The sequence below is a fragment of the Quercus robur genome, chromosome 8 (genome assembly GCF_932294415.1).
Source record: "Quercus robur chromosome 8, dhQueRobu3.1, whole genome shotgun sequence".
Taxonomy (NCBI): domain Eukaryota; kingdom Viridiplantae; phylum Streptophyta; class Magnoliopsida; order Fagales; family Fagaceae; genus Quercus; species Quercus robur.
This window is the reverse complement of record NC_065541.1, coordinates 43,846,268-43,918,356: the sequence shown is the minus strand read 5'-3', so window position 1 is coordinate 43,918,356 and position 72,089 is coordinate 43,846,268. Positions and strand designations below refer to the sequence as shown.

Genomic DNA, 72,089 nt, shown 5'->3' with positions numbered 1-72,089 from the left:
GGTAGCTCGCGACTAAGCATCCCACGAAATGATGCTTGTGCCTTGTACATGACTGGAATACGAAGAGTCAGGACAGATGGAGACAATTGTGTTTCATGTGTATCTCGTGAGTAAGCCTTCCCGCGAGACACTCGCGAAACATTCTGTTTTGTCAAATTGTGTTATCTGATACACACTTTCTGTATCCACACTATATATACCCACATTACCCACAGAAATTGAAGAGTGCTTCAAAGATAAAACCCTACCTACAAACCTTAAGAGTTAGAGATTGTTATACCCACATTTCTCTACATAATTGCTTGTGGATTTTTCTTAACTCCTACCTCTCTATTTCCATACCATTGAGAGGTTGATAGTCCAAACACTTACTACACCCTTTCAGAGTGTTAAGTGAGGTTTTGGTGTTGTTGGGAAGCATTGGAAAAAACTAAGGATGGCAGACGCAATATGGAGCTTGTTGCGGGATCTGGAGAGCTAGACAAGACACGGTTCCGAGAAACTTTGTTGGAGTAGGAGCTTGGAGGGCTTAGATACATTGGGTAGATTAGGCTTGGAGGGTCTTTTGCTAACTCATGTATCCCAACTGATTGTCTAGTGGATCGATTATTATTTGGAGGGCGGCAGAGAGGTTTTTTGCCGAGTTCTTTGGTTTCCTCTTCGATAACACATCGGTGTGTTATCTTGTGTTTGCATTCTTCTTCCATATTCTTTTACCTTCCATTTTACTGCTGTGTTATAATGTTTATGAGTTAGAGTAACTTGTTTATTTATCCATTGCATTTACTCTATTCTGCACTTAATATTAAGTTAGAGTAAAATCAATCAAGCCGTAACTTTAATTTGGGGGTCTAAAAAGCTCTTGTGTTTTTACACATTTTCAAGCATTCAAATTCCATTAGTTTCTACGGTTAAAAACTAAAAGTCCTCAAATCAAGGCTTGGAGTGGGAGAGAGCCATACTGGGAGACAGAGAGAGGGAGGCCCTAATATTATTAAAAGAAGGTTGAAAAACTACCCAATTCCATTAGATATTAAAATTTATATTTGTAATTTTATCTTTTGAAGTTTTAGTTACCAAAGAAATTGACCATTTGAAAATTTTAACTTTTGAGTTTTCTCAAATTAGACATTTCTTCTACCATAACAATGGTTTCTTCTAATGCAATTGATATACAGCCTAAAACACATATATAATGTGACACTAAAATAAAGGAGTAAGAGACATGAATATTAAATGAAAGAGAGCTGAAATCAATTACGGAAGTCTCTAATGACTTGCTTAAAGTCTTTAACCAGACTTCAAGGTTTGTCCCATTATTAGTAGAATAGAGTTCTCATTCTATATAGAAGTCCTCCTTAGAAAACTAACATTCTTAATGTGACCAAAATTTAGTAGACATGTTTTTTTTTTTTTTTTAGAAGACAGTAGACATGTAATAACTTGTTGGGGGAGATAAGCACCTAGGGGAGTTTTTTTGAGTAATTAATATAACATATAGAGATTTACTTTAATCCAAAAAGGCCTAAGCCCAATGGGTATGTACTTAATTATGTTATATTAACTACTCATTCTTCTCATTATTATTCAACGTGAGACTTTACTTACATGTGTACACCTAACATAAGATAAGAGCTAACTAAAAAAAATCAAAAGATCAACCAAGGTTGATAATTCACATTTACCCAAACAATTAATATGGCCTTTTACACCCAACTTTAAATTTAGAATGATAAGGCCTTTTAGTGGGTTTTATTTTTTTGGAAATTTATTTATCAACTTTTGGAATCTCTCTTTCTCCCATGAGCTCTATTGCCCTCAATTGATGAAGTCAAAATCACTTAAAATTCTACACAGGCTATCAACATTTTTTTTTTCCTTTCTTTTTGACAATCGATAGTATAACCCCACCCCTCCCCACCCTAGGACCATTCGAACTTGGGTCTATGAATCCCTCAAGCCTTTAAAGCTCAGGGAAGTACCAACTCGCCTAACATGGGCGGTGGTCATAGGCTATCAACATTCAAACCTTATAAAAAGTTGGAATCCATGTTATTGCTTGTCGAAAGATAGAATCAAATTGAAAATCATAAACCATGTAAGGTTGTCCCACATAAGAAACTATAACTTAACAAAATTGGTTGAACTTGAAAAATTAAGGCGAAACTACATTATTGGTCCCTCAAGTTAACCCTGTGTGCATAATTGGTTATTCTAGTTTCAACTGAGCACAATTGGTCTCTTAAGTTTTTATAATGAGCGACTTAAGTCATTCTTTTAACTTTCGTTAGTGGTGTTGCTTACATGGCTAATGGAATAATGACTTAGTTTTTATTTATTTTTTATTTAATGATATGGCATTTTTTTTGGTTAAAAATTACAAAATTAAATTCACACATAAGAACCCTCATGAATCGAACTAGTAACCCGAATCAACTAAATCAAATCTCTCGAGTCCACAATCTGAAACGGGTAGGAGAGAGAGGAGAAGCTACCCTCCTTTCTCCTCTCTGGCCAGCCACTACCCTCCACCTCCCTTCTCCTCTTCGGCCAACCCATCTTAGGTATTGCCATTTTCCTCTCTTCGTGGCTGTGCAACCCATCTTATAAATTTTAAGAAGTAATCAAATAAAACTTGAGAGAGCAATTTGGAGAGGAGAAGCTGGTCATCAACGACATCGTCTTGGACGAGGCAATCAGTATTGCAGGTTTCTTTGATTTTCCTCTCTTCAACAAGTCTTTGGATTGCAATTTTAACAAGTTCTAGCTCCACCTTTTGATTCGACTCCCATCATCGATGACTGAGAGATGCAACTTTGATGAGAAGAGAAACTAATTAAAAACTGAGTAAGAGTTCAAGAATGAAGTCAAACTTTTGATTGTGTTTAGTTGGTCTTGCATCTAAATGAAATATCAAATTTTTATTTTAAAATTATGAACGTGTCAGAATTAGTTAGGCAGCATACAAATATACAATCTAATCTTTTGCCTCTTCGTTTGGGTGATCTTGGATGGCCTTTGTTTATACTAATTATTGTCATTTTTTAATTAAAAATGTCACGTTATTAAAAATAAAGGCTAGGTTATTGTTCCGTTAGCCACGTAAGTAACACCATTAATGGCAGTTAGTATACGGATTAACACAACTCATTTTTTAAACTTCAGAGACCAATTGTGCCAACTTGAAACTTGAGGAACCAATTGTGCTCACAGGATAAACTTGAGGAACTAACATTGTAGTTTCACCAAAAATTAACATGATAAAAATGGTTTCATAAAGAAGTTTTTCTCAAGAATAATGCATTAAAGAATTTAAATAAGGAAAAGTAAATCTTTTAAATAAATTGCTTTTATATAGAACTAATAAGTTGCTTTTAGCTGTGCGTGTTTGTGTCATGTGGTTGAGTCTAAATTTTCTATCTCACTTTTCCTGCTCCACTCTATACTCCACCAATAAAAACTTCCCACGTATTTGCCTAATTAATTAAATACTATCACTATTGACTTATTAATTCTACAGTTATTAATTAATAGTAGTATTTAATTAATTAGGTGAATACGTAGTAAGTTTTTATTGGTGGAGTATACAATGAAGCAGGAAAAGTGAGTGTGTGTTGAACTTTTAGTTAAACACTTAAACAAATGCTTAAAAAAAAAAAAAAAAAAAAAGGACTTTCCAATTGGAAATGAAAGAGACAGGGAGCATCGAATCTTATTGTTGCCATGCTTCAGCTTCACAATGAATGGTATTCAATTATAAATGGACTCTCTGCACAACGGAGGCAAGTAGTAGTGCCTCTCTCAAGCCTCAAAGGTAACGATTTAACTCATCAATAGTCCAACTAATAATTTGTTTATACATTATATTCATACATGTTCATTGTCTTTTGTTTTGGTTATTCTCATTTTATGTTTTCTTGTGTTAAATTAACTGATAGACACCTCAAGATCATATTTCAGGTTTTCTTCACTTATGCTATGAGTTATGTTTTTCTTGCTTGTTAGCTTGTGAACTTTGCATTGTACTGCAAAGTTTGATTATACAAACTTGGTTGTAGCCAATGACTACAACTCTCCTTAATATCATTTTATTAGATGTGAATTTTGACAAATCCACTATTGGATAACATTTTCTTATTACATCCTCCATACTTGCAAAGTTTTCATATAAGATCAAATATCAATAGCTATGTAATCCATAAAATATTTAAATTTCAAGTTTCTATTGTCTAAAATTATACATAAAAAATTAGTTTATAGATCGAATAGTAAATAATATTTGATTAACATGAAATTTGACATGCGTGTTAAGAATATACAATCCACAATTCAATTATCAAAATATATAAATGTGTTATTTTTTTTAATGGGTGTTGTATCCAAACTGCTTCCTTTAAAAGAAATAGAGATGTTTTATACTTCATATATATGTGGTTTTTGTTTATAATTTACCATCTCTTCTAAACATTATTGACATTATGGTTGGGTTCCAAATTTTTTGGTGTATTTTTTTGAAAATAGAGCAGACATTTTTGTGTTCCACAACATTGTTCCTTTTGTGATATGTTTACTCTATGTTTAATAGTTTCTTTACTACATCTTAATTTTAGTTAATATCTATAAGTTTCTAGGTTTTGAATTTCAACTTATCAGTTCTGTGGTTTTGGTATAATTCTTAGGAAAAAGTTTAATTACAAAATTGATTGTAGTCTAAGGTTACAATTTTACTCATCTCTTTTCATTAGAGGTGAATTTTGACAAATCCACCGTTGGATTGTATTTTTTTTTCTTATATCCTCAATATTTGCAAAATTTCTATAAAATTAAAGATCAATAACTATGTTATCAATAAATAGTTTAAATTGCAAGTTTTTGTAGTTTAAAATTATGCATAAAATGTAAGCTTATAGATCATATAATAAATAATATCAAATTAGCACAAAATTTGATATGTGTATTAAGAACATAAAGAATATACAATTCAACAGTTAGATTTTCAAAATATGTAGTTGTAGGGTCGCGATTCGCAACGAAACACAACAGTGTTGGGTTCGCACGTAAAAAGGCCCATACAATATCATTTGTAGAGAGTGGGTTTGAAAGGCTAGGCCTTGGTTATCTAGCGGTGGGTTTTTTTGTGGTGTTCGTATGTGTTTAAGGTGTTTTCACCTCTGGAGTCTTTCTCCTGGAGGTGGACTGGGAGGCCCCCCCCTCCCTTTTTGGCCATTTTTTTTTCAGCCCCCCTCTCCAGATTACTTACTTTTTCTTTTATACTAGCCTGCGTTCGCTTTCCTTCGTCCACGTGTAGGGTCGACCTTTCCAAGACTGATACTTGTCCCGTCCGTCCAAAACCAAAGTCGTTGGGAGTGGTTGATAAAGCTGAAAAATACGGCTCTGTTAGGTGCAGAGCCGTGTATGGGAAGGGTAGTAAGGGCAGCCTTTCCTAGATATTTTAGATTTTCTTTCAAGTTTGTCCCTATACCGTTTTTGCCCCTCTTCTTGGTGGAGCTTTGGGTCAGCCGAGGACTGGACTGTCCTCGGCTGCTTCTCCGGGCCATTTTGTGCTTTACATTATTGAGTTTGGACTATAGCCTTCTTCGGCTTGGGCCTTAGGACTCCCCATGAATAAGTAGGCCTGGCCCATAAATTATTGGGCCCCACAGTAGTAATGCGAATGATATTGAGTAAGGTTGTAGCCTTAAGTTATAACCAATTTTGTAACTAAATTTTGTCCTAATTTTTACTTCATATAACAAAAATTTGGAGTTTCTCTTGCTTGACAAAAATTGAAACTTAGAGGACTGAAATGATAAAATTGAAAGTTAAAGGACTAAAATGATAAAAGTTAAAAGTTAGAAGGTCAGTTTTGAATTTTTTCCCCCAAAAAAAGAGAATGTTGGAAATGGGTGGATGATGTGGCCGATGATGTGACTGTTGATGTGGCTCAACGAGAGCATAATAACAATAAATACTACGCTTCAGCTTTTAGATATAATATAGATATAAATGATATGGCCTTTTAGTGGATTTGAAATATATATATATATATATTTTTTTTTTTTTCATCTTTTAGAATCTCTCTTTCTCCCTCAAGCTCTCTTGCCCTCTATCAGAATAGCAGTGAAAATGATCACAAAGAAGCAAGAGCAGAGGATGACACAGCAGAGCTTAACTTGAGTGAAGGACAAAGTTCTGCATAAACGACATCAGAACCATGAAGAAACGGCAAGTAGTTTAGTATCTGTATTAATACCCACATGTGGGAAAGTTAGTTATTTGCTGTATAAAGACACGTGTAGAAGTTAGTTAGTAGAGTTTGTTAGTCTCTGTTTTCTGTTAGATCAGTTCCGTTACTTGAGTTAGTCTATATATAGTTCTGTACATTCATTTTTGTAATCAATGAAAAGGATTCATTTTTCTGATATGGTATCAGAGCAAATTCCCAATTTTTAGGGTTTCTTTTTCTCTCAAATTTCTTTTCAACTTTCTCGGGAAAACACTCTGTTCTTGAGAAATTTTTTTTTCTTTATCATCAATGGCTTCCGCTGCCACAAACACAAATACAACTGGTTCAACTAATGGTCCTGTACCTGAAAATCCATCCCCTTCTTCACAAGATTCACCAATGGATGATCCCCTGTTCTTGCATCATGCTGAGAATCCAAGCTTAGTGTTAGTTACGCAGCCTTTAATTGGTGGAGAAAACTACTCAGCTTGGGCTCGAGCTGTGAGAAAGGCATTGCTCACCAAGAACAAATTGGGATTTATTGATGGGACTCTGACTCTCTCATCTCCATTGATCTCTACTCCTTCATCTGTGCAAGCATGGATTCGATGTGATAACATGGTTGGGACCTGGTTGACCAATTCAGTTTCTTCAAAGCTTCAAGCAAGCATTATATATGAAGATACTGCTCTGGAAATATGGACTGATTTGAAGAATCGTTTTGCACAGACCAATGGACCAAGGGTATTCAATCTCCAAAAGGAAATTTCAGAATTACATCAAGGTGAGATGAGCATTACTGATTTCTTTACTCAGTTGAAAGTTTTTTGGGATCAGTTACAAAACCTTAGTCCATTCCCTTCTTGCTCTTGTGGAAAGTGTATGTGCAATATCAACAAAAGACTCAATGATTTACAAGGTAGAGAGTCTGTGATGAAGTTCTTAATGGGAGTAAATGAGTCTTTTTCTCAAGTTAGGTCTCAAGTGTTACTCATGGATCCTATTTCATCACTGAGTAAGGTTTATTCCTTGATGATACAAGAAGAGACTCAAAGGTCAATTCCTAATGCACCTGTTGTTAAAGTAGATTCCACTGCTTTGGCTGCTAAAGTGTCCACTGATCAAGCCAATTATGTTGTTAATTCTGTTGGAAAAGGAAAAGATAGGCCCGTTTGTACCCACTGTGGCAAGACTGGTCACACTGTAGACAAGTGCTACAGATTGCATGGGTTTCCTCCAGGTTTTAAATTCAAGAATAAGACTACTATGGCACATCAAGTCTCCTCAGGATCAAGCTCAGAATTTGTATCACCAATGCATCAATTTTCTGCCTTCAGTCCTGAGCAGTGCCAACAGCTTTTAGCCTTGTTTAGTGCATCCAATCTTTCTTCTGCAGCACCATCTCAGATATCAGATGCCTCAATGGTCACAGCAACTCCTTCTTCCACTTCTGCTAATGTGGCAATGACAGGTATTAACTTCTCTCATAGTGTTTTTGCTGCTCAAGTGGTAAATAGAAAGGCTTATGGTTGTCATACTTGGATCTTGGACACTGGTGCAACTGATCATTTTGTATGCTCAGTGGATTTGCTAACTTCAATCACAGCTATTAAGCAGTCTTTGGTTCAATTACCTAATGGGGAATCAGCTCAAGTAACTCACATTGGGACTGTTACTCTTTCTTCTTCCCTTGTTCTTAAGAATGTCCTTTGTGTTCCATCCTTTTCTTTTAATCTCTTGTCTATTAGTTCTTTAACTCATTCAGAATCATATTGTTGTGTTTTTCTGTCTACTTATTGCTTCATTCAGGACCTTATTTCCTGGAAAACGATTGGGGTAGGCAAAGCACTTGATGGATTGTACCTGTTGCAGTCAAACAGTTTTCACCAATCCTCCAGCTCTTCCTTTGCTACCTTTCTGTCAGCTCACAACCTCACTGATGTTTTTGGCCATTTCACTGCTACTTCTACATCAGTCTCTTCTCAACCTTCATCTATTTGGCATGACAGGTTGGGGCACCCATCTGATGTTAAACTCAATAGTTTGTGTCATGTAATTCCTTCTTTAAAACCTTCATGTAACAAAGGTTGTCAAATCTGTCCTATGGCAAAACTTAAGCGATTGCCTTTTCCTTTTCATAATAATATCAGTTCTTGTGCTTTTGACTTGATACATATGGATGTATGGGGTCCTTACTCAACTCCAACTTTAGATGGCTTCAAATACTTTTTAACTATTGTGGATGATGCTACAAGAGCCACTTGGTTATTTTTAATGAAGTCTAAATCTGAAGTTAGGGAGTTATTTTCTTCTTTCTATACTATGATTCATACTCAGTTTAGCCTTAAAATCAAAGCTGTTAGAACTGATAATGCCAAGGAGTTTAACATGTCTGCCTTCTTCAATTCCCATGGAATTATTCATCAAACCAGCTGTGTCTACACTCCACAACAGAATTCTGTTGTGGAAAGAAAACATCAGCATCTTCTTTGCATAGCTAGAGCTTTACAAATTCAATCCCAACTTCCTATTCAGTTTTGGGGTGATTGTGTGTTACATGCTGCTTATCTTATCAATCGGCTTCCATCCCCTTTGCTACATGATAAAACTCCTTTTGAACTTCTTTTCCACAAAATACCAGACTATTCTAATCTCAAAACTTTTGGTTGCCTATGTTTTGCATCCACCATTTCTCACACCAGATCCAAGTTCTCTCCAAGGGCAAGGAAGTGTGTCTTTCTTGGCTTTCCTTTCAATACTAAAGGTTTCAAAGTTTTTGATCTTGTCTCTCATAGTGTTTTTGTTTCTAGAGATGTCACATTTCATGAAAATGTGTTTCCTTATGTTTCCAACTCAATTACTTCTGTCCAGCAGCCTTGTTTCATTCCTGTGTCTAATGTTCCAGCCATTAATCCTCTCTTTGATCCTATAATTCAATCTAAGTCTACATCTGCTCCTGTTGTACCTCTTGATCCCATCACTCATATTCATCATTCTATTGATGATGACCTTCTTGATGAGGTTCCAGTTGAGCCCCCTGATCCTATTGTTGATCCTATCCCTCTTAGAAAGTCTTCTAGAGTTATCAAACAACCCTCCTACCTACAAGCTTATCACTGCAACCAGGTATCTTCTGTCATTGCTGCACCTACTTCCCAGTCAGGTACTTCTCATCCACTTTCCTCACATCTCTCTTATCAACATCTCTCTTCATCTTACAAATCCTTTTGTTGTTCCATTTCTTCTCTTGTTGAGCCTACCTATTATTATCAAGCTGCTTCTAATTCCAAATGGCAAGAGGCCATGACTGCTGAAATAGCTGCCCTTGAAGCAAATCACACATGGACTTTAACCCCCCTACCTGCTGGTAAGAAGCCTATAGGGTGTAAATGGGTGTATAAAATCAAGTTCAAGGCTGATGGTTCAATTGAAAGGTACAAGGCAAGGCTAGTTGCTAAAGGTTTTACACAGAAAGAGGGTGTGGACTATTTTGAGACTTTTTCCCCAGTGGCCAAAATGGTTTCTGTCAAAGTACTTCTTGCTGTGGCTGCCATACAGGGCTGGTTCCTTAGTCAATTGGATGTGAACAATGCTTTTTTGCATGGTGATTTGGATGAGGAGGTTTATATGGCTCTTCCACAAGGGTTTCATAGCCAGGGGGAGGTAGTTTGTAAGCTGAATAAGTCTTTATATGGGCTAAAACAAGCATCTAGGCAATGGTTTGCCAAATTTTCTGGCACTTTATTGCAGCTTGGTTTTACTCAGTCCAAAGCTGACTATTCATTGTTTACTAGGAGGCAAGGTGATGTTTTCATGATGCTTTTGGTGTATGTGGATGATGTCTTAATAGCTTGTAATAATAAGGCTGAGATAGACAGATTCAAGGTTTTGTTGGATGACAAGTTCAAGCTCAAAGACTTAGGTGATTTAAAGTACTTTCTTGGATTGGAGGTTGCTAGATCAGCCAAGGGAATTTCCCTTTGTCAGAGGAAATATACTCTTGAGGTGCTTAATGATGCTGGTATGTTAGGCTGTAAACCAGCTAAGACCCCTATGGAACAAAGTCTCAAGTTAAGTCAATTGGAAGGAGAAGAGCTCAAAGATCCCAGCACCTACAGAAGACTAATTGGGAGACTATTATACCTGACCATCACAAGACCAGACATTACTTTTGCTGTTCATAAGCTTAGCCAATACATGTCCAAACCAAGAAAACCACATCTAGATGCAGCCTATAGAATCTTACAGTACTTGAAGAATGAACCCGGGAAGGGTCTCTTATTTTCTTCCAAGACAGATTTACATTTGAAAGGTTTTGCAGATGCTGATTGGGCTTCATGTTGTGATACAAGGAAGTCAATAACAGGTTATAGCATTTTTATTGGAGATTCTTTGGTGTCTTGGAAATCAAAGAAGCAGTCCACAGTCTCCAGATCCTCAGCAGAAGCAGAATATAGAGCTATGGCAGTTGCAACATGTGAACTTGTGTGGATTTTGTACTTTCTAAAGGATATTGGAGTTAAACATGACAAAGAAGCATTGTTGTTCTGTGATAGTCAGGCAGCATTGCACATTGGTTCCAATCCTGTTTTTCATGAGAGAACCAAGCACATTGAAATAGACTGTCATGTAGTCAGGGATAAAGTTTTGGAAGGTGTCATCAAGCTTAATCATGTGAGGTCACATTGTCAATTAGCAGATATGCTTACCAAAGCATTGGGGTACAATCAATTTTCCAATCTTGTTGACAAGATCGGGATGATGAATATCCATACACCAGCTGCTCTTGAGGGGGAGTATCAGAATAGCAGTGAAAATGATCACAAAGAAGCAAGAGCAGAGGATGACACAGCAGAGCTTAACTTGAGTGAAGGACAAAGTTCTGCATAAACGACATCAGAACCATGAAGAAACGGCAAGTAGTTTAGTATCTGTATTAATACCCACACGTGGGAAAGTTAGTTATTTGCTGTATAAAGACACGTGTAGAAGTTAGTTAGTAGAGTTTGTTAGTCTCTGTTTTCTGTTAGATCAGTTCCGTTACTTGAGTTAGTCTATATATAGTTCTGTACATTCATTTTTGTAATCAATGAAAAGGATTCATTTTTCTGATACCCTCAATTGATGAAGTCAAAATAACTTAAAATTCTACATAGGCTAGCAGCTATCAACATTCAAACCTTCAAAAAATTTGGAATCCATGCTTTTGCCTGACGAAAGATAGAATCAAATTCAAAATCGTAAACCATGTAAGGTTGTCCCACATAAGAAACTATAACTTAACAAATTGGTGTAACTTGAACAATTAAAATGATAAAACTGGTTTAATAAAGAAGTTTTTCTCAAGAATGCATTAACGAACTTAAATAAGGAAAAATAAAGCTTTCAAAAAATTGTTTTTATACATATAGAATTGTCGCTAGCAATTAGAACAAATACCTTGATAATATTTTATCTAATTATTTTTAAAGAAAAGTTATCCGTAGTTATTTTATGTGAAAATTTCTCTCCATCATTATTTATTGTCATGCAAAGTGTCCTTGATATTCAGAATTCAAATTCTTCCACCTGTTCTGACTATTGTATTATAAAAAATAAATAAAAATCCAATTTCTCTCTCCATCATTATTTATTGTCATGCAAAGTGTCCTTGATATTCATAATTCAAATTCTTCCACCCGTTGTGACTATTGTATTATAAAAAATAAATAAAAATCCATTCATAATGGATAAGAAGCAAATGGGAGAGGACATTATTAAAAAGAAGAAGGTATTCCTATCATAAATATTAAGTTATTACAAGTCTACATGACAACAATAATTCATCTATAAAAGCTCTAGTTCAACGACAAAGGACCAAAAAAAATCAAATAACCTGTCATGAAAAACACGAGAGACAACCTTATAATCAAATACTAACTAAAATTTTCCTATTAAAAAAAAAAAACTAAAATTTATTTTTTGAGCCTTTAGGACAAGCTGATTAGAAAACTGGCCTAGGAATGACAAACCAAGGCAAGTATTGACACTTTTATAGTTGTACTGTAGTTATATAATGTATTATAAACCTAGTTTAAAACACTTATTATTATTTTCGTGTATATTCTAATAAGTATTACTTTTTACTCAAAAAAAATAAGGATGTTTATTCTACATTAGTTGTGTGTGTCTAGTGTTTGCTGTTTATAACTCCAATCTACAACTACAAAAGTTAAGCTGTTTTGTAGTTATACTCTGATTATATAATGTATTATAAACTTGGTTTAAAACACTTATTATTATTATTTTTGTGTATGTTCTAATAAGTATTACTTTTTACTCAAAAAAAAAAAAAAAAAAAGAAAAGAAAAGAAAAGAGGCAAGTATTAACATACTGCTCTAGAGGGGGATGGAAAAGATTAACTTTTTCTGGAAAGGAACTTACTGGAAATGCAAAATCATACTATATGTTTTTTGCAGAAGAAGAATATTATAATTGTTGTTTTTGTTATTAATAGCTTCAGTTAGACAATGGTTTGAGAACTGTGATCTAACAACCAAAATGAAAAAGGGATGAACAGGGAGTTAGGCAGTTGGTTTGAGATCTGTGATCTAACCACCAAAATGAAAAGGGGATGACCAGGGAATTGTCATAAAATAATATGATTCTTTGGTGAATAAACAAACAAGTTTGGGTCTTTGTGAACTCTAAACCTTCCTGTTAACCCACTTTTCCATTTCCAACTCCCACACCACACGTAAGTGACATGATTTTACAATTTCAATTGAAATCATGTTTTCAAAATATGATTTGTTATTCATTTACAATTTTAATTGAAATCTTTTTCTCAAAATATGATTTCAGCTCACGTGGCTGTATGTATACTGTAAATCTGCATCTAGCAAGTTTGTGACCATTGTCCTATTAATAATATTATTGTTGTTCTTTTTTGCTGAATCTTAACTTACCGTTACGTAGTATTCCCTTGACTTCTGACTCATTACTTCTCCTACCATATGCTAATTATTTTTCTCTACAGTTTTGTTTTTGTTGTTGCTAGTTATTTTAGCTTCAGCTCCTGCAGCTCGGATTAATTGACTCAGAGAATTAGAAAGACATGGGTGCTACATCATTGCACTTGTTAATGTACCCCTGGTTTGCTCTTGGTCACCTTACCTCGTATCTCCACCTTTCAAACAAACTAGCCCAGAAAGGCCATAGAATCTCCTTCCTGATTCCCACCAAAACACAATCAAAATTACAGACTCTCAACCTCTACCCGGATCTCATCACCTTTGTCCCCATAATTGTTCCCCATGTAGATGGTCTCCCTCTTGGTGCTGAGACCACTTCCGATGTGCCTGTCCATTTGCAACCACTCATTATGACTGCCATGGATCGATCTGAGAGTCATATTGAGCTTCTTCTTCGTGAACTTAAACCGGACATTGTCTTCTTTGATTTTGCCCATTGGATACCAAAATTGGTCCGCAGCCTAGGTATCAGGTCAATTCTCTACGCCATTGTCTCTCCACTTACAGTATATTGTTCCAGTACTGCACATGTTGACAATATGCAGCAGCCTGGGTCTAGTTTTCCAGTATTGTCTTCATCATCCATCAAACTCCATGTCCATGAAGAACGAGCCTTGGCTGCATTAAAGACTCTGAACTTCGGTAGCGATGTCCTTTTAGCTGATCGCCTGTTCGCAAGCGTAAGTCAATGTGACGCACTAGGATTCAGGACATGTAGAGAAATTGAGGGACCTTATATTGACAATCTTGAAAGCCATTTTGGGAAGCCTGTATTTCTTGCAGGACCAGTCATACCGAAGTCAGCTACTTCTACTAGTTTAGAAGAAAAATGGATTGAGTGGCTAGGAAGATTTGAGGCCGGATCAGTAATATACTGTGCATTTGGAAGTGAGTGCTTCTTAAACAAAGATCAATTCCAGGAATTGGTGTTGGGGTTGGAACTTTCGGGCTGGCCATTTCTCGCAGCACTTAAACTGCCACGCGGGGCTGAGTCTATTGAAGAAGCACTTCCAGAAGGGTTTGAAGATAGGGTTCAAGGAAGAGGGATAGTACATGGTGGATGGGTTCAACAACTACAGATTTTAGAGCACCCATCAATAGGGTGTTTCATCACACACTGTGGGTTAGGTTCTTTATTCGAAGCTTTGATGAACAAGTGTCAGCTGGTATTGTTACCCCATATATGTGATCAGTTTTTCAATGCAAGGATGATGAGCAACATTTTGAAGGTTGGAGTGGAAGTTGAGAAAGGTGAAGAAGATGGTTTGTTCACAAAAGAAAGCGTCTGTAAGGCAGTGAAGATTGTGATGGAGGTTGACAGTGAGGTAGGGAGGGAGGTCAGAGCCAATCATGCCAAACTCCAAGAGCTCTTGAGCAGTGAAGATTTAGAGTCATCTTATATTGATGATTTCTCTCAGAATCTTAAAGATTTGGTTGGATAAGTTATGAGTTTCTAGCCAAGTATGGCTATTCTTGTCGTAAAAGTTTGTTAACTCTAAAATAACATGGTTCTTTATCAAGACGTTGGATCATGAATAACGTGTTGCGTGGTATTTGGAGGGTTCATATATGTTTTCAAAACTCGATTTCGCAATTTTAATTCCAATTTTATTTTACAAATACAATTTCATAATTTTAGTTGACATAGCATCGTGTGTTCCATACATATAGTGTGTAACTATTACCATTATTAGGGAAATAAGAGAAAAGCTAGATAATTTTTCGATCACATATGGAAACCTACTCTCAAGTTCTAGCTAACTATTGAATTATACCAATGGGTTTTCCCAGGAAAATAGAGGTGGTTTTGGAATGAGTATATCATGTTTTGGGTGTATATCTAACATCTCACAACTCATGGGACTTATAAATGTGTGAGTCTCATGTGTTGTGAGAGGTTGAGATATAGACTTAAAACAAAATATAATTTTATGGGAAATTCAGTGTGGTGTGATAGAAATTATTATGTGTTTTTTTGGACTTCAGTTGAAAAAAGCTTATCAAATATATGAGAGAGAGAGAGAGAGAGAGAGAGAGAGTCGATTTGAGGACTTTTCCAAATTAGAATTTTTTACACAAAAGCCTTGGGTGTATTGAGTCGTTCACGGCCATTGCCTCTCTCTCTCTCAAGCTAAGGGTGACCCTTGGGCAAGACCACTTATGCTGGTAAAAAATTTCAAATTAATCATTATTTTTTAAAAAACCAAAAAACCAAAAAACAAAAGATGAGCTCCCTCCTCTCAAGGATGTCCCAAAAATTATGAGATAATAAAAATCCAATTCATTTGAAATCGTAAATTATATAAAAAATTTAAGTGTACCAAATTATCATTAACGATCAATTTCCCATAACGATTTGATTTTAAATTTTTTATTTTTATTTTATGTGTCTCTTTCTCACATGGTACATTGTCAACATTAGTCATCTACTTTCTCATATGGCCACACACCAAATAATCTCTCTCTCAATACCAAAATCAAATTTGAAAATATTTGAACTTTCCTTCACCAATTATTACTCTACTCAAGATAAAATAAAAACCGATTTAAATAAAATTTTATCTATTTTTCTGCTTTTATACATAAATCATGATACTTCATTCTCTATGTAAAATTTGAAGGTTGGGGGTGGAAATTGAGAAAGGAGAAGATGGTTTGTTCACAAAGGAAACGTATGTAACGAGTGAGTATAGTGATGGAGGTTGAGAGTGAGGTTGGGAGGGAGGTCAAAGCCAATCATGCCAGACTCAGAGACCTCTTGAGCAGCGAAGATTCAGAGTCATCTTGTATTGACGTTTTCTGTTAGAATCTTCAAGATTTGGTTGGATAATTTATGAGTTTGTTGCCAGGTATAGCTATTCTTGTCACATAATTATCGACAACTCAGAATAGCGTGGTTCTCTGTTGTGCAATTAAATCATGGACAACTTCTTGTTTGGCATTTGAAAGGTTCGTGTTTCTATCCGTAGAGAGCAGTGCTTTGTTGTGCAGGTGCAACTATCTGCTGCTTGAATGACGTGTTCTCAATATTGTTGTTGCTGCTAAAAGCCTTTTGGGGTCACTTGGCCCCCTTTTGTCTTTTGCCTTTTTTTTTTTTTTTTTTTTTTTTTTTTTTTTGGTGTGGGGGGGGGGGGGGGTGGTGGTGAGAGATGAAACCTTGTCTTGTGAAAACTGTCACAGTGATTGTAAATTGAAATGAATCTATTAAGGTCACTCAACCTTGGCCAATTGTCAAGGTCCAGCATAGCAGTCATGTAATTTTCAAAATTCACTTATCTAGGAAATCAATTAGTAGCAAAATTTGAATATGTGCTTAATTAATTCAGACATATATGAATGTGATCAAGTTGTGATGTATGACAATGATGAGATGGGGAGAAAAAAGAATGGGGCGAGGGGATGAAGCAAACAATCAATTTAGTTCACATTTTTCCAATGGAAATCTCAAATGAAGCTAGCAATCCCTGCTACATTCAGAACTTTTTAAGTTTTACACTGCAATACTACAATTACAATGAACATCGCTAGGTTTTCATGGAGATATTTAAAGTTGCTTAGGAGGCCAATATTAACAAGGGATGACAAGCTCTGTGGTGTAGACTTGGTTGCTCTAACGTAACAATTACATGTGAGTTCCAGAATAAAAGGCAACTCATTATAGATACATGACTCATAAGTGTCACTTCCAAGTGAAACAAAATATTGTATTCAATCCCTTCTTGAAACAGGATTAAATACATTTAATTCACCGATGGAACTCATAATGAATCCAGAAAACAAAGCACACAATATATTGACTCAACATAAATTATATCAGTAATGTAACCAAGATGCCACCAGAGAAAATTGGAACAAGAAATGTTCAATTCAAGACATCATTCAACAAGAGAAATTATAAGGTCTTCATGGTGGACAAGTGATGTGGTCCACCATTCCAATAAAAGGCTCTCACTTGTTTAAAATTATGAAGTTTTAAATAAAAACTAAATACTGACTCAACAATTTTAAATAGTTGGGAGTCTTTTATTGGAATGATGGACAAATAACATGGTCCACCATGAGGACTGTTTAATTTCTCTAATAAGAGAGAAGATTTGCATACATGTATGACTCCCATAGATGGTACAGCCAGCAAAATAAATTTCCTGAACATAATCTTAAATATTTTGTGTCCCATCACCTACAAAATGAACCAGCAAGATGCAGGGAGGAAGCAAATACAGAAACAATTTCCCTTCCCCTATACAATTCTAGCAATCTTCACTAGCACCAACCCCATGGTTTAGAAACTCATTGGAAGTAGAAGAAGCCTATAGGACTATATGTTAACTGTCAATCAGAAATTATAGTATACCCACCAGCTTAAAAAGGGAAATCCAAAACGAACCTCTAGACAGGTAATATAGCAAGCAGAATTGTCCCCTGGTAACAAAAGGGGGGCTCATGCGGTTGATCACCAGAAACAAACTATCATTTATATGTCAGCACAGTTCAGAAATTCCACCAGTTTCTACAGTGAAAAGTTGATTCAGCCTCGTCTATCTTATGTACTAGTTTCCATATGCAGGCAAGACTCCTCAAATATGTACCATAGCAGTCATGGATTATTTCATGGAGCACTTAAACCATCAGTCAGTGATTCGGAGTTCAAGGTGGTCTGATTTTGAGCAAAATTAGCATTTCCCGCATCAGGCCTTTTATTAACCTTTGTCCTGCTCTTAATGGGGTGTCCATTATCTGGAGAACCTTCAGCAGTGAGCCTTCCCATCTTCTTCTGCAGATCAGCAAGCGAATCGTTTGTCAATTTCCCTTTAGGACTCTTCTTTTCATCAACATGCTTGAGTTCCAATCTATATAATGCACAAGCATCATGGTTGCTGATCTCATATTCATATAAATGCCATTCACGACAGTTAAGAGGCTGTGGATCCATGTAATAGGACCTCTTCTGCCCACCATATTCCTTCATCACCTGCTTCCTTGATTCATGCCAACCACGTCCATTATAGTCTGGCAATGACCTCTGCTTTCTATTTCCACTCTCAAATGCCCTTCTAGACTTGTCAAAAAAGAGCCACTCCCTAATTGTTTCACCCTCAAGGAAAGCAAGATCGAATAGCTCTACAACATTGAAGACAGCAAGTTAGTAAAACTAAAAGAACATTACTATCATACTGAATCACCCAAATGCAATGTAATTAAGCATGCAAAGATTAACTTCCTCAAATGAAACTGAACCACATCACATTACATCTACCATATCTCAATATAAGTAAGCATACAGCAAAATGGATATGCAAGATAACAACTGGTATGTAAATAAGATAAGCCCAAAAGAAAACATAAAATGAATGAACAGAGTGGAACTACATAGGTTTACCAGGAGCATTCCACGGAGATTTTGTATTAGCTGCACCTTCACATTTAGGGATGCCCACTTCCTTTCCATGTGTCTTAGCACTAAGAGCAGAAAATAATGGACCATCCTTCAAACTAATGCCTCCAGGTCGCAAAATTGGAGTCATGCCAGGGAGACCCTCATTTAATGCTAGAACAGCATGACCACTACTGCAATAGTCTTGGCACAATGTAGATCCTTGAGCAGGCCTGAAACAATCCCATAGAGCACATTTTGGTCCCAAGAAAGCAGATGGTGGAGGGCAGATATTTGGCATAATGTTGGGCATAGTATCCTGTTCACACTGTTCAGTGTCATTGGCTCCAATGAGAAGCCCATAATCAAAGTCTTGATGTAAATCAAACTGATGACATTCCAACTGAGTACTCAAATTTGAGTTATTAACCCCTGTGATCTGCTCAAAGTCCTGCAGTATATTGAACTGATGACTATCCAACTGATTTGTAAACTGTGAGTTATTAACAACCTTGTTGTGAACACTTGAAACAGAGGCTTTGCATTGATCAAAACCTTGAAAACCATCTTCTTTGGGCTGTTCATTAATAAAACAATCCTGGCAAAGACCAAGTGTTCAGCTCATCAGTTATCTATCATGTCTAAGTATTATACCCTTTATATGCTGAAAGACTAACAAATGAAAAAAATGGAACCCAATAAAAGCTCTCAAGGATTGAAACACAAATAAATGAATATATTAAAGTAATGCAAACCTTTGACTTAGGTGGAATATACTATAACCCCCCCCCCCCCCCCCCCCCCTCTTCTCCTCCATGTCCTTGCGTTCTAAACATTCTCTAAATGAGGTCCTGGGAGGGGGTGGTTTAGATACAGTCCGACCCTTGAGCAATTTTTGCATGAAATTAATAATTAATGTACGTACATCATTAATAAGAATAGTAAATCTAGAACTGAACTGCATAGAAAGTGCCTTTGAGTATCATGAATCTCAATCAAAGGGTTGTGCGGACTAAGCTATATGACTTGACACCATAGAGGTAGTAAAAGTCATCATTTACAACACATGTAAACAGTAAGATAAGGCCTGCAAAGGGAAAGTAAGGCAGCAAGTCTTATGCCTAGAGAGAGAGAGAGATCAGAACATAAGAAATGAGATGATGATAAGAGGGGAAATCCTTCAAGAGGCTTCCTTGTGGGGGGTTATGTTGCAACAAAACCTTAATCATAAATTCTTGAAAGCATATTCCTTAGAACATAGGATTCTCGCATTTGATTTATTAGTCGTATTCCTTCCAATTTCATGGGAATATAACATTCATATATTTGTTACAATTAGATCAAAACATTCCCATAAAGTATTACAGCTTTTATCTTGAATATTAATAAAATAACCCATGTGCATTATATATACATGTACGAGTGTTATTTTATAAAAAATAAGATAAAACCTCCAACATTCCCACTTGTTGGGATTCTCATATTACCATTATTCAAATTGCTAACATTCCCGAAATATGTTTTGTAATTAGCGAAGCATTATAAGTTCTAGGTCTAGCTCAACTGGCACCTCCTCCCCACATAACTTCTAGGTGGAGGGTGAGGTCATGGGTTCAAGACACATAGAGTGCTTGTGTAACTTACCAATAAAAAAGAGTCAGCAAACCAAAAAATGAGCATGAAAAGAAATTAAAAGGTCTTGTTGAACTGAGGATATTATTTTGAACATCAAAATGACATAAATCTAATATTCAAAGTCCAAATTTCTTTTTCTGCAATTTCCTCAGCAAGACGATGGTGAAGTGCTGTGTTCATGGATAATTATTCAAAGAATTTGCTTGCACAATCACTTAAATATCACTCTGAACTCCAAATTCACTCCAAAAAAAAAAAAAAAAAAAGAACTAACCTCTGGAAATGCTGTTAAATCGCTGTCATGAAAGTTTTGAAGATCAACTTCACGTTTCAATGGTGCCAGTTCTTTTAATGGACTAGTTGCATCATCTTCCTCGCCCCACTGTTGCATTAGCTGTTCTAATTCCTCTGAAAATGATCCAAGACTACCACTCTAGACAATACACATACAAAAACTTATATACCAATAACAACCTTTTCACACAAAGACGATGCTAAATTCAAGTTCTACCAAAGGATAAAAGCTACATACAACTAAAGAGGAAGCCGGGGACGGATCATTGAGCTCGGATTTCCACTCTCGCAACATCTGATGTACTCGCTCCTCCAAAACCGCAATGTCATTAGATCGCCGCTCCTTCCTTGCAGACTGGAGGTCAGTGAACATCCCTTCAAGATCATTCACCCTGTTCTTCGCCTTCTCCTTCAAGAGCTGGTGCGATGCCGACCCACACTTGCTCTTAGAACCCTTCGGCATTGCTTCCCTCCTCCAAAGCCCTGACAAAGTCATATTGATTATCAATGACTATTTTTCAATGCAAAATGTTCCAATATCAAAATCCATTCAATGCCCCATAAAAAAAAAATCAAATAAAGCTCTGTTTGGATGCTGAAACAATGAAGCTTACGTTTCTTTAATTTAAGCTAAAAAAAACTATTTGCATACTATTAATCCCACCCAACAAAAATAACCCAGATGAAATAAATTGCAATAAACCAATTTTAACACAAAATTACCTGTTTGGTTGCTGAGAAAGTGCAGGAAAAGAAAAGTAAAATAAATAAAAAATAAAAACCAAAAGCAACTTCAAAGAAAGAATCTTAACTTACTTGCTTGAGTAAATATTTATTTATTCTAAAATTAAGGAATTAAAAAAAAAAAGTGAAAATCAGTTGGGACACTCTGCGATTTTCTCTAGGGGTTCTGTAACTGTTACCGATTCATTCTAAACCCTAATACAAACCAAAGCAACTATGCCCAAATTGAGAAACACATAGAAAACACAGAAAACAGAAAGCACGGAAAACAAAAATGAAAATTTTTTTTTTTTTTTTTTGTTACCTCAAAAGTATTGGACAAATTAATTGCTGCAGAAATCGGAAAGAGCTTTGAGGAGACAGACAGCGTTTACAACGTGAGAGTTTTGGGTTTTTAAAGTGTTCAATCAATCAAAGTATCAAGGTCTTTGTTTCTTTTCCACCCAAAAAAAAAAAAAAAAGGGTCTTTGTTTCTCTCTCTTTAACTTTTTAGTTCGAGTTATTGGGCTCCTATAGTAGAGGACTTTCCAGCAGAAGCCCAATGCATATCTTCTTCTTCTTTTTTTTTTTTTTTTTTTTTTTTGAGAGGGAGCCCAGTGCATATCTAGCTAATTCCTCTTTTATAATATACTATCATTTATATTTCATTTCTATAAGCTAATATTTATCCTCAAAAAAATCCTATACACCTTTAATTTTGCTACAGTTATTTACAGCAAGGGGAAAAAATTTAAATATAAAAATATATCTTAATTTTTATGGGGTTTTTTTTATTTATTAATTTATAGTTTTTTTTCATTTTTTTATTATCTATTATTATTTTATGTATAGGATTTTTATATAATCTTTCATTTGAATTCACAATTAAAATTACTTTTTTGACTACTAATAAAAGTCTACAACTTAGAATTTGTTGCAACAGTGTTGTAAAAATATTTTGGATATATCATTTCTCTTTTTGAATTTCTCTTTTTATTTATTTTTATCGTATTGTTAATTCTCAAAAAAAAAAGTTGTCTTATTATTAGATCACTTTCATTTAGATAATAAAGTTATTTTTGGAGGAGTAAGAAAATGGATTGTAAAAATATTATGGATATAATATTTCTCTCTTTGAATTTCTTTGTGTCTTTAGTTTTATATTATTAGTAAATTACTTTTGTTTAGAAAATAAAGTTATTTTTGGAAGTATAATAAAGTGGATTGTACCAAATAAAGTTATTTTTGGAAGAATGAGTGTTTTGCTTCTTTTGGTCATTTGATTCCCGATGCAAACATCCTTATAGATGCCTTAAGAGTAATTCAATAAGAGTAATGTTACAGATACAAATTATTTTACAATATTTTTAAAACGGCTAATGTGGCTTTAGCATTTTCTGAATAATTATTGTTATGTAAAAATGTGATGTTAGTAGTGAGTCTACATTAGGATTAGTAATAATTTGCCACATCAATAGTTTGTAAAAATTTTGTAAGATAGTTTGTAGTTGTAGCATTACTTATTCTATAATTCAAAATCTTGTTAGACTGGCGAAACATGTTAGTGGTTTATTGGTGTAGATGAATGATGTTTATTCACATTGTAATAGTATAATTTTAGCCGACATGGTTGAATTTTCTTACTAACTTTAGATACTTTACTTTGATAATAAAAAACAATCATTATGGAACAAAAAACATAGGGATTTTTTTATAGAGAAAAGATGTCAGATTGAAATTCTATTTTATCTATATAACCTTATGTAGCATAATATTTAAACCCTCCATTAGAATCTTGGTATACATATTTTCTTTAAATAGTGAAATAAATTTTTTTGATAAAAAATGGTGAAATATATAATTCCATATACAATCACAATTACAATAAATGCCTAATACTAAAATATATAGTTGTAGAATAATACTAGAGATACAAACTATTTTACAAAATATTTTACAAACTGCTGATGTGGTGAGTAATTATTGGTAAATGAAAAAGTGATATTAATGGTGGGCCTAGATGAAAACCAATAAGAGGTTGGCTACATCAATATTTTGTAAAAATGTTACAAAATAGTTTGTACTTGTAGCATTTTGTAAAAATATTGTAAAATAATTTATACAAATACAATCATAATAAATGTCTATTAATAATTACCATAATGATCAAATTTATAAATTTAGACAAAAAATAGGAAAACAATGAGAGAAATTTTTTTTTTTTTTTTTCTGGTTCGAAAAAAAAATCATATTATATGTTAAACTTTCTTGTGTCTTTGTGTTAGAATTTCATTCTCTATCCATTTTCTATGTGCGTGTTTGTTTCTCAAAAGAAGACTAATATATATATATATATATATATAATTGAAATTCTTTGACTTTTAGTTAACCTCATATTATCATGCCACATTAACTTTTGGTGCCTCATAATTTTACACATCATTATTCAATTATATATATTTTTAAGAGGAAAGGTCCTCAAACCACACAACGAAATCAAAGACAGACTTGGTATGATTTGCAAATAAAACAGAGATGGACTTGGATCATTTTAAAAATTTAATTATTAATTTTGAAATTTTTAGAGGCTAAATTAAAAAACAAGACAAAATTTACATGGTCAGTGACCTTTAATTCGATATTCATGTTATTGATGGTTAGAAAAACATATATCTTGCAATAAATTGAATTATGGTTTGAACTAATATCAAGATTATGGTCAGTGAGTGATACACCGAGGAAATAACTTTCTATTGTTGACTCATCTACTTTTTTTTTTTTAATAGAAAGACTCATCAACTTCAATGTGTTACATTTTATTAGGGACAAAATTTGACTACAAACTTGATTGTAGTCTCTATAACTTCTATTAAAAAAATTGACATGAATATATATTTTGAAAATTTAACTGTTGAATTGCATATTATTTATGCTTTTAATACATATGTCAAATGTTGTGCAATCAAATGTTATTTATTATATGATCCATAAATTTATTTTTTATGCATAATTTTAAACTACAAAAACTTAAAATTTAAACAATTGGTTGATGACATAGTTATTGGCCTTTAATCCTTTGAAAATTTTGCAAGTATAGAGGATATAAGAAAAAAATGTTATCTAATAATAGATTTATCAAAATCCATATCCAATAAAAAGATATTAAACGAAGTTGTAGCCTTAAGTTACAACTAAGTTGTTAGTCAAACTTTGTCATTTTATTAATCTTTATGATGCTGTTAGCTATGAAGTTATCTACAATATTAAATCAATGGGAAAATTACAATGACATTCCTTAAGGTTTTGGGTTAATATTATACTAATTTCTCCTATAGTTTGAAATAAGACAATCTCCTCTCTGAAAATGCAAACTTTTTACATTGATATTTTCGGATGAATAAAAAAAGCTTTGAAAAATGGAAAGTTCATATTAATTTGTTTAAATGTTAATGATTTGACAATCTAACCAATAACTTGATTGAAATACATGGATATGATTTTAGAAATTCAACGTTAGAATTCTCTAGTAAATATAAAGTATCCTAATCTCTCAATAGACTCCATCAATCTCAATCTTGATTGCCAAACGGAAAATCTCCACATGACTTGAAATAACACATGGTGGGGAAATCTCAAGACAGGACTTCTTTAACCACAACCAAACAGGTTGATCTACCATAATTTCTCAAATATGTACGCAAATGGCACCAATTGACAAAAAAAAAAAAAATCTTAAAGAATTCTATCCATTGCCGTTCGATTTTTATTTATAGCATTAATAGATTATATTATACAAGCAATCACAACTCACAAGTCACAGAAATAGACCAAGCCAACCAATCAAATCAGGCTCATTATTATCTCCAATGTACTGATATATATATATATATATATATATATATATAACCATAGCTAGTTAAACATGAGCCATGACTCATGGAGCAGTAACTATAGGCATGATTGTCAAAATTCCGATCTGAATACTACGATTTTACGATCCTACCTATTCAAAACAATTTAGATCTTTCAAGGATCTTTGCGATCGTTTAGGATCGGTAGAATCGTACGATTTTGACGATCCTAAACAATCTTGGTTTCTTGTAATCTTCTTTAACTTGATAGAAAGCTCAGTTGGACTTAAATGAAAAATCAAATCCCAATAGACCAAGTTTTTCTACTCTAATGTAGAGAGAGTATCAGTTGGATCCAAATAAAAAATATCCCAATAGAATGTCACATTTTGAGGTTTTTGACTTCTTTAAATGATGCTTACAAATAGATGTAGTGATGTATGATAATTATATCAATGAATGTATAATTTATATGATTATTTAACATACCAATGTTTATTTATTTATTTATTTATTCTCAAATAATGTAGGATCTTACGATTCACGATCCGATCTTATGATCCACGATCCCACCTACCTCCCACGATCCTATGGATCCCGATTTTGACAACCTTGACTATAGGGACGCACTACATAACAGAATTGTCTCCACCATGATACTTGCCTGAACCAAGGAGAACTCCTCACTCAACTCCTCATGTAGTGGGTCAATTTATTCTTTTACCCCAAAATGAATTTGTCATGCAACTTGATTTCTTGCTCTTTCTCACTTTCTTTATAACTAGATTCAATGTTCACCCACAAAGTTTGATTCAGTGATTTGATGCTTTGGCTGCCTCATCAAAACACTTAAGGCATGTTTGATAGACTGTAATAGGCGTTGTAATGTAATAGTTATTCTTATGGTTTAGTAATTCTTTAGTTTGGTTATATTTTTATTATAAGGAATAATCATTCCTTATGAATTGCTATTCTTCAAAATGAGGAATAACTATTTCTCTTTAAAAGGTTGTATTAACTATTCCTTAGTAAATGCAATAATTTCAAAACTTAGGGTACGTTTGGTACATTGAATGTGGATTACAACAGGAATGGTAATCTTTATTACCAGAAATAAAAGGTGTTGTAATGGAATAACTAAACCTATTCATTAGTTTGGTTATGAGTTGTAACATTAAAATAAAACTTATGGTCTATTTTAGGAAATATCTCATTCATACAAATATATTTCCTAGAAAATAATATATTTTAAATTTTAGAGAGATGAGTTAATTTTTTGATGATTTTTTATTTCCATAATTGTTAGGTGGATATGGAAAGTTTATTTATTTGGAAATATATTAATGTTATAAATTATTACATCTACTAAGGAATAGCTATTACAATTCTTTTAGAGAGGAATAGTTATTCTCCATTTTAAAGAATAGTTATTCATAAGGAATGACTATTCCCTGTAATAAAAATATAATCAAACTATTGAATAGTTAAACCATAGGAATAACTATTACATTACGATGGTTATTACATTACGATGGTTATTACAGTAAACCATAGGAATAACTATTAATATATTTTCAGGTAAACAAACTTTCCATATACGTCTAACAATTATAAAAAAAAAAAAAAATCATAAAAAATAACACATATCTCTCTTAAATTTAAAAATAATGATTTTTAAGGAAATATAATTGTATGAGTAAGAAATTTCCTAAAAAAATGTAAAGTTTCGTTATAATGTTATAACTCACAACCAAACTAATGAATATGTTTGGTTATTACATTACAACATATTTTATTCCTAATAATAAAGATTACAATTCCTGTCGTAATTCTCATTCAATGTACCAAATGTATCTTTAGGTCCCCAAGTCTGATGTTCATATCCAACATGCATGCAATTAAATTAATGGCCCATTCAGTGATATGACATTATGACAAGATAGAAAATAAAAAGATAAAAATAAAGAGCGTAGCAATTTTACATGAAAAAAAAAAAAAAATTGAGGAAAATAAGAAAGATATATGAAAGAATTTCTTTAAGGAGGATCTTATTTCTTAAGGGTGAATGAATGTAATGGTGATAAGTAATATACCTAAACTCCTAAAGCCTGAGATTTACTGTATTAAAGAAGCCATCAAATTGAAAGGAATACTTGGGCATGAAAGAGGAAGAACTGAAAAGGAAAGAGAAGAGCATTGTTCCAACGGTAACTTGAATTCAAACAGTAATATTAGCCAAAAACGGTGACGTTTGTTTTGTTTAATAACATACAACATCGTTTTTGGTCTAAAAGCTTGAGTTTAAGTTAATAGTTGAAGACAGCACCGTTTTGGCTCTTCTTCTTCAAACTCCTTCGAAACATGCCCTATTTGTTCCTTTTCAGCGAACTTCGAGATTTAGATCTTTTTCCTAGATATTTTATTTGGTTAATAAAGCTGTAACGCGCTAATATTCTTGTTAAGAGTTTGTTATAGTTACTAATCTATGTAAGCTCTATCCTCTGTCTATGTATTCATTTTAACGAGCTTGGAATATATTTTCGAGTACTTTTCAGAAAAAAAACGCTCTCTCTTTTAGCTTCCGCCCAGGGATGGACCTAGGATTTTAAGTTGGGGGGGGGGGGGGGGGGAGGGCCGGAGATAAGTGAAAAAAAAATTTCAAATACGCATTCATATAGTATTAATAAATTATCAACCAAGACAAATACCCAAAAATCATTGTTTCTTCATATATAAATATACAATCATCTACTAACAAAAACAAAAAACACGAAACACTATTGTTTCTTTATACAATCATCTATGAAAGGGAACTCGACGCTCTTTCAAATCTTCAAAATCATCTATGATTGAATCCAAACTAAATGTCGAAACTATATCCTTTTCAATGTATAACATCAAAGATTCCGTAAAAAAATCATTTTCCATTTTGTTTCGAAGGTTAGTTTTGACAACTTTCATAGCTGAAAATGCTCGCTCTGTAATAGCAGTAGAAACTGGAAGAGTAAGCACAAGTCTCACCATTTTATAAACAAGTTTGTAGTGTTCTGAATTTCCAGTTCTCACTAACCATTGAGACAACTCAGATAAACTTTTCAATTTTTTGAACTCTGGATCCTGGACTACATTATGCTTAAAATGATAAAGCTCCTTCTCCAACACTTGTTTGTCATAATCAGTGAAATCTTGTGGATATAAATTCTTTACCAACAAACAAAGATCACTACTTCTGAAAGATTTTAATGCCTCTCGAGGTTCTAAAGTTGAGCTAAGCCTAAGTAACTCCATTGCATCTTCATTAAACCAATAATTTAGTTCCTGTAGTTGAGAATCTATTGTAGCGTAAAAAATATTTACTCGATAATGATGCTCAATTGTAACGTTATCTTATTGATTACGAGCTCGACCTCGCCTCGCAACATAACGAGCATTCATATCCAAGACATCAATGCAATGCTTCTCACAAAATGATATCACAGTGGTGAGTAAGCCATCCCATCCATCATCTCTAAATTTTTGGATAAGTGCTTTAGTAGATGAAACTAAATACATGACATTTAAAATGTCTTAAGATTGACTTTGCAAAACTTGACAAAGTTTATCAGTGATCTCCATAGTTTCCTTCTCAAGATGCAAGATGAAGACAAATTCAAATGAAGTTAAACCATCATAAGCTGACTCTGCTTCTACCTGATGTTCTCCATCAATTGGATCATCAATTATATTTTGCAAAACTTCAACAATTGAAGTAAACATCCTTAATAAGCTAGAAGCTAATTTAGATTAAGTCCACTTCCAGTCTCAAGCTCTTCAAGATCAATCAAACGTGCTATTTCATTAGCATTGGCAACTTTCAATTGCTCATTGCGCTTGCATGAAGCATTAACAATTTTGATCATAAATAGCAATGTAAGAAAAAAATGACTAATGGGAACAACTTGTTTTGATACTTTTACTAATGCCAATTATAAGTGATGTGTAAAACAAATGATGTAGTAAGCATATGGGCAATCATTCAAAATTAAAGTTTGTAATCCATTCCACATACCTCGCATGTTGCTTGCTCTATCATATCCTTGCCCTCGAATATTTTGTATATCTAAACAATGTTGAGATAACAAAGAATATATCCCATTCTTTAGAGTCAAAGCCGCAATGTCAACAACATGAATAAGCCCAAAAAAACATTCTTTCAAAAAGCCTTCTGCATCGACATATCTAAAAACCACAGCCATTTGCTCTTTCATGGACTCATCATGAGCTTCATCAACCATTATGCAAAACTTTGCATCACCAATTTCTTCCCGAATGGCCTTCTTCACTTTGGCTGAGAAAACATGTAGAATTTCCTTTTGAATCCTAGGTGATGTGTAGGTTGCATTTTTGGGAGCTTTTTCTATTATTTCAGCAACCTTCTCATTCCAAAAAGTCACAATACCCAATGATTCAAAAAAGTTCCCACGATTTAATGAACTAAAACTTTCATCACTACCTCTAAAAGCTATAGCTTGAAAGGCAAGATATCGGACAATAAAAATTGTGACCTTCAGTTGCAACCGGCTATTTGCAATTTGTTCAGTAGTGAAATGATCAACTACCCTTTGTAAATGCTTCCATTGGTTCATCAAATCCTTACACATTTGCTCGGCAACTTTATAAGCTGAGTTAGGATATTTTCCTATATGACCTTGAAAATAACAATCTCTACCCCCAACCTTTCTCCAATTTCTAAATCCACCAACAATGAATTTATTTTGTACCACAACCCTATTTGAATTATGAAAGACAAAGCAGGTAGACAATAAGCTGCATCTGTCGTAGGAGAATACTCAAGCCATGTTGAATTATTTTCAAACCAAGAAGCTTGAAAGCTACGATTGTGCTTCCCACTTTTTTTGAATGTCTTTAGAGGAGGTTGGTGTGGACCTTTTATAATGTAAGCCTGTCGAATTTCATCACATTGATTTACATGATATTCCAATATTTGTTTGCATGTTCCAGGATCATAAGAATCATATAAGAATCACCATTATTTTCTTAAATTTGTGTGACAATTTTTTATATTATATGATTTGTTTTTTTCTTTTTGTCTTTGGTCTACCACTCTGCCTTTATTTATGTATTTGTGTTTGGTCTGCCATTATTTATGTCTTTGTGTTGTCTCCATCTTTCTAACACTAACCCACTAACCCAATGAATCCCAATGGCCACTACCGACACTAATTGACCTTACAAAAAAAAGAAAAAAGAAAAAGAAAAAAAAAGAGTAAAGTTAAAGACTTTAACTTTACCTTTTGTCTGTTGCCCAACTCCACTTGTCCCTATTATGCCCAACTACCAGTCAACAAAGAAAAAACCAATCTCTACAACTACAAACTCTACTCTCTCTCTCTCTCTCTCTCTCTCTCTCTCTCTCTATGTCTCTTATCTATATAGAGAGTCACAAACACAGAGTGACAAAGTCACAAAGTCAAAAAGCCCAAAAAAAAAAAAAAAAAAACACCACAGGCAGCAGCACAAATTCAATTCACCATCAGTCAATCACCAACATCAGTTTAGTTCATCACTCATCAGTAAAAACACAAACATGAAACACCACAAGTCCACAAGGCACAAGCACAGTTTCTGTGAATCTTAGATTCTCAGATCAGATCACAAACATTTTATATTTATTGGGTTTTGAAGGAAAAGATAAGAGTAAATACCTGTGAGTGGTGGCGGCAAGTGGGTCTCAAGCAACCAGCGACGGCGGCAAGTGGGTCTTGCTAGCGTGGGTACTGGGTATTGGTAGTGGTAGCAACTAGCAAGATCAAGATGGGATGGCGACACGGTGTGGGCGTGGGTGGCGACGTCACGGGGTGGGTGAGTGGGTACTCTCTGTCTCGCTCTCGCCTCTCAGATTCTCAGTGCTCTCAACTCAAGTCTCACTTTCCTTTCTTATCTTTTTTTTTTTTTTTTTTTTTTGCCTTCATTTTTTGCTTTCTCCGTTTGGTTTTGGACTGCTGAGAGCTGAAGCTTTTTTTATTTTATAGATTTACATGGGTCATGGGCTCTTGGGCTCGCCGGATGATGGGATAAGGGATTCATATTTTTGGGAGGGGGGCTCGAGCTAAAACTAAGGGGGGGGGGGTCGGAGCTAAAAATTAAGGGGGGCCCAAGCTCTTTTCTATTTTTTTTTTTTTGGAAAATTTAGTTGCTAAATTTTTTTTTTAGGCCCAAGGGGGGCCCAGGCCCCCTTTGGCCCCCACCTGGGTCCGTCCCTGCTTCTGCCATTGTTGATTTCTTCAAGCTCATATTCTTTCATGGCAGTCATCTACAATACCCTATGAATGCTTTTCAAGTCCCACTTGGTTTCTTATGTCGAAATATTTTGAGATATTTATTCATGGTTTATATGATTCCCATGCAAGACTGGTTCTTAATATAAGACCATAAAGGAAACTTATTATGGATCAATATACAAAACATTTTTCAATAGACTTGTTTTTTCCCTATCTTATATTGCACTCTCCCAAAAAAGGCAGAGCTTTGGGGTTCAGCAATGGTGGAGCTACAAATTTGTCGCAAATGAAGAATAAAATGATAAATTTTTTTTTTTTTGTATATACAACTTCTATATTATATACAATAATTTGAAATAGTATTCTTAATATAATTTAGTATACAGTACAACCATATTGTACTATAGTCTAGAACATTAAAGATCAGTAAGATAAAATTGAATGCATAAACAAATATAATTAAATAAATAATCATACATTTTTGTCAACTTATTATATTTATATGTAATATCAATTAAATAAAAATGTATGTTAAAGAAGAATAGTAACACACCTAGGAGAAGGAATAAGAGTAAATGTGAAACTAAGAAAAAAAAAATAGTAATTAATATAAATTTTTGCTTTTAAAATGTATGACTTTTTGACAATACACGTGATCACTCTCTTAGAATTTGATTGAGTAAGTACTAAAAGAATTCTAGGACTTGGGAGTCTTTAGATGCTCAAACTACTTGATCAAACAAAGAGAAAAACTAAGAACACATAGAAGAGAGAGAGAAATAGAGAAAATGAGGAAAGAATCACAGATGTAGATATAGATTCGTTGATTGTAATGGTGGTGTATTTTTTTTTGTTGATGAAAAAGAAACGTGTAGGGAAAAATAGCTTTATTCCACTATCGACGTCAAAGTAATCTAGAGTCCTGAAGAGAATGTTTATTTTTTATTTTTAACAAAGGAGCAAAAAGTTGAAACTTTTTTTTTCATTTTTATAAAATTAAATATTTTGAGAGTAGTGCTACTAACTCGACATTTCACAAAAATTTCACAACAAAATTTAGGTGGTAAGTTGTTAAAGGTAGGTAAAAAAGTGATGTCTGTTGTAGGTCCAGATAAAAATGAGTTACAACTTGCCACATAACCTTTATAGTAAAAATATTGTGAAAGTAGCATTAAGATGATCATATTCAAGTTTATTTTAATTGGGTTTAAACAAAATTTAAGGTCAGGGGGTTCAAAATTTTATTTTAAGAGGTCAAAACAAAATTGTTTTAAAAATTTTATTTATATATATAAATTTTTTTTGGCAAGGTCAGGGGGTTCATTTGAACCCCCTGGCTTGTACATAACGCTGCCCCTGTCATTGACTAAACTATATAAAATATTTTGTGCAAATTACAATAAACCCATCTGTAATTTGGCCTATTTGCTCTTTACCTATCTATGATTCAAAACTTAATACTTGGCCTACCTAGGATTATCTCTGTTAGTCTCCTATTACCCACCTTTGTTAAAAACTAGGGTAAATATGTTTTTTTGCTCAACTTTTATGTTTCTCTCCCCAGGGAAAAAAGAAAAAAAAGAAAAAAAAAAAAGAGTAGATTTGTAACAATTGTAAACCCAGGTTCATGAACATCCTTTTCTCAGCGACCAAATGGAGCGTCAATATAGTCTCCTAAGAGCATCTCCAGTAGATTCTCCAAATTTTTGTATTGTTTGAAGAATAAACAGTGACTTTTACTTTTTAGCTACTTACTTTTTCAAATACATTTTTCAATAGATTCTTTATCCATTTTCTATCTCATTTAAATATTATTTCTTCATTCTTTTTTTTATTCTTTTTTTAATATTTCTTTATTCTTCCTTTATTCATTCCTAATAGCTATAATTTTTGAAATTCCCAACAGCTATATTTCTTAAATTTCATAACATTTTCAAATTTTGCAACGATCATATTTCTCAACTATTTTATTTATCCGATCATATTTTCAAATGATCATACATTTTCAACAATCATATTTTTCCAATGATCATACATTTTTCAATATAAATAACATTACAATGATCATATTTTTCAATATATATAATCTTCTAATGCAAAGTTTAAATGACAATAGCATCAAATCTATCGACTACTTGCAATATAAAAAGAAAATGTTCTAATACATCAAATAATAGTAGATAACAACTACTATCCTTAGTCAGTGGGATCACATTGCAACAAAAAAAAATGAGTGACCCTGTATATTCTAGTAAGTTTGATCACATTGCAACAAAATAAGTTTAAAATGCGCTCCTAATTATACAAAACAAAAGCACCCCATGTCAAGCTAATTCCTTCACTTTTCAAAGATTTCCATTTGGCGTTGATTAATATATTCTTGTTGCATTGGAGGCAACTCACTTACATCCATCATCATAATCTCTTTTTCCTCCATATTCTCCAATCTCAATTTTTCTATTACTCTGTCCTCTTTCAATTTTTTCATTTCCAATTCCATTTTCATTTGTGCCATTGTAAGCTTTCTATCCTCGAGATGAATTTGTGCTATCTCTTGCTCATGGTTTACAAGACATCCTTTTTCAATAGCAGCTATTTTCATCTCTTTCATTTTTCTTCTTTCTTCCATCATGAGATTTAATAAGGCTTCCATATTTAAAGATGTACCTTCTTTGCTCTTTTATTTTTTCAATCTTTCTTTCTCAGCCTTCTTGCTTGGTGGTCTCTCCAATACATTAAGAACATGTGGGATATCTTCATCCTCTAAATCTATTGGCTCTAGATTAGAAGATGAAGATGTTGTCTAAAGTCTCCCTCTTTTTGGTCTATGCTCTTGAATAGTACGCAACCATTTTGGCGAGTGCTTCAAAAGATTCCAACAATGTTCATATGAAAATGTGGAACCTTGGAGTGTTTGATACTGTTGTCTTGCCTTATTAAGCTAAAAAATTAACAAATATATTATAATTAATATCTTGAAATAGTTGAAACAAATTATCAAACTAACACAAATTTTTTTGTAAGATGTACCTTGTCTTCCTCGGTCATACCACTTTGACTCATTGAATCAATTTGTGACAAATACCCACAAAAATTATTGGTGTATTGTTGAATTGTTAACCACCGATTCGTTAGAGAAGTTTGAGTACGCGTAGACTCAGAGGTCTTCCACTTGTGGTAGTAGTTTGAAATTCTTTTCCAGTAAGGCTGTGTTTGGTTCATGTAAAATATTTTTTGGAAAATATATATTTTCCGGAAATGCTATTTTCAGGAAAGGAAAATGTATTCAGGCTGTTTGGCTGTCTCGGAATTCGTTTTACGGAAAATCAATTCTGGTGTTTGGTTCGTTCAAACATTTTACGGAAAATGCTTTCCGTTTTATGGAAAATCAATTCCCATGTTTGGTTCGGTCAAACATTTTACGAAAAATGGACTTCGTTTTTTACGGAAAATCAATTCCCATGTTTGGTTTGTGGATCATTTTACGGAAAATATGAAATGCCTTACAAATTCAAGCACCTGCATTACCTAGACAAACCTATAACAGTACAAAACTAATCATCCACTTCAACATCAAAAATAATCATCCAAATTCAAGCACCTGCATTGCCTAGACATATCTGTAACAGTACAAAAATAATCATCCACTTTAACGTAAAAAATAATTATTTGAATATACCCATAATATTTATATAAAAACAGTCACATCAATCGTTCACAATTGGCATTACACCTCCATGGTGTACAAAAATGATACCTACTCGTGGTATCTGAACAGTACAAATACATAATTTGGGCAATTGTATCGTCCCAATAATACAAAAGACTACATATATAATACAATGGTAGGTCAATACTAGTACTACAACATCAACTACACGCAAAAGCTATCATCACAGTCAACATGAAATAGACAAGTCAAAGTTGTGAGAACAAAAAACCATCCAGCCACAGCTTTCTCAGCCTAGCATTCTTGGCTAGAAATCCCTGTGTTGTCTTCTCATTTTCACAAAGATGGTCAAACGCAGTTGCGAGCATGTCTTTGCTATACCCATCCGTCATCATAGCCATGACTTCATTGTAAAGAACTGTGTGATCCACCAGGCCCCGGTTGATTTCTTTCAGAGCTACAGCTAATTCCTTCAGCTAATCAAACAGATTAGTTAGCACATTATCATTAGCATTAGAAGGTGCACGCCCTCTTTTGCGGGACTTGGGAAATTCCCGACCCAGTGGTGGATGACTCGACTGAATTCTTCCCTTTCTCGACCACACCTTCCTCCACATTGTCTGCAACAAACTCAGCATTGTCCCCATTGTCTTGCTCATTCTCAATATCCACATAGGACTTAGAAAAGCCACCCGTGGTAGTGTCCTTCCCCACAACAATAGCTAATTCATCATACATCTCAATTTTTTTGTTTAGATACTCCGCATGTTTTCGATGCGCCTGTAAGGGAGAAAGAAATGTATAATAACAATGCAATAATCACTTCACTTATAAATTCAATATTCAATTCAATATAAATGCCATTAAATGATTTAGGTCAATGATAAACAAAAAAATCTATTAGGGAACATGAGACATAACCCATGATTTTGAAGATAAGTACAACAGAAAATACAATGTACAAATGCTAAGACTAGATTTTACAATAGATCCGCACATGAAAGCTATATTTGAAAAACCTTATAAAAGCAATGGAATCCTAAAAAGAATGACACTATAAATTTCATATAAAGAGGGTACTTGAGCAACCTTGTCTTGTTCTCAATTCATAGATTATAAAAGGCAAAAACATAAATTATCATTTATATTAAGAAAATATAGTTGGTTGCCATACCATGACTTCTTCTTGGTATGTCTTCGCATCGCATGTTATCATTTTTGGGTTATCATCCTAGTCAAAGCCACTCTTCTTTCTAATAGTCTAAATAGTGGACCACATGGTCCTTAGAGTTCGCATCTGATTTTCAACATAAGAGGGGTGGCATTCAACCCTAAATTGGGCAGTTATCTCCTTCGCTACAAGTGCAAAGGAGCCTGCCTTGAAAGTGCTAGAGGGCTTGTTGCCCTTTGCAGCCTCCTACGCAAGTATCCTAAGCATCGTTGTATGCATGGGCGGCAGCCACCTGAACTGCTTGCTGCTGCTCACCTTCTCTTTGCCCTTTGACATTACTACATATGAAAATTGTATAGTGAGAGTAGCATTTAAAAATGAGAGTAGTATTTAGTAATTACGTTCGGAATATGAACAACAAATCAAACACACATACAACTATGCTTATAGCTGTGCACAACAGAATGAAACATGCTAACACTGGAAATAACAATGTAATACCATCAAATAACAATGTAATGCTAAAAATACTTTTTCATTACACCACCAGAAGTCTATAGTAAATACATTGTCTTTACAAAAAAGAAGAAAGAAAAAACACATATTACAATCATAGAAATCTAAATAAAGTACTACTCTGCACTTCTGGTATAATCAGACCACATAGCTTGGCATATCTCATCTCTCTTAGCATTCCACAGTCCACTGTCTTCAATGGACTCCCGACGTGATTGTGTTTCTTGTTGGGGGTCACTAGACTCTACTTGGTTCATTGCATCTTCCATAATATGGTCATTTGGTTCAACCCCTATAATGTGATTATGAACCACACAACATGCTAACACTACTTTCACTTGGGTTTCAAAAGACCAAAATGGTTCTGCATCCAATACTCGAAAACGTTTCTTCAACACTCCAAACCCTCGCTCAATGATAGTTCTCAATGAAGAGTGTCGGAGGTTGAACAATTCTTGCTCATTCTCAGGGGGACAATCACTAAACTCTTTCAAGTGATATCGCACACTCCGATAAGGTGACAAAATTCCATTTTTATTACCATACCCAGCATCACCAAGATAATATTTACCTACATATATTTAAAAATAAAACCAAATCACTACTATGCTTAGGAAAACGTACAATATTTATTGAACTAATAAACCTAAAAGGTGAAGTAATCGTATAATACCTTCAGGAATTGAAAATCTCCCTAGCCTAGCAAATGCATCATTTAACACACGTGAATCATGTGCATGACCTTCCCATTCAGCCAATACATAAGTGAACTTTAAGTCAAAACTAATGGCAGCTAACACGATTTGTGTGATTCCATCTTTGCGACCACGAAATCTTCCTTGTATTTCAGATGGCACAGATGTACGAATATGTGTACCATCTATTGCTCCAACACCATCCTAATTTTCAACAGACATAATGGTTTAAAATTACACAAATCTTCACAATTTACAAAAATACACAAGTCGCAATATTTACCTTAAAATATGGGTAGAACCTTCTGCTATTCCTTATCTCTAAGGGTGTATCTTTGCTACGCAGTCTTATGAGAGCTCTATATAATTTCAGGACCCCCCTAAGGACGACCTTGAAGTATCCATGAACAGTCTCAGTTGATCTATAGATCCGACTACCCATTACACGAAACCTCACATTATGACCAATAATGTGAAAGAAAATGAACACTTGCTCCATAACAGATATGTGAATAGTCGGCCGTACGTGCTCCCCCTCAGTGAGGATGTGACATAAGTGGTGGAAAGTTATAGGCTTCATCCTAAGTTGATTCACACAATGTCTCTCACTTCCATGCAGGATACTATTTATGTATTCCTCTCTCTCGGTTGCATGATTAACATAAGGCGCCCTAGGCAGTCGTCTTCGTCTACGCCGCAATTCCCTTAACAATGCAACCCCCACAAGGAGGACAGATGCAACTGAGGCAAGAATTGCGGCTTTGGTTTTTTTCTTTATCTAAAAAATCACAAACACTGTGGTCTAAGAGGTATGTAAACAAGCATGCTATTGATTACACAGTAAATAAAAACAGCCACAAACAGAAAACATCCAAACCACATTGATAACGAGTACCAAAATTTTTATGCACATATATTTCTGTATAATTGTAACATCAACAACGTACACAACATAATATCATCACAATCAATATTTACACCTATGAACAAATCACATTACATTCTATTTCTGTATAATTGTAACATCAACAACGTACACAACATAATACCATCACAATCAATATTTACACCAACAAATCACAGCATTCTATTTCTGTATAATTGTAACACCAACAAAATTAAATTCTTAAATCAATATTTAAATAAAAAATGGATAATTAAAAAAAGTAAATAAATAAATAATTATATAAATAGATAAATAATTATATAAATAAATAAATATTTATTGAAGTAAATAATTATATAAATAAATAAATAAACAAATAAATATATGAGTATAAAACAAATCCGATATATTGCAGCATTTGTATGCATGCATCTCAAGGAAGAGATTTTTGGGTTCAAAACCTTCTAATTTTGGTGATTGGCCATATATATATATATATATTGGTAGTATTGATAAAAAAAAAAAAAGAAAAAAAGGAAAAGAAAAAGAAAAAGAGAGAGATAGACTTATTCTCTGCTCATACCATTAAACTTGAACAATAATATTTTCTGCTCATATCATCAAACTTGACAAAAGGAAAATTTGAGCTTCAGGGCCCTAAAATCATTAAATTAATTTGACAAAGTTGTATCTTTAAGTCATGCATGTATTGTGTGCCTTTTTTTTTTTTTTTTTTTTAATTAAATTTTTTTAATAATGTAATTAAGTTATTTACTTATGTACAAATTTTTTTTTAAATGCCCTACAACTTGACCCTCCCCATTGGACCTCATGCACAAACACACTTTATACATGGGGAGTTACTTGTACTAACAAGTAACAAGTCCAATAAATTTGTATAACCTCACTGTAAGTATAACAGTGCTTTTATCTATTTTAAACAAATTATTAAAATCTAATCTGAACACATAGAATCGCTTGCTAAGCTTTTAGAGTTTTTATTGTGTAAAGCCTTTGTAATTGAGTTGGTATGATAATATTTCGTTAATCATATCTAGTTTTTGGGTTATGGATTATGTTTAAACTGGTTTTATAAATGATTTGTTTACTTTATTACATAATGAAAGTTCAAAAACGTGTACCAATACACTTTTGAACGTTTAGACCCCCAAAAATTAACTTAACCAACACAAGCAATATGTTAAACAACAAGTGTGCGGAAACTTAACATATGCTATAATGTGAAATAGGTTAAAAACTATCTAAGCCATAACATAATAAAATCACAGCAGATAATATAAAAGCAAAGATAGAGAGGAAGGAAGATGCAAACACAAAGACAACACGCGATGTGTTATCGAAGAGGAAACCGAAGACCTCGGCAAAAAACCTCTCCGCCGCCCTCCAAGCGGTAATCAATCCACTAGAAAATACAGTTGGGATACAAGGACAGCAATAGACCCTCCAAGCCTAATCTACCCAGTGCACCTAAGCCCTCCAAGCTTCTTGCTCCAACGAGGTTGCGTCGAACCTTTTTCTTTTCTAGCTTCCCGGATTCCGCTACTAGACCATAGCATCAACCAATGAAGATTGGCTCCTTCCTAACTGCTTCCCAGAACTCCAAACGACTGTCTCACAGAGATGATAATGGTGAGAACCAGGTTTGGTATAATGCCTCTCAAGGTTTTGACAATGGAGAGGAAGAGAGTAAGGGAATTTGAAGAGACTCTAAGGTATAGATTGTGGGTAAAACAATCTGGTTTTTCTTTAGGGTTTCTCTCTCAAAATTCTCTCTGGAAGCTCTCTTTCAATCGTGGGTTAAAGGGGTATTTATACTAGAGTGGAAAGGAATGTGAAACGTCAGGTTTTGCCAAAACAGGGGTGGCTCGCGGCTTGACCTCGCGGCTTGACCAAGTCGCGAGATCCAGTCGCGAGATAACCGTATGGCCAGTTGTCCTGTTTTGTCCTGTAGTGCTCCAGCTAGCATGACTGTTCATCTTCCAGCATGCTTGGCACGTGTGCAGCTTCTGGCGGCTTGCAGCCGCGAGTCCACCCGCGAGTCCCAGCCGCGACACTCTGTTTTTCTTGCACACTCTTGAGCAATCTTCACTCTATCTGACTCACTACCCTTACAACAAACCCACCTAAATACAGGGTTACTAAATGCTAAATTACAAGCAAATTTGGCACGGAATAAAGCCAATTAGATGGTTGAATAAATTCAACCTTACAATCTCCCCCTTTGGCTATTCCGTGACAAAACCCTAAAACAGACTCTAGACTTAACATGTGAGTTGAGAACAGTTGAACAAAACTCACTCACACCTAACTCTAGAAGCTGTGAAGCACTTGAATCATATGAACATAATACTCCTGAAACACAACAATACACCATGATCATTGTAAGCAGAAAATTATAAATGCATATGAAACAGGCAATATGAGATCAAGTAAAGATGGAGTTAATAAACAAACCATGGCTTGATCAACCAAGTGAACACCACAAGGTAGTGATCACAGTGCTCATTCACACTTGGAATGAACACAAGGACATACAAGTTAACAAGCACAAGGCAAGACACTTGTATGCTCAACACTCAACCAATGCATAACACACAAGGCATATGCATCTAGGAACAATCCTACAAGGGCACAAGAGTGACAGTACATAAACCAAAATGCAGAACATTTAGATTAAAGTACTGATTTCAACATAGCATAAAGGCTGCATTAAGCAAGGTACATACCATAAAGCCTACAAACTATGCATAAAACATTAACCCTAAAAGCTTACAAAAGCACATGGGTACAAATACAAAATTACTGAATAAAAACTTAAACAATATAAGCTAAAAGTGCATAAAGGTTCTCCCCTTCAAAGTGATGAGAAGCTGTGATGCACTTGGAACATATATACTTGTAACCTGAAACACTTGCACAAAACACATTAGACCCTTAAGGTAAAGCAAGTAATAAAAGGACAAGTATAATGTAACAAGTAAATTGCGATCAAGTAAACATGATGTGAAACATGTGAGCAACTTGATCATACACCAAAACAGTCATATAGTAATGACTACAATGATCACATAGCAAAGCAAATGATCATCCGAACATGCATTCAAAGGAGCACAATAACATAGGGATATATGCATGTCCAAAACAAAAACATGATGTGATGAGAACCACAAAGCATAACTCAAAGCACCATAACTCCCCCTTGGTATATGCATCTCCCCTATGGAATAACTCTCCCCCTACAAATGTGCACAAGAGTCATATAAAAATGACAAAACACTCCAACATACTCTTTAGAGTATACTCTCCCCCTTTTTGTCAGGAATAGACAAAGGGTCAAGGAGAAACGAGGGTAAGAGATGAAGGTAAGAACAAAGAGAATGATGAAGGAGGGAAAAATGAAATATTTTTTTTTTTTTTGAAAACAACTTTGAAAATAACCCTCAATATGCAAAACACGCGATTTTCGCGACTGGATTAAGTCGCCACATAGTCGCCAGCTCAAGCCGCCAAAGCACTCAAGAACAAAATTTTGAAAAATTTTTCTAAGTGTTTTTCGCGACTGGAAGGTCTACCCGCGAGTGAGTCGCGAGCTGAGCCGCGAAAATCTCTGAGTGAACCTCGCGACTGGACCTTCCACTCGCGAACAAGTCGCCAAAAATGACCAGCGAAGATGCGACTGAGGCTCGCGACTTGACATACCCGCGACTGAGCCGCCAAAACAGGGCAAAACTGTATTTTTGAAATTTTCAGATTTTTCAAACAAAATACTTTCCAAAAACACCTAAAACACTCAAAAATCTTTTTGTGCTTGAATTAACAAAGATTGAGCATGTGAAAACACATTTTATCAAGTACAATCACACAAATGAATATGGCATTTATTGAACATAAACTTGTGTGTTGTGTGTGGATATCAACAATGAGATAGTCCTTTGTCTAATGTGAAGATTTAATGATCAATTCAACCAAGGCATACACAATTAGCACTAGATCATGTGACCAAACTCAATTATAGAAATATGAATATATGACCTCCCACACAACTTGATAACATAACTTGGAGTTTTTCATTTGACTCCACTTTCAGTCATAACATTTGATCTTTTTGATCTATTTGAGGCAATCATCTCTCATTGTGAGAGGGATGTATAACATTTCTCTTTGAAAAACAGGCCTTTGGCCTTTTTGAATGAACATTCACTTTTAATATAAGGTCGCTTACCCTTTTTCCTAGTCAAATACTAGAATGTGCGACAGGCTTTTGCGGCTCAATATCTCTTTTCATTTGGAGATTTACATTTGGTGAGCTCTTTTTAGCAAAACAAAATTAAAAAGTGGGAAGATATATAGACACAAGTCTATGCATGTCTCAAGATCAACATAACCATTCACTAATCATTCATGACAAGTTTGAAGATCTATTTACAACAATCACATAGATTTCAAGATTTTTCCCACAGTGATATGAGTGCATGAAAACAAGCAATGCTCGAAAATGCACAAAGCCATTAGCACAAAGGTACAAGGCAAAACAAGTTTTGAGACAAAACTCAACAAAGTCAATCAAGCTTTTTGATTTTCTAATTTTTATGTGATTTTTGGATTTTTGACACAAGAAACAAAAAGAATGATAAAGCAAAATTAAGAAATGTTCACAAGAGAATAATCAAACAACCAAAATCAAAAACAACAAGCATACCAAACAAACATAGTCACAAAGCATAGGAAGTATTAATGCATGGACATGTTGTAATGCTTATGCATGAGTACCCTTATTCACCCGCACGTCACTTGCGTTTGGGGTGATTTCCTTATAGGATTGGGTACGGGAGTTAGGGCTTTCAAACCTTCGTGAGAAGCTTTCCAAGCAGTTGGTGAATGCACCAATCATCTTCATCACGTTCATCATTCCGGGATCTCCATTTTGACCTCTAGATTGATCACCTGCCCAAATTCTTCTATCATTTCTGGGTCCTCCTGACCTTTGAGGAGTTGCACTGTTCTTTACTCTCAGCTTTTGGCAATTTGGTCGAGTGTGCCCTTGAAGTCCGCAATAATGGCACACATACGTTCCTCTAGGACCTCTTTGTGGTCGTGGATGTGACTTGGCACGAGATTCAGACCTGCCTACAGACTGATTACGATGATTCAGCATCCGTTGGTCCACCACATTCTTCTTCTCCTCCACCTCGAGCTTCACACCAGTAAGGTCAGCTACAACTGGATCTTTGGCCTTTACAAACTTCACTTCTTTAGTGACATTTCCAGATGAACTACTTCCTCCGGTATATCCCAGTCCAGATTTGTCTGAAAAGCTCTTTTGAGAAGATATAACATCATCTAGCTTCTTGGTGGTGACCTTCTCTATTTTAGCATTTGTTTGCACAACCTCATTCTCAAGAAATCTCACTTTAGTGTAAGTTTCGGACAACTCACCATTCAGTGTTTCTATCTCACATTTGGCCTCCCTGTATCGAATTAGGAGACTTTTGTAGTCCTCCTCAGCCTTCTTCATTTTTCTCACAGCAGCCTTGACCACCCTTGTGTATTCACCCGACTTCTCCAAGAGTGAGTTATAATTCTCTTGAAGATTTGCTGTGTTTTCTTCTTCTTCAGCTTCTGATTCTTCAACAATTCCTAGTGATTCATCATCACTATGTTCTCCAAGGTCTCGTACAAGCAAATTCAACTCATCCGACGACTCAACATGAGCAATAGTCATAAAAGCTGAATAGTTCCCCTCTCCATCACAGCTCTCTTCAGATTCTGAGTCAGACGAATCTGAGTCACTCAAGGTCGTGGCATACACTTTGCCTTTCGATTTCAAATAATTCGGACATTCCTTCTTAAAGTGTCCATGCCCGTTGCATTCAAAACAAGTGACACCTTGTGTGGATTGGGATTCTTTTCCATCTTTCTTTTTGAAATCCCTCTTCTCCCTTCCAGAATTTTGGAATTTTCTCTTATCATCAAATTTGCCATTGTTTTTGAATTTCAAAAACTTTCTGAAATTTTTAACAAGATAGGCTACATCTTTGTCAACCACATCTTCTCCCGATGAGTCTTGATCTTCCACCTTCTCATTAATGGTCTTTAGAGCAAGGGATTTACTCTTCCGTTGATTGGGCAGCGACATCTCATAAGTCTGCAGAGAACTAACCAGCTCCTGTACTTTGATGTCGTCAAGATCCTTACTCTCTTCAATGGCTGTCACTTTAGCACGAAAACTTTCCGGCAATGATCGAAGGATCTTCCTTACAATCTTTGAGTCCTCCGTTTTCTCCCCCAAGTTAAACTTACTGACAACCACCTCATTTAGCTTACCATAGAAAGAGTCAAAAGACTCATCCTCACTCATTTTAAGCTCCTTAAACCGAGTGGTCAGCATTTGTAACTTGGTGTCTTTCACTTTCTTCGTGCCTTCATAAGTTGTTTCCAGAATCTCCCATGCATCTTTGGCAATGGTAATGTGAGAAATCCTGTGAAATTCATCTGGAGACACACCACAGAAAATAGCATTTAGTGCTTTACTGTTAGCATTAGATGCAGCAAGTGCTGCCTTATCCCATGTGGATTTGGCTGCCTCAGGTTTGGTCCAACCAATCTCAACAGCATCCCACACGGATTCATCAATAGAGCATAGAAAAGCTCTCATACGAACCTTCCAAAAAGCATAATGACTACAATCAAAATATGGAGGAGCATTAAGGGATTGAGACCTATCCATCTCAAAAGGGAGTCAAGGATCACACAATGGTAATGAAACCAACAGAAGTGTACCCCCTCTGATACCAATTGAAAGTTCAAAAACGTGTACCAATACACTTTTGAACGTTTAGACCCCCAAAAATTAACTTAACCAACACAAGCAATATGTTAAACAACAAGTGTGCGGAAACTTAACATATGCTATAATGTGAAATAGGTTAAAAACTATCTAAGCCATAACATAATAAAATCACAGCAGATAATATAAAAGCAAAGATAGAGAGGAAGGAAGATGCAAACACAAAGACAACACGCGATGTGTTATCGAAGAGGAAACCGAAGACCTCGGCGAAAAACCTCTCCGCCGCCCTCCAAGCGGTAATCAATCCACTAGAAAATACAGTTGGGATACAAAGCCAGCAATAGACCCTCCAAGCCTAATCTACCCAGTGCACCTAAGCCCTCCAAGCTTCTTGCTCCAACGAGGTTGCGCCGAACCTTTTTCTTTTCTAGCTTCCCGGATTCCGCTACTAGACCATAGCATCAACCAATGAAGATTGGCTCCTTCCTAACTGCTTCCCAGAACTCCAAACGACTGTCTCACAGAGATGATAATGGTGAGAACCAGGTTTGGTATAATGCCTCTCAAGGTTTTGACAATGGAGAGGAAGAGAGTAAGGGAATTTGAAGAGATTCTAAGGTATAGATTGTGGGTAAAACAATCTGGTTTTTCTTCAGGGTTTCTCTCTCAAAATTCTCTCTGGAAGCTCTCTTTCAATCGTGGGTTAAAGGGGGTATTTATACTAGAGTGGAGAGGAATGTGAAACGTCAGGTTTTGCCAAAACAGGGGTGGCTCGCGGCTTGACCTCGCGGCTTGACCAAGTCGCGAGATCCAGTCGCGAGATAACCGTATGGCCAGTTGTCCTGTTTTGTCCTGTAGTGCTCCAGCTAGCATGACTGTTCATCTTCCAGCATGCTTGGCACGTGTGCAGCTTCTGGCGGCTTGCAGCCGCGAGTCCACCCGCGAGTCCCAGCCATGACACTCTGTTTTTCTTGCACACTCTTGAGCAATCTTCACTCTATCTCACTCACTACCCTTACAACAAACTCACCTAAATACAGGGTTACTAAATGCTGAATTACAAGCAAATTTGGCACGGAATAAAGCCAATTAGATGGTTGAATAAATTCAACCTTACAAATAACTTGAATAAGTGGAACATACCTTTAATGGAAAGTAATATTTGCTTGATAGGCACTTCTCGTTTTATTATGTTTGCCTTTGAGAAAATGAAGCTTGCAAACTCAAGACAATTCGGAATTAGTTTTTGGAACACAAAGGGATTACTATAATTCAAGAAAACCAAGTTTATAATATATTGATATTGTTTAGATTTATATAGTTATATGGAATTTCTCAAGTATATTATTGTTATTATTGAGTGAAATTGTTAAAAAAATAGATATGTTAGGTGTCATTTAAGTTGAAATGACTAGAATTTATAAATTAGGGAACTCAAAATGGTGAATGAATTGCATTTTCTTGTTACCTTAGAAAACACTGAACAAGGGTTTCCAAAAAAGGAAAAAACACAGAACAATAAACACCAACATCAAATTTCACAACTCACAGAACAACAATAGCCACATCAAATTTGTACCCAATAACCAACTCTCACCACAACAACTATTTTTACATAAAATTTGTACCCAAACCCATGGTACCCACATTAAATTTTTTGCAACCCACTCAACATTAGCTACACCCAATACTCATTATCAACCAAATAAAAATGGGGGAATTTCAGTTATAGCCCAAAATAATAATAATAATAATAATAATAATAATAATAATAATAATAATAATAATAATAATAATAATAATAATAATAATAATAATAATAATAATAAAGAAGCTAAATAAGGGGAAAATAAAAAGGGACATGGTTGCCGGCGGTGGAAGGTTGGGTTTCAAAAAGAGATGAGGGAGGGATGAAGGTTGGGTTGTTTATGGGTTTGAGGGTGGGTTGGCTTTTTCATTCTCTGTATTTTTGGTGTGTGGATTGGAGCTGTGTGGATCGGACTAAGAAATGAACTGAGAGAGTGGATCAGACTGAGAAGTGATGAGAGGGTGGATCGGACTGAGAAAGGAGCTATGTGGATCGGACTGAGAAATGGAAAAGGGAAACTCACCGTGCGTGGAGAGGATCAGCTGCGTGAGGGAGAGGATCTTGAGCGTTTGGCCTGAGGGAGATGGTGGAGCTCGGTGTGTGGATCGGAGCTTGGTGCTCAGTGTGTGGATTGGAGCTTGGAGCTTGGAGCTCGACGATGTGTGGATTGGAGCTTGGAGAGCACTTGCTGCTTCAAGTGCGTGTGAGAGAGCTTAGACGGAAATCGTTTGAAGTGAAAATGAGAACTAAAATGAATTTCCGCTTGCTCCCTTTATTTTACAGTTAACACTAAAAATATTTTCAGTTTGACCCAATTTTCTGGACCAACTAAACAGCCTATTTTATGGAAAATCATTTCTGAATTTAGTTTGAAGTCAAAACAAACACAGCCTAAGTTCCTTTTTTTTTTGGTTAGTACTTAATTTGCACTACATCTTGGTTAACATTAAGAAATGGAGACACAAGAAGATTGTCTTTTTGGATGGAGAAGTTGGCACCACGTTGTGGTTTCTTAGCTGTGGATTCAACCTCAAGTGGAGACATTTGGCTTACTACTTGGGTTTGTGGAACACTATCTTCACCACTTATATGTGAAGATCCTATCACATATTCATTATTAGGATCTTCTAAAAGATTAGTGAAAGATATAGCTCCTGGAATATGCGGATCCATCCCTAGCAAGAAAATTAATAAAGTATACTGTAAGAAACCCCTCAGACAGGTTTCACAACCTGAAAAAAATAAAACAAACGCACTCAGGCAGATTTCACACCTTGTAGAAACCCCACAGGCAAATCATATATTGAGCTCAAAAAGCCATAACACATGTAGAAACCAATGGTAAATTAGGTCTTGGTATCACTTATCTATTGGCTCAAGTACTTAATGGTTAAGCTTCCTCTAATTGAAACTTTGGACCATTATTTCCTCAAAGTTTATTCCCTACTGTCAGTGTCTTGTAAATTCTTTATTACCTTATTGCTTTGGTGCAATGCAATTATCTTTCCATTATAAAGTCAGTGTCCCTCTTATAGGTACAGGAAGTGTTTATAAACTATAATGCTGAAGCATCTCACATCAAAATTTCAAAAATATTTCCATTGTTCACACTAATGTCAGGTATCCACCAAGAATCAAAAACAGGGGAAACAAGGGTGGAAGATAATCTTATATATTATGAAGAAACTCATAATACACTTGCTCCATTAATAACTCATGGTCATGGGGGCATTAACAGATCAATTTCAAAGGGAATCCATGCAATTACGAGTCCATCTTGAATTTCATGTGCAGCCATACGCTTAATAACTCAGGGTCATGGGGGGCATTAACGAATCAACTCACAAACAATACAATTTACAAAGCCATAACACACATCAAAAGTGTCTATGTTAGGCCGGCTATAGGATTCCTAAACCAACTAGGACTTATATTTGCAAGTCCTTGCTTTGCATTATGTCAACACATGAGTAACTTGGTTTCCAATACCAAGTAGGCAAACAGCATGAACAATAAATTATAGGACTCTGGACTTATAATGCATGAACAATAAATTATAGAACAAACACAAACAAAAATCCAAATTCATTTCAAGATTAACCTAAATCTGAACCCATTTTGAACTCAGTCCCAAACCTGGAAATAAACAATCAATCCTATTCCCTCAAAACTCCAACATTACAACAAAATGTATTTTTAGTGACGAAATTGGACTTTACCTGTGTCTCTGAGCCCTAACCCATTACAACATACCAATCTAATTATGGAAAAGGAAATTTTCATAATGCTTTTCCTGCATTTTCTGGGTAACCAAACAGAAGTTTGGATCTTTTAAAAACAACCCTTTTCACATTGAGGAGAAAGAAAAATGTTAGATTTGTGTTCTCTAGGTAACCCCCAAAAAAATGTTAAATCTAATTACACCCTTTGGAGTGATGGGATTTTGAGTTTTCTTGTGGTCTCTTTCTTAGTAAGCAAATTGTTAGTATTAATAATCCTAAAATTAATTGTGTGTAGTCCTAACTATATATTATAATCTTAATTTTAGTCTATTGTTAGTATTAGATTAGTTTTTTATGTTGAAAAAAGTTTTTGTGAAGAAAATTATCTTTTGGGAGATCCATCCTAACAAGCTCAAAGAAGGTGAACTAGGCTAACCATGCAGGTCGACCAGCTTTTACTTACATTGACAACATAGATCGACCAACATTCGCTTATGTCAACTATATTAGTTTGATCTTCATCTACTTCAAACAGCCCAAATAATGTGTCTATGCTTTCTTTATTTAAACTTGAAAACACCAAAAGATGTTAATTATGGAATTGCAAGACTCTTAGCTTTTATCAATAAGTTATACCAATAAAATGTTATTAAAAAAAAGTTATACCAATAAAAACCAATCTCTACCAGCCTCTATATCTTTATTAAGGACAAAAAAGCATCTATATTTTCATATACAAACAACCAAATAATTTGAACCTTTTAGATAAAAAATTCAACTGCATTTCTAGAATGCTCACATTAGCATCTACTTTCACACATTAGCCACTACTTTTTTACCAGTTTCATACAAAGAATTTTTGTGATGTGGTTGAAAACTTTAAATGACAGTAGATAGACAACGACATAAGAGCATTCAAATTGGGAATGACATATGCCATATGTTGGTTCAATTTAGCATAAAAGCCTAAAACTCCCATGTCATTTGGACTTGTAAAATCTGACTATTGCAAAAAAAATTTGCAATTGTGCTACTATGCGATTCTAAATGTAGAATTACACTGTAACTTAATTGTAAAACCAAAAAATATTTTTTTATTCTTTTTCACTTTTTGCTTTCTCTCACTCTCAGTTCTGTTTCGGTGTTTCTCATTTACTCTTTCTCTCATAGAGCTCTTCCCTCCTCAGTCCTCACTCTCTCTCATGTCACATCTCTCTTTCTTGTTCAAAGCTTGAATCGGAGCTGGGTTAGGTTCATGGTCATGGCATAGCGATTGGCATGGATTTTGGATTTTGGATCGGCATGGATCGATGGAGATTGGAGATCGTGGTGGATTGTGTTTGGATTGGTGAGTTGTGTGGGTCGTGGGTCAAGTGGTGGGTTTGGAGTTGTGGGTCAAGTGGTGGGTTTGGAGTTGTGGGTCAAGTGATGGGTTTGGATAGGTGGATCGGTGTATCATGGGTCAGGTGGTGGCATGGGTTTGGATCGGTGGAGATTGGTGGGTTTCTCGGTGGGTGGCATGGACCGCATGGTGGCTATTTTATTTATTTATTTATTTGTGGCCAGTGCTAGGGGTAGAGGGATGTTAGGAGTGTTGTAAAATGGAGTTTTGGTTCCGGTGGGATTTTGGTGGGCAGTGGGCAATGGTGGCGTGGTGGGCATGGTGGTGTTGTGGTGGTGATTGAGTTGTTTGGTTGTTGAGAGAGGGACAGAGGTAGAGACAGAAATGAGAGAGAAGGGAGTGATAGATTTTTTTTTTTTTTTTTTAATAATTATTTTATTGTATAATTTATATTATTTTAATTTGTTGTTTTGTAAAATAAAAGTTGGAATGCTATGAGTGTTGTAAAATAGTATGATATAATTGATAAAATAGCTTTTTGAGATGGTAAAATAGGATATCATACAATTTTCGGATGGGGATGCTCTAATATATAAGAAAATTATGCATGTTTGATTGCGATTTTTACAAGATGTCTAGATACAGGTCCTCTTGTTGGAGCCTTTTGAATGTCCAAAGTCCAAGCTTAGCTCTGTCCCGCAATCCAAAGAACTTTCAATAGAAATGTTTGGAAGTCCTCCCAATTCCAAATTGAGGGCTTAAAATTACTAAACTTGATTAATGATGGAGCCAAAAAGTGCCTGTGTCGTTGAGAAAAATTCAATCAAATTCATAATTCACTACTACCCAAATAAATTTTCTCCTCCCACTTTGCTCCTGAAATAAGCTTTATTGGCCCACAAGCATAACAAAATGAATCATATCATATTGTAGGGAATTAACCCGAATTCCCAACCTGTGAGAAACAAAAAAATAGAGAAAACACACGCCAAAGAAAACAATCACATGCACAAGACAATATTTACGTAATTTAGCAATTTGTCTACATCTATGGAGTTGCAGGGATTTCACTATTATCAGGGAAAATACAAAGTGCGACTATAGTGTTTTCGGTCTCTCAAGAACGACAACCAACCAAACCCTAATCACCAAAAACGGTTTTTATATCCTGCACACAGGATTCACAATGGGCTACAAAACGGGCCAAAAAATTTTCTTAGGAGCATTGCCCTTGGACCCCTAAGAGGCTTGTCCATGAGCACTCCGGCTTGGGATCTCCCATTAAAAATCACGCAACATTATTCGGGCCGGATCGGATCGTCAACCGGATTAAACACAACTAGGTTCCACAAAGCCTAACACATATCACATTATTGAAAAACTTTTGCTCTAAGTTGGACTTTCTCATGAAATATGTTTCAAAATATAGAAGGTTGATGTTCATGAATAACTACACGGTATGGATGTGATATAGTCTACCTTCATTAATTGTACTTATTGCGAGATCACCCATTCTTATGGGGCACATACATGAATGTGAATTTTTTTCACTGTTCACTAATGAATTTCATTTTAAAGAAAATTGACAAGATATAGTATAAACATTTGTTCTAGATTCTAAGGCTTGGAAATTGAATTAAAAATAATTTTAGGGTGATAGTTAAAGCTTTTCATTAAAGGATTTTCCCCCTTTCTGGAACACGCATACAACAACCCTCCCTGATACAACAATCCTCCCTAGGCACATAACCCCATCAGGGAAGCCATTAGGCAAAAAAAAAAAAAGCATCTATTAGCTTACGCATAATTTCTTCTAAAAAAAAAAAGCTTAAGCATAATTTCCAACAACATGAGTTAGCATTAATTTCACCAATATAAAGTGAATTATATCAAAATTCCATTTTGAGTAATCTTATGGGCACGATCTTTTTCATAAATAGTTAGGTTGTAAGTTGTTATTGAAGCAAAATAAAAAAAATCAATCATTGTATAGTGCAAAATCACTGACTTATTAGAGAGAGGCAAATTTGATGTGAGAGGAGCTTCGGAATAGTGAAGAGAGAGATGCAGATCACCGAAGAGTTGAGGAGTGATAGCCGAAGAGAGAGAGAGAGAGAGAGAGAGAGTACAAATTGTATCTTATTACTGGGATGTTTGGGAATTTTTTGTTTAAGTGGGACTCAATATTCCTAATGTTGAGTTCTACTTTAATTTTAAATTTTTTTTTTTTGCATAGAACTTGACATTAGGAATGTTGAGTTCTGCTGAAAAAAATTTACCACAGAACTTAGCATTGCTGATATCAAGTTCCATGTGACATTTTTTATTCAAAAACGTCAAATTAGCGACTATCAACGTGGCAAAATACGCATGAAACTCGACATTAACAATATTGAGTTCCAGAAGAGAGGTATTTTGCTTTAGAATTTGAAAAGAAGGTTGTTTAACTACATAGTTTAAAAAATCAAAGCAATTTAGCTATTTTTCCTATACAGGTCTCTCTTTTTTTTTTTTTTTTTTTTTTTTTTTTTTTAATGCATCTCAAAGGTTATGTCTTTTGCCGTATTTTTCTTGCCTCTACTTTTATGGAAAAAAAATTTAAGAGGTATTGGTGGAGAGAGATCGCAGGCTTGAAAAACTTGTGTGTAGAAAGTTTAGAGACACAAAACATTTAATTGATAAAAATTTGACACCATTGATGTAACAAATTATTAGTAATAGATAAAAAAGTGATGTCAATAGTAAGCCCAAATGAAAACCAATAAAATTGAGCTTGCTAGCTCAATTGATGTGAAAAATATTGTCAAACTTTTCATGCATGTAATACTACTCTTTTCTAAGTAAGGGTTTAGAAAAAATAATAACTATATAATAGGAAAAATTTCAGATAAAGTGGAAGGAGGATGGGGCTTAGGAGTTTTGGGCGTAGAAGTTGGAACAAAGACCATATTTTAATTTAGGTATATCTTTGGACCTTTTAAGTTTTAACATTTTTTTTTTTTTGCCAAATCACAAATCAAAAAAAAAAAAAAAAAAAAAAATAGTGTAAAATTCATATTATGTTAAAATTTCTCATGCATTATATATATATATATATTGCCTATTTTTTCTTCTACTTTTTTATTTTTTATTTCCGAGGGCAAACATCAACTTTGGTCCTAATATTATTCCTCCAAATTTTAACTTAAAACATGTAGTGCTCATCCCGAAAATTAAAAATCCCACTAAGATTACCCAGTTCTATCCCATTAGTCTTAATAATGTTATCTCAAGGATTGCATCCAAGGTTTTAGCCAATAGATTAAAGCGTTTGTTTACAAAAATCATTAGTGAGAATCAGAGTGCGTTTATGTTTGAGTGCCTTATTACTGATAATGTATTAGTGGCTTTTGAAACAATGCATCATATTAACCAAAAAAGAACAGGGAAGGTGGGTGAAATGGATATAAAACTTGATATGAGTAAGGCTTATGATTGGGTGGAATGAGGTTGTTTGGAGAAAATTATGCTCAAGATGGGTTTTCATGTCAAATGGGTCGATATTATGATGAGGTGTATACGCTCTGTCTCTTATTCTATCAAAATTAATGGAAGACCTCAAGGGCACATTACTCCTACCCGGGGTTTGCACCAAGGAGACCCTCTTTCACCCTATTTATTTTTGATTTGTGCAGAAGGTCTCTCTGCAATGTTAAAGAAAACTGTAGCAAATGGCCAAATGAAGGGAGTGGCAGCTTGTTCAAGGGGCCTAGGAATTTCACATTTGTTCTTTGCTGATGATAGCCTTATTTTTTGCCGAGCCATAAGGGAGGATTATTCTAGTCTTGAGAATATTTTGAAAGCATATGAGATTGCATCAGGCCAACAATTGAACCGAGAGAAGACCGCATTGTTCTTCAGTAGTAACACACCACAGGATATTCAAGATGATATCAAGCATAGGTTTGGAGCAGAGGTGATCCATCAACATGAGACTTACTTAGGTTTACCATCCTTAATAGGTAAATCCAAGAGTAACACCTTTTGGCAACTAAAAGAGAGGTTAGACAATAAGCTATCAGGGTGGAAGGAAAAAATATTGTCACAGGCTGGAAAAGAGATTCTAATTAAAGCAGTAGCTCTGGCAATTCCAACATACACTATGAGTGTTTTTAAACTTCCAAATACTCTATGCAATGAGATGATTGGCCTGGTTTGAAAATTTTTGTGGGGACAAACAAATGAAAAAACTAAGATGGCTTGGCTTAGTTGGGATAAAGTTTGTACCCCAAAGGAGGAGGGTGGCTTAGGCTTTTGTGATTTTAAAGCTTTTAATCTTGCACTTTTAGCCAAACAAGGATGGAGGCTTCAAACCAATACGTCATCTTTGGTTTAGAGGGTGTTAAAAGCTAAATACTTTCCAAATAGTGATTTTCTTAGGGCAAAATTGGGACCTCGTCCATCTTATGCGTGGAGGAGTATTTTGGCGGCATAGAATATTGTTAGGAAAGGGTGTAAATGGCAAGTGGTTAATGGCACATCAATTGATATTTGGACGAATAAATGGCTAAATGGACCGTCTACTTTCAAGGTGCGTATTAGATTGAATACTTTACCAGATCAATCGTTGGTTAGCTTACTTATTGACTTGGAGACTAGTGCATGGCGTGATCAGTTAGTGAGACAAGTATTCATCCTGGCCGATGTTCTATCCATCTTGAGCATCCCTTTGAGTGTTTGCATGCCGCAAGATAGGTTAGTGTGGGCCTTCACTCCAAAGGGCAACTTCACTGTTCGTTGTGCATACAAGATTGCTGTGGCTAAATCTATGGAGACACGCATGGAAGGAACTTGGAATGGTGAGAATCGTATATCATTTTAGAGGAGGCTCTGGGGCTTAAATTTACCAAATAAAATGAAGTCTTTTGCATGGCGAGTATGCCGAAATATCATTCCCATGAAGGTGAACTTGTGTCATCGGCAGGTTATTGATGATAATACATGTGAAGCATGTGGGTCGAGTAAAGAAACTAGTGGGCATATTTTTTGGGAGTGTGAGGCTGCTTGTGAAGTTTGGGTCCAGTCCGGCATTAGTTTCAAAGCTCATGGAGTCAAGTATAATGAATTTGTGGATCTGATGTGGTATCTTATATTTTTCCAGCATGTGGGGAATGATGTTTTGGAGATTCTCTTCATGATTGCATGGAGTATGTGGCATAATAGAAATGTAGTTAGACATGGGAGCCCAAGGCAATCTACAACTCTGGTAGTGCAGAAAGCTAAGGTGTTGTTGGATGAATTTCAAACTGCGAATCACTCTATCTCCCAGCTGAAGGATGACATGCAAGAATCCTGGGTAGCTCCACTTGCTCCTAGCTATAAGGTGAATGTGGATGGAGCTGTTTTTAGTCAATTTGGTCAGGCTGGAGTGGGTGTGGTAATTCGAGACTATGAAGGTAGGGTGATAGCAGCTTTAAGTAAACAAGTTCAACAGCCACTAGGTCATTTGGAAATTGAGGCCAAAGCTATGGAGGTTGGGGTTTCATTTGCATGGGATGTTGGTATAAGGGAAGTGATCCTTGAATGTGACTCCAAGATCGTGTCTGATGCTCTCTTGGGTTTATGCACATCACCTATGATTATCTCAAATATCTTAGCTGGGGTATATCATCAACTCCAGGATTTTAGAGTAGCTCAAGTATCCATGTAAGACATCAAGGTAATAAGCCAGCACATATTTTGGCTAAACATGCCAAAGATATAGTCAATAGTGATAATTTTGTAACCTAGATAGAAGAAAATCTATCGCTGATTGAGTTAGCTATTACTCATGATGTACTGAATTTATCTTTGTAATAAAGTTACAAGTTTCCTATCAAAAAAAAAAAAAAAAAAGGTTTGGTTCATAATCCAATTCGGTCCCTAGATTTTTAAAAGTAGCAATCAAATTCTTAAAAATTGTAAAACAATTCAACTTGGTCCTTAAAATTTGTCCAATTTTCCAATTTGATCTTAATAGTTTCAAAAGTCTGTAAAATGATTTTTTTTTTTTTTTTTTTTTTTAATAAGCAAAACAAGAAATACAGAACTATTTAGCAAATCAAGTTCAGGAAGCAAAAAATTTTATCCCGTTGATATTTATTTCACATCAGTTTCACGTGGTAATAACGAGCCATTGTTGTGGCTACTTTTAATCCACTTGGACTACTAGTTTGTAATTTCTTGACAACATAAATCTTCTTTTTTATAGTAAATGTCATTCAACTATATCACACACATTAATTAGTGTCCAAATTAGCATGAGGTCAAATTGGATCATTTTACAAACTTTAAAATTTTGATTTTCACTTTTCAAATTTTGGAATCTAAATATGAAAAGAAGGACAAACTTTAAGGACCAATGGTGAGCCTTTTTTTCCAAAGTCATTTACAATTAAATTAATGGGAAAACTATACTGACTTTTTATGAGATTTTCTGTTATTACACTTATCTCTTCTTTCATTTGGAATAAACTAATCATTTCTCCTAAAATTTAAACTATTTATACTAACCTTTCATGAATGGAGGTGATATATCCCATATCTATTGCATTTAGTGAGTACTCTCACAACACGTGAGCTACACAATGTGGAGCAGTTCACATGTTGTGAGAGTACTCATTGTATGCAACAAATACAAGATATCATTTTATCCCAAAAAATGGATGGAAAAAAAAAAAAAAGAAAAGTACATGTTTGTTTAAATGTTAATGATATACATGATAATTTAATTATCAACTTAATTTAAATGCATGATTTTTTTTTTTTTTTTTTTGAAAATGCTTTAAATACATGAATATGATTTTAAAAACGATGGATAGACTCCAACCAAACAGACTGATTTACCATTAAATATGTACGCAAATGGCACCAATGGACAGAAGATTGACAAAAGAAGTCTACAAGAATTCTATCCATTAGTATTAGATAGAGATTATATTATTTAAGCCAAACATACGATCAAGTCAGGCTTATTATTCCTTCTCAAAAAAAAGTCAGGCTTATTATTGGCAAACACACCGCGTACATAACCACACTCAAACGTGAGCCATGACTCATGGAGAAGTAGTAATTATGGGGACACTACGCAATACAATTGTCTCAACCGTTACACCTGGCCCGAACCCAAAGAGAACTCCCCACTCAAGTCCTTCACCTGTGGTGGACTTTCCTTCCTCTAAGGATTTCCTCCTCATCACGTCAAGAATGAAAAACATGCTCGTGCCTAACATGTTACCATACTCGCTAAGCATATGCCAACTTGCTCTGAGTTTCTCCTTGTTCAGCCCAACTTTTGCTTCAATCTCCTTGAGAATCGCAGGGCCACCGGAATGAACTATCCAAAACAATGAGTTCCAATCGCTGATACCAAGTTCACTAAATGCTTCAACCAAGCAATTCTCAATGTTGTTGGAAACTAATGTAGGCACGTCTTTTGATATGTAATAAGTGAAACCTACTTCACGTAGACGGGCTTCAAGTGCACCCTCTGAATTAGGTACAATGGTTTGTGCTGCAGACACGAGTTCGAACAATGGTCGTTCCACCAACAATGTATCAGGATTGGCACCAATAATCAGTGCTGCTGCATCATCACCAAAAATTGCTTGCCCTACTAAACAAGACATGTCAGAATCTGAAGGCCCACGAAAACTATCCACAGTCATCTCTGAGCAAACAGCTAAGACTCGTGCACCGACATTGTTCTCGGCCAAATCTTTGGCAATGCGGAGGATTGTCCCACCGGCATAGCAGCCTAGGTGATATAACATGACTCTCTTTACAGATGATCCAAGGCCAAGGAGTTTAACAAGTTGATAGTCTGCACCAGGCATATCCACACCTGAAGTTGTATAGAATATGAGATGTGTGATCTTGGATTTAGGTTGCCCCCACTCTTCAATAGCTTTTCTTGCTGCTTCTGCACCAAGCTTTGGTGTCTCCATGATTTTAATGTCTTGACGTGCATCCAGTGATGGAACATCGTAAGCACATATGCTTGAACTCTTTTTGAGAAATTCTTCAGTGAGATGTAAATTACGTTTCTTTATTTTCGATTTCTCAACTGTCATAGCCGAAGTCTATCAATACCATGAAAATTCTTCCGGTAAAACACATACGTAAATGAATATGTATGAAATATAATACCCACTTTATACCACTGCAACCAAACCTTTGTTAGAAAACTTTTGGGCCAACTATAAAACCTTAATTAACAAGTTAGTATAAGTCGGATGTATATATTTTTTATATCATTTTATTCTATTTAAAATCATATTTATTGTTACTTTTTTAATTCATATTAATTTTGTTAATGTTATTTTAAGCTTTCTTTACTTCTTTTAGTTTCCTCACTTTGAATCAATTAACTCTTTTCGCTGGTCTATTAATTATTTTCTTCTGCATAGGACCGAATCATCTCAAATATATGACCATTTCTCACGTTTTCATTGATATGAGGCACTAATATATTGAAGATAATTTTAAATTTCTCATTTTGAATTGTATTTTTTTTTTCATTTATAATAGAGTGATTAAATTTTATGTTGGTCTTCAAGTTACCATAATCCTTCATTTGCGACTTTGGATTGATTGTAAACAGTGTATATGATACTAAATACAGGCTCTGACGGAGATGGAATTGAAGTATAATTCTGAATAGATACTATCTATATATTTTATGTATTAATTTAGTTTTTAATTTTAGTATACTAGTCGCTAACCCGTGCGATGCACAGGAAAACTATTTTATATAAAGATGAAACTTTAAATTACTTAATAAAAAATAGAAATCAAACTTAAGTTTAAAAAAAATGAAGAATTAAATCTTAAATATCCTCAACTATCCATAAAATGTATGAAACATAAAATCTTAAGGCAGTTATTCATTGCCTTACCATATACTGTCGTGTATGTACTACAATGACCAATCACCACTTATCAAGAGATGCAAATAAAACATTTGCTTTGACTTCATCACTGAATTGTAGAAAAAGAGCAGCACACGGTACGAACACACTACAGAATCTAAATAATGCCGAGCCAAGCAATAAACCGTAAGAGATAAAAAGGCTTAATATCATATAATATATTATAAGCCAACTATATTTCAAAATCAAACAATGCAGCGTTGGCACAATACGCATAGACCAGCAAATATATAGACCAATGCTCAGTCAAACAAAGATTCAAGAAGACAAATATCTTAATATAATATAATTTAATTAATCCCACCACTACTGTCAAGCATCAAAACAACTTTATACAATGGTTGGAAAATATCTCAGACACAAAGCAAACACAGCAAATATGACAAAGGCAAAACACTTTATCGGCAATTGGTTTACTCTACGCAAAATTTTCTGAAACACATGATTGTGAAGAAAAGAATTACCAATAGCAGTAGCGTCAAGGGTGCTCTGTTTTTTGTCCACAACCTTCGCTGAGTTTGTTCACGTAAAGGGAAAAAAAAAAAAAACATAAAATGGAAAAACGGAAAGAAGAAAACAAAAAGATACAATAAGTAGTTACCCAATAAACTAATATCTTAATATAATATAATTTAATTAATCCCAATACTACTGTCAAGCATCAAAACAACTTTATACAATGGTTGGAAAATATCTCAGACACAACAAACACAGCAAATATGACAAAGGCAAAACACTTTATCGGCAATTGGTTTACTCTGCACAAAATTTTCTCAAACACATGGTGTGCACAAAATATTTTAACGCCTTAGTTATAAATGTTTGTTATTATAAAAATTAAAAATTAAAAACAGAAAACAATAGCATGATTGTGAAGAAAAGAATTACCAATAGTAGTAGTGTCAAGGGTACTCTGTTTTTTGTCCATAACCTTTGCTGGATTTGTTCTTGTAGAGGGGGAAAAAAAAAAAAGAAAACGGAAAAACGAAAAGAAGAAAACAAAAAATAAACAACATATATAAACAATAATAAGTAGTTACCCACTGAAACTAAATAAGAAAACCACCAAAAAGATACAATTGTTTAGTGTTTTAAAGTGAACGTGTCAACAATTTATGTAACCATGTGGCGGAATGAGGAGTGGTCAACGAAAAGTCAAACGTTTCGGCTATTATTTATTATATAGATTTATTACTTGAATGATCAAAACTTTTTGGATCCTGTTTTGGCCAAAGACATATTAATTGTAGCATTTTAGGGGTCTCCCCCCCCCCCCCCCCACAAAAAAAAAAAATGCATTTTTTCTTTAAGAAAATTGATTAAAAGAATTATACCTAGGCTTTGGCCCCAAAATTGTATGAGCTCATTTCTGTTAAAAGAAAAAAAAATGTGTTCAAATTTTAAACTCTAATATTCAAGATGATGATGATTTGATCGTCAGTTGATTTATGATCGTCCAGATGAAGCTGTTCCTCGCCAGATCAACCTTCTGCAACCCGTGGACGAACGAAAGGAAGTAGTTTGCCGGCGTTGTGCCTGCAAAAAGGTCTCCGATGCCAAAGTTAGAAAGATTGACAAAGGAGAACAATGGGAGTAATTTGCTAGAGTGTTTTCTTACCCTACCCCTTTCGGGGTTCCGTCTTTATATATGTGTGTTTGCAGGTTTTCTCTTCTAGCCGTTGGTGGAGCCTTGATGGAGGCTTTAATCTAGCCTGGTAACGTCTTTGCTGGGTGTTAATGATGAGCTGCCATTCCCAATGGTCTGAAGGTTTGATTACTGTTTTGTAACCGTTCCGCGGAGAGTGGGAACGAGTGTTCGGATTTTTGAGCAACGACCTTACCTCTCTGGACAATTTTAGTAAGATCGTCCCTATCTTGCATTGTATGGACGATTACCATTTTGGTCGGGCTTATCAGCTGCCCCCCTATTCCATGGTCGTCCATTATTTGGACGATTATAGGAATATGAAAAGATTGTTATTTATTTTTCAGAAATGGCGCTTCGAGTTCTGCTCCGCATTGATTGTGTAGTGGCGGCTGTGGCTCCTCTCAGTGCCACGTGTCAGATTTCTACTGGTGGGAGTGCCTCGTTTCCGGTGAGTGCCTTTTTAGTTTTCCCGCACTTTCCAAGGCAGAAACCTTTGATTTCTTTTGGCTTTTCCTTTTTGCACTTCCCCATTGCAGTTGATCTCTCCTACGCGTATTTTGCTCCTCACCTCCTCAGTTTCCTCCCTAACTTCCAGGTACGCCCACCCATTTACGCTTTTTTTCCTTTTTGGTTTTTCCTTGTATTTGTGTCACTTAAGTTTCCTTCTCTTTCTGCACTGGTTTCTCTTCTTACTGAGTAGTGGTGTTAGTTTTTCTTTTCTTTTTCTTTAATGGTGGATACTTTCGAAGTTAGGCGTAACTTCCCCTCCGTAGCTTTTCTCCTTGCCCGTTTAGGTTCCTTGGTAGAGCTTTCTGGCGACCTATTAGGTGCGCCTTCCTCTGCCGGTTCGTACCCAGTAGTTGAGGAATTTGTTAATAGGGGTACCGGGTTAGGTTCGGCGTTGGGTGTTTTATACCCTCTTCTGTTGGAGTCTCAAGCTTGGTTTCGGTCTATTAGAGGGCACCTAAGAGAGGAAAATATGGGTTTAGAAGAAGGGTTAGGTGATTTAGAAAGGGGTTCGTCCTCAAACGTGGTCGAGGAAGAGGCCGGGATCGGTGCTACGACCACTACTCCTTCCCGTGCTCCCTCGTCCTCCCATTCCCCTGCTCCAGCGACGGCCCGTCGTTTTCATGCCCTGAAGGAAAATTGTTCCTTAAAAGTTGAGGTTTTTAGTAAATTTAAGGACAGGTTCCAATTTCCAGAGGGAACTAAGGCTCGTTTACCCAGGAAGGGCGAAAAGGCTTGTGCCTTTGCCCACGGAGAAGTTTGCTTTTACGAGGCTGCTTTTTCGTGTGGCCTCCGATTTCCCGTCCATCCATTCATTATGGAGCTTCTTTACCATTTTAACCTTGCACCGGGGCAACTTATGCCTAACTCCTGGAGAATAGTGATTAGTTGTATGGTGATCTAGACGACCGTTGCTGACGGGGATATGATTTCAGTTAATGAGTTCGTCCACTTGTATCGTCTGAAGGAGTCCAGAGAATTTGGGTACTATGAGTTCGTACCCTGGAATAGGAAGGCTCGTCTGGTAGCTGACCTTCCATCGTCCTTTCGCTATTGGAAATCAAGATACTTCTTTGTATCTGGGGACGGTTGGGAAACGTTGCCTGATGATCTGTGGGGGAACGTACCTAGGTTGTTGCGACGATGGGAGACCCCTTTGATTGGTGCGTGTACCCCAATGTTGTTGGCCCTCTCTCTTTTTTTTTTTTTTTTTTTTTTTTTTTTTTTTTTTTTTTTTTTAACGTCGTCCTTTGCAGTGAAAGACCGTCCAGAGCTAGAGGCCAAGTTTACCGAGCGAGTGCAGGCTGCCATCAGGTACGCAAGGACGATAGAAGACTTTGGTGAGCTGATTGATCCGCGTACCTTAGCTCGTCACTGTCTGGGCCCAGAACCTTCCCTCTACGTACTCAGTACCCTCGACCGTGAAGAAAGAAAACGTAAGTTGCACTTCACGCCTTTTCTTCGTGCTCATCTGCGTTTTTTTTTTTTTTTTTTTCTCTCTTTTTTTTTTTTTTTTTTTTTTTTTTTTTTTTTTTTTATTCGTCCTTGATCTCTTTTGTGTAGAAATGACGTCGAAATTCAACAAAGAGATGTATGACAAGATTAAGGGCAAAAAGAATGAGCCCCTGTCCAGCATAGGCCAAAAGAGGCTGAGAATCACAGATAAGGAGAAGGAGAAAGAGGTGGAGGCGAGAGGGTCGTCCACACCAACCCTTGGTCTGGACGAAGGTCTGGTTGCATCTCCTGGTGTTTCAATCGAGGAGGTTGCTCGTCCTTCGAAGAAGCAGAAAGCTGCTAGCAAGGGGAAAGGAAAGGCTGATGCCAGCGTTTGGTCAGACGCAGGGACGGCCATGGACCGTGCCACCGAGCTCTTTACCCCTGCTGAGATGAGGGAAGTCACGAGCATTCCTTCACACGAGATGGTGAGCCGCCATGTCCATAAACTCGTGCAGGTGAATCATCATATACCTTGTTCTTTTCTTCGTTTTTATTTGCCTGACCATCTTTGTTGTTTTTCATTGAGCTAATTTTTATTAACTTTGTATTCATCCATAGGTGTTGGGGGAGACCATGCACATCACCACTCAGTACCTAGCGAATGAGGAGAAGGCTGTCGTGGCCAACTCGAAGGTAGACGCTTTGGAGGCTGAAGCTTCTGGTTTGCGGAAGGATTTGATTACGACTATGGACTCTCTCAACGCTTCTAAGGAGCAAGTCCGTGTGCTGATGGAGTAGCTGGAGGCCGAGAGACAAACCGTGAAGCAGAAGGACGAACTGCTAGCGGCGGCCGCTCAGAAGATGAAGGTTGCAGTGGCCAAGGCCATTACTGCTTTTCAATCCACTGAGGAATACAACACCATTCTCTTCCAGTGGTACTTTAAAGGGTTCGAGTTGCTGCGAAGGTATCTCGTTAAGCATGGTCTTGCCGTGAGCCTTGATGATTTAGACTTTGAAGCCGTTGATAAGGAGATTGAGGAGGACGAGGCGGCTCAAGTAGGAGTGTCCACCGGCGTCGAACCACCTCAGGCCACCCAGGACGATGATATTCCCCCTTCAGCTTAATTTGCCTTAAGAAAATTTCCTTTTTTATTTTTTTTATTTTTTTTTATGCACCAAGTCAAGAACAGCAGTCGTTTGGATGCCCCTCCTGTTTTTGGGGCCCCCTATTTTTGTTTCTAGAACAATTTAACTTTATGTTTGATTTTATAAATGTCTGTGCTTGCTCTTTTGATTTTGGAAATGTTTCCCATAATCTGACTTTTTGGTCGTCCTGTATGGACGAGATTATGTTGATCAATTTGAAGGGTTTGTCCCTCTTGCTCTTTTGTACAGATGAGATCATGTTGTGCGATGTACATGGACATCGAGGGAATTAAGCTTTAGAGGCGACGTCCATCTCTTAAGGAACTTTTGTCGTTCAAAGAATTTTGCCGTCATTAATCTTTTTCAGAGACGACGTAATTCCGTTTATGATTTGTATCCATTAAGGACGTAATTTAGCTTTCAGGGACGATGTACATCCATTAAGGAATTTTATTGTCACTAAGCTTTTTAGGGACGATGTACATCCATTTGAGGAATTTTATCGTCACTAAGCTTTTTAGGGACGATGTACATCCATTTGAGGAATTTTATCGTCACTAAGCTTTTTAGGGACGATGTACATCCATTTGAGGAATTTTATCGTCACTAAGCTTTTTAGGGACGATGTACATCCATTTGAGGAATTTTATCGTCATTAAGCTTTTTAGGGACGATGTACATCCATTTGAGGAATTTTATCGTCACTAAGCTTTTTAGGGACGATGTACATCCATTTAAGGAATTTTATCGTCATTAAGCCTTTTAGAGACGATCGCCCGTGCTTATCTTTGAAAACAGTGGAGAATGATTTGCTCAATAGCACTCAAGGGATGCTGGATAATACTTTATAATTCGAACAATTGCTTACATGAGATAGAAGTATCAAATTGGTTTTACAATGAAGCTTATGGTTCCTTTTCGTAATACCTCTTTAGATGTTCAACGTTCCACGGACGAGGTAGTCTTTTTCCTTCCGAATCCTCCAGGTGGTAGCTGCCCTGACGCAAATAATGGACGACTCTGTAGGGTCCTTCCCAGGACGGTCCCAACTTACCATGCGCTGGGTCCTTTGTTGCGGGGGTGACTTTTCTAAGGACGAGGTCACCAATGTTGAATCTTCTTAACTTCACTCTTTGATTATAGTATTCTGCTATCTTCTGCTGGTACTTTGCCATTCTTTCAGCTGCCTGGTCTCTAATCTCGTCCAGGATGTCTAAGTTTTCCTTCAATTGGTTCTCATTGGTTTGTTCGTCAAAAAATTCCCTCCTCAAGCTTGTGAGACCAACTTCGACTGGTATGACTGCTTCTGTGTCATATGTCAGACTGAACGGTGTTTCTCCAGTTGGTGTCCGTGCTGTCGTCCTATATGCCCATAGGGCGCTTGGCAGTTCTTCAGGCCACATTCCTTTTGCCCCCACCAACCGGGACTTGATGATCTTCAGCAGGGTCCGGTTGGTTACTTCCGTCTGTCCATTGGCCTGGGGATGCCCTGGTGATGAATACTTATTTTTGATGCCCAAGCTCGAGCAAAATTGCCGGAAGCTTTGGCTGTCAAACTGACGACCGTTGTCTGATATGATCGTCCTTGGTATACCGAACCTGCAAACAATATTTTTCCAAACAAAATTTTGTACCTTCGCTTCGGTGATTGTTGCCAGAGCTTCTGCCTCCACCCATTTTGTGAAGTAGTTGATGGCGACGAGCAGAAACTTCACCTGTCTCTTTCCCTGAGGTAAGGGACCCATGATGTCGATCCCCCACTGTACGAATGGCCAGGGAGATGATATTGTGGTCATTTTCTCCCCGGGGATTCTTTGAACGTTCCCATATCTTTGGCAGCTGTCACACGTTCTCACGAAGTCAGCTGCGTCTCGTTGCATTGTTGGCCAAAAGTAGCCAGCTCTCATGATATTTCTGGCGAGGGACTTTGCCCCCGTGTGATCTCCGCAGATCCCACCATGCACTTCTTCAAGGATGTACCTGGCTTCCTCCTTTTCAACACATCTTAAATACGGCTGGGAGTAGCCTTTTTTGTAAAGTTCGTCATTAAGTATCGTAAATTTGGCTGCTCGTCTTCTTACCTTTTTAGCTTCCTCTAGATCGTCCGGTAGTCGTCCTTCTTGAAGGAAGGTGACTATCGGGCTCGTCCATCCACGGTCTGTGTGGACGGAGGAGATCTGAAGTTCCAGTATGCTGGGATGGTTCTGTTCTTCCATCTTCCAATCGGACCTCTTACCTCCGCTGTCCGTTGAGGCACTTCGGGCCACCTCATCAGCTTCTGTGTTCTGATCTCTGGGGATCTGGACGAACTCTGCGTAATTGAAGGAACTGATCAACTGGTTTGTCAGCTTGAGGTATTTTTGCATCCTTGCCTCCTTTGCCTCGTACTCCCCCCTTACTTGTCCAATGACGAGTTAGGAATCGCTCCTGAGCACAACATTCTCAGCTCCTAGTGCTCGAGCTACTCTTAATCCTGCCAGTAGTGCCTCATATTCTGCTTCATTATTGGTCACCGGGAACTTAAGTTGTACTCCATACTTGATGACATTCTTTTCGGGAGAAGTGAGGACGATGCCAGCTCCGCCTCCGTGTTGAGTGGACGATCCGTCAGTATTAACCGTCCAGATGTTCTCTACGTTTTCAGGGATGGTGAACTCTGCTATAAAATCTGCCAGTGCTTGCGCTTTTATCGCCACCCTTGGACGATATTTTATGTCGAACTGGCTGAGCTCGACTGCCCACTGCACCATTCTTCCTGCTGCTTTGGGTTTGTTCATTGCCTTTTTAATGGGCTGATCCGTCATCACGACGATGGGATTGGCTTGAAAATATGGACGGAGTTTCCTTGAGGCCATAATTAGGGCGAAGGTGATCTTCTCCATACGTGGGTACCGTGCCTCGGCGCCCTGGAAGGCCTGGCTAACGTGATACACAGGAAGTTGTAAACCACAATCTTCTCTAATCAATGCCGCGCTGACAGCCGTGATTGAGACGGCTAAGTACAGGAATAGCTCTTCACCTTCTTTGGATGGGCTCAGGAGGGGCGGGTTGCTAAGATAACTTTTTAGCTCTTGGAAGGCCGCTTCGCATTCCTCCGTCCATGAAAACGCTTTCTTCAAAGTCTTGAAGAATGGAAGGCATTTGTCCGTTGCCTTCGAGACGAATCGGTTGAGGGCTGCAATTCTCCCTGTTAGGGACTGCACTTCTTTGACCGTCCTGGGTGAAGACATTTCTAGGATGGCCCTGACCTTTTCGGGATTTGCTTCAATCCCTCTCTGCGACACTACAAACTCGAGAAACTTTCCTGAGGAAACCCCAAAGGCACATTTGGACGGGTTTAGTTTCATGCTATACCGTCTGAGAGTATTGAACGTCTCTCTGAGGTCGTCCAGATGGTTTTCTTCTTCCTTGCTCTTAACGAGCATATCGTCAACGTAAACCTCCACATTTCTCCCGATTTGCTTCTCGAACATCTGGTTTACCAATCTTTGATAGGTGGCCCCTGCATTTTTGAGCCCAAAAGGCATGACTCGATAGCAGTAAAGTCCCTGGCTGGTGATAAAAGCGGTCTTTTCTTGGTCTTCTTCGGCCATTTGTATCTGGTTATATCCTGAAAACGCGTCCATAAATGTGAGAAGTTTGTGTCCTGCTGTGGAGTCTACTAGCTGGTCGATTCTGGGCAGCGGGAAGCTATCTTTTGGGCATGCTTGGTTCAGGTCTGTGAAGTCGACACACATCCTCCACTTCCCATTTGACTTTTTGACCATGACTACGTTGGCCAACCATTCTGGATAGTGAACTTCTCGGATAAATCTTGCTGCAAGCAACTTATTTACCTCGTCCATCACTACCTTATTTCGCTCGGGAGCAAAGACTCTCCTTTTCTGCTGGACAGGTTTCTTTTCGGGATCAACATTCAGATGATGCTGGATGAGGCTTGCTGGGATTCCTGGCATATCCTTGTGGCTCCAGGCGAAAATGTCGAGGTTGCTCTTCAGAAAGCTGACGATTTCGTCTTTCGTCTTTTGGCTCATGCTCGTCCCTATTTGGGTCATCCTTGGAGGGTTCCCTTCAGCCAGATCTATCGTCTCAAGTTTCTCCATAATCTCTGGTGTCTTCTCCTCAATTGTCCACGTATGGTTTTCCTTTGAGGCCAGGACGGCATGGTAGCATTCCCTGGCCAGCACCTGATCACCCTTAATCTCCCCGATTCCATGTTCTGTTGGGAACTTCACCTTTAAGCAGTAGGTGGAGATAGCAGCCTTCCAACGATTAAGCATTGGTCTGCCAATGATCACATTGTAGGACGAGGGTGAGTCTACTATTAGAAAATTGTGCTGGTTGGTTACCTGAAGGGGGTATGACCCGGCTGTTACTGTTAACGTCGTGATTCCTCTGGGGTACACTTTGTCTCCGCTGAAGCTGACTAGGGGAGACTCAAAAGGACGAAGTCTTTTTGGGTCCAGCTTTAGTTGTTGGAAAGCAGGAAGATAGATTATATCTGCTGAACTTCCGCTGTCGACCAGGACTCTTCGCGTGTTGAACCCCTCGATCATGATCATAATGACGAGCGGATCATCATGGGGCTGCTTCACACTTCTGGCATCCTCCTCAGAGAAATGCAAGTCTTCACTGGTGCGTCTTTGCTTTGACGGTGGTACACCGTGGACGCTGTTTACCTGTCTTTGGTATGACTTCCTGAGAGACTTGAATGATCCTCCGGCGGTTGGTCCCCCGGCGATGGTTTTTATTTCCCCTAGCGCATTCTGTGGACGAGGTTGGGGACGATCTTCGTCTCTTCGTGCATTCACTGGCTGGCTTTTCTGTCCGTACCTGCCGAAATCCCCCCTTTTTACATACTGTTGTAGCTTCCCATTACGGATGAGCTCTTCAATCTGCTCTTTTAGGTCCCTGCAGTCCTCCGTGTAGTGCCCATGATCTTTATGGAAATGGCAGTATTTCCTCTTATCACGTAATCCAGGTGCTGAATGGAGTGGTTTTGGCCACTTTAGGGATGGTTTGTCCCTTATTTCTGTTAGAATTTGATCTACGGGCATCACCAGCGGGGTGAACTTTGATGGACGAGGGTTTTTATCGTCCCTCCTTCGATTCCTATCGTCATTCCTCCTGTCAGTCCGTTCTCGTTTTAGCCCTCTTCGATCGTCCTCCTTTTCCTTCTTCTTTTCCCTACTCTTATCTGCTCCATCAATAGCTGCCAGAGCTTCCTCCGCGTTCATGTACTTCTGAGCCTTTAACAGTGCCTCGGCCATCATCTTGGGGGGGTTCTTTGCCAAGGATGCTACAAAATCCCTGGACTTCAATCCTGCTTTGAAGGTTGTGAGATGTACCTTGTCATCCGTCTCATCTATTTCCAACATTCCTCGGGTGAAGCGTGTCACGTAGGACCTCAGTGGTTCCTTCTCTCCTTGTTTGATGGTAAGTAAGTGGTCGGCAGTTCTCTTTGGTCGCTGCCCCCCCACGAAGTGACGGACAAAGGAGTTGCTCAACTGTTCGAAATTGTCGATGGACGATGTTGGCAACTTGTTGAACCATTCCCTGGCTGCTCCTTTGAGGGTCGTAGGGAATGAGCGACAGAAGATCTCGTCAGGCGGCTGTTGGAGGCCTAAGGTCGTCCTGAAGGTATTCAGGTGATCCAAGGGGTCTTTCAGCCCGTCGAAAGGTTCTAGCTGTGGTAGACGGAATTTGGAGGGTACAGGGCACTCCTGGACAGCTATGGTAAAGGGCGAATCCGTCTTCCGGACGATTCTCTCCAAACTTTGGTCCGTCTTTCCTTTTATAGCGTTTCTTAGTTCGTCCATCTCTTTCCTCATTTCTCTCAATAGGTCCGAACTTGCTTCCTCCGGAGTACTTGTCCGCCTTCTGTTGCTGTCTTCATCGTCTCCCCTATCTGCACGATTGCTTTCCTGTAGTAGTCGTTGTTTCATTTCTTGGTTCTGTCTTGTGAGTTCTTCCACGGTTGCTGACAGCGACTGGATTTGTAGGGCCATCGCAGCAGGATCTGGGTTTGTATTGGATTCCATTTGGACTGGGGACAGATTACGTTTTGAATCGTTGTCCCCACAGACGGCGCCAAACTGATGGTGATTTGATCGTCAGTTGATTTATGATCGTCCAGATGAAGCTGTTCCTCGCCAGATCAACCTTCTGCAACCCGTGGACGAACGAAAGGAAGTAGTTTGCCGGCGTTGTGCCTGCAAAAAGGTCTCCAATGCCAAAGTTAGAAAGATTGACAAAGGAGAACAATGGGAGTAATTTGCTAGAGTGTTTTCTTACCCTACCCCTTTCGGGGTTCCGTCTTTATATATGTGTGTTTGCAGGTTTTCTCTTCTAGCCGTTGGTGGAGCCTTGATGGAGGCTTTAATCTAGCCTGGTAACGTCTTTGCTGGGTGTTAATGATGAGCTGCCATTCCCAACGGTCTGAAGGTTTGATTACTGTTTCGTAACCGTTCCGCGGAGAGTGGGAACGAGTGTTCGGATTTTTGAGCAACGACCTTACCTCTCTGGACGATTTTAGTAAGATCGTCCCTATCTTGCATTGTATGGACGATTACCATTTTGGTCGGGCTTATCACAAGAGTTGCAACATTTAAATAAGCAAATGTTATATGCATCTGGCAAATGACATTTATAGCTAGAAACGAACTTACATATTCGTTTAAATTTCTCCTTCAGTTCCGTCATATGTTCGCTGGAGGTGATTCGAAAGTAATAATCTGGATAGGCTGTTTGGTACACACAGTTGGACGGGTTGGCAGTGCCAATGGCTAGGATTTTGGCTAGACCCTGGCCTTGTTTCTTGACTCGCATTTGCTCTGCTGCCATGAGTGGTCCCGTGACTTTGTTTGGCTTAGGCAAGTACCTATGATTGATGAAGAAGAAAGAGGTCCAGTACTTGGCCTCAGTGTTCCCTCTTGTTTTTATAGACAAGTTTTACAACGTCAAGGGCTTGAAATTTAGGTCCTTTCGTTTTCAAGTGTCTTGAAGGTTAGTTTTATCACCCAAAAAAAAAAAAAAAAAAGTATCTTGAAGGTTAGGTGTTGCTCTACCATATAATTTTCCTTGCATGTACCTTCTTGTTTTTTATATTTTCAATATATATGGTTTAAAACCTAAGACCATAATATGTGGGATTTTTTTATATTAAAATAAATTTATTTATAAAAAAAATAAAATAAATTTATTTAATATTCACCAAACTAAGGTCAATTAATTTGATTAATAAAACATATGACATGAATGATGAATTAATACCAATCAAACCACGTTCAAGGATGGAGCCAGAATTTAGAGTTAAGGGGGTAGCTCTGCTTCTAACCATGGCGGCTTTGGCCTCCGGCTCTACTATTTTGCTTCGTTGTTGAAGTTTTTTGTTTTTTGTTGTTTTTTTTAATAATAATTTTGGTGTCTTTAATACATTTAGAGTAAGGATAAAATTATTTTGCTTAAAATTTTTTAAAGGGTTAGGTTGTTTGTTTTATGTAAAATTGGTTGATTGTGCTTAATATCTTTTAAATTTGCTACTTGTAATTTTTGTTAGGTTGTTTGTTTTATAAATTACTAATGTAGTGAGTAGTTATTGGTAAGTAAAAAAAAAAAAAAAAATGATGTAAGTGATGAGCCTAGATGCAAACTAGTAAGAATTTGCAAACTCAATAGTTTGTAGAACTATTGTAAAAAAGTTTGTCAATATAGAATTACTTTTAAAAGAATTAATGATATTGTTAAGAGGGGCAAAGTGTAATTTTATTGAACAAAATTGCTAAAATTAGTATCTATATATATATACTAGTATTTTTTATTTAAAAATTCAGGGGGGCCACTGCCCCCCAAAGTCAAATAATACCTCCATCCATGACTAGGGTTGATTAATTTCATATAGAAAAAATCAAATATTATGTTTCAAGCATGAAAATTTAACAAAAAAGTATACGAAAATTTGTATGTGTGTGTGTATATATATATTTTGAAAGAATGATGTTTACTTTATTTTGGATAAGATGATGAATGGTTAAGTCAAGTTGTAATTTCATTTAAAAAAAAAACTCAAGTTGTAATTTAATATTGCAATGAATGATCATGTAGG

The 72,089-nt window shown here is 36.3% G+C and overlaps 5 protein-coding genes and 1 long non-coding RNA gene across 6 annotated transcripts; 2 read left to right on the top strand and 4 right to left on the bottom strand.

Annotated features, from left to right (window-relative positions):
- Window positions 1–6,808: 6,808 nt before the first annotated feature.
- On the top strand, window positions 6,809–8,094 carry LOC126693990 (uncharacterized). Its single transcript, XM_050390029.1, has 2 exons — window positions 6,809–7,697; window positions 8,036–8,094. The coding sequence occupies exons 1-2, from the start codon at window positions 6,845–6,847 to the stop codon at window positions 8,077–8,079; spliced, it is 897 nt and encodes a 298-aa protein (XP_050245986.1). The 5' UTR covers window positions 6,809–6,844; the 3' UTR covers window positions 8,080–8,094.
- Window positions 8,095–13,297: 5,203 nt separating this feature from the next.
- LOC126693989 (cyanidin 3-O-galactoside 2''-O-xylosyltransferase FGGT1-like) lies at window positions 13,298–14,826 on the top strand. The gene has a single exon (XM_050390028.1). It carries the CDS (start codon window positions 13,324–13,326, stop codon window positions 14,680–14,682), a length of 1,359 nt encoding a protein of 452 aa, XP_050245985.1. The 5' UTR covers window positions 13,298–13,323; the 3' UTR covers window positions 14,683–14,826.
- A 2,534-nt stretch (window positions 14,827–17,360) lies between these two features.
- LOC126695632 (transcription factor VOZ1-like) lies at window positions 17,361–21,758 on the bottom strand. The gene is made up of 5 exons (XM_050392456.1): window positions 21,592–21,758; window positions 20,782–21,026; window positions 20,524–20,682; window positions 18,621–19,212; window positions 17,361–18,361 (listed from the first exon to the last, which is right to left on the bottom strand). The coding sequence occupies exons 2-5, from the start codon at window positions 21,004–21,006 to the stop codon at window positions 17,850–17,852; spliced, it is 1,488 nt and encodes a 495-aa protein (XP_050248413.1). The 5' UTR covers window positions 21,007–21,026; window positions 21,592–21,758; the 3' UTR covers window positions 17,361–17,849.
- A 6,155-nt stretch (window positions 21,759–27,913) lies between these two features.
- On the bottom strand, window positions 27,914–29,757 carry LOC126696331 (uncharacterized). The gene is made up of 3 exons (XM_050393090.1): window positions 29,166–29,757; window positions 28,706–28,851; window positions 27,914–28,435 (listed from the first exon to the last, which is right to left on the bottom strand). The coding sequence occupies exons 1-3, from the start codon at window positions 29,755–29,757 to the stop codon at window positions 27,914–27,916; spliced, it is 1,260 nt and encodes a 419-aa protein (XP_050249047.1).
- A 5,782-nt stretch (window positions 29,758–35,539) lies between these two features.
- Window positions 35,540–47,505, bottom strand: LOC126695631 (uncharacterized). The gene is made up of 3 exons (XR_007646061.1): window positions 47,259–47,505; window positions 36,243–36,577; window positions 35,540–35,848 (listed from the first exon to the last, which is right to left on the bottom strand). It is a non-coding gene; the product is annotated as an uncharacterized LOC126695631 (long non-coding RNA).
- Window positions 47,506–57,214: 9,709 nt separating this feature from the next.
- On the bottom strand, window positions 57,215–58,568 carry LOC126695630 (chalcone synthase-like). Its single transcript, XM_050392455.1, has one exon. The coding sequence runs from the start codon at window positions 58,387–58,389 to the stop codon at window positions 57,373–57,375; it is 1,017 nt and encodes a 338-aa protein (XP_050248412.1). The 5' UTR covers window positions 58,390–58,568; the 3' UTR covers window positions 57,215–57,372.
- Window positions 58,569–72,089: the final 13,521 nt, after the last annotated feature.

Bases quoted from the DNA above. Each gene is read 5' to 3' on its own strand.
- LOC126693990 (XM_050390029.1), top strand. From the start codon at position 6,845: ATGGTTGGGACCTGGTTGACCAATTCAGTTTCTTCAAAGCTTCAAGCA. The intron at 7,698-8,035 runs GTATTAACTTCT...TGCTTCATTCAG, and splicing joins TGCTAATGTGGCAATGACAG to GACCTTATTTCCTGGAAAAC.
- LOC126693989 (XM_050390028.1), top strand. From the start codon at position 13,324: ATGGGTGCTACATCATTGCACTTGTTAATGTACCCCTGGTTTGCTCTT.
- LOC126695632 (XM_050392456.1), bottom strand. From the start codon at position 21,006: ATGCCGAAGGGTTCTAAGAGCAAGTGTGGGTCGGCATCGCACCAGCTC. The intron at 19,213-20,523 runs GTTAGTTCTTTT...GGTCTTTGCCAG, and splicing joins ATTTAACAGCATTTCCAGAG to GATTGTTTTATTAATGAACA. The intron at 18,362-18,620 runs GTAAACCTATGT...TCAATGTTGTAG, and splicing joins ATCTCCGTGGAATGCTCCTG to AGCTATTCGATCTTGCTTTC.
- LOC126696331 (XM_050393090.1), bottom strand. From the start codon at position 29,757: ATGTGTAAGGATTTGATGAACCAATGGAAGCATTTACAAAGGGTAGTT. The intron at 28,852-29,165 runs GTATGTGGAATG...CAATTGTTGAAG, and splicing joins TAGAGCAAGCAACATGCGAG to TTTTGCAAAATATAATTGAT. The intron at 28,436-28,705 runs GTTTTGCAAAGT...TCTCAACTACAG, and splicing joins TCACTGATAAACTTTGTCAA to GAACTAAATTATTGGTTTAA.
- LOC126695630 (XM_050392455.1), bottom strand. From the start codon at position 58,389: ATGACAGTTGAGAAATCGAAAATAAAGAAACGTAATTTACATCTCACT.